Source organism: Acomys minous (genome assembly GCF_964271855.1).
Source record: "Acomys minous genome assembly, chromosome: 7".
Classification (NCBI taxonomy): domain Eukaryota; kingdom Metazoa; phylum Chordata; class Mammalia; order Rodentia; family Muridae; genus Acomys; species Acomys minous.
Window position 1 is genome coordinate 92,838,647 of NC_140488.1, and position 72,089 is coordinate 92,910,735.

General features: G+C 38.7%; 2 protein-coding genes across 8 annotated transcripts in view; both read left to right on the forward strand.

Annotated features, from left to right (window-relative positions):
- The window catches only part of PRRG1 (proline rich and Gla domain 1), a 100,392-nt gene extending 87,550 nt beyond the window's left edge, over window positions 1–12,842 (forward strand). For all 4 annotated transcript variants that reach the window (XM_084788975.1, XM_084788976.1, XM_084788974.1 and 1 more), the window contains one exon: window positions 9,293–12,842. In XM_084788975.1, the coding sequence (XP_084645101.1) occupies window positions 9,293–9,778 (486 nt within the window). In that variant the 3' untranslated portion in view covers window positions 9,779–12,842. The remainder of the gene's footprint in view (window positions 1–9,292) is intronic.
- Window positions 12,843–39,188: 26,346 nt separating this feature from the next.
- Window positions 39,189–46,572, forward strand: LOC311602532 (steryl-sulfatase-like). 4 transcript variants are annotated; one of them, XM_084790759.1, is made up of 12 exons: window positions 39,189–39,382; window positions 40,639–40,656; window positions 41,091–41,248; window positions 41,591–41,785; window positions 41,896–42,017; window positions 42,534–42,656; window positions 42,807–43,230; window positions 43,759–43,895; window positions 44,278–44,415; window positions 44,554–44,713; window positions 44,879–45,000; window positions 45,151–46,572. In XM_084790759.1, the coding sequence occupies exons 4-12, from the start codon at window positions 41,646–41,648 to the stop codon at window positions 45,459–45,461; spliced, it is 1,677 nt and encodes a 558-aa protein (XP_084646885.1). In that variant the 5' UTR covers window positions 39,189–39,382; window positions 40,639–40,656; window positions 41,091–41,248; window positions 41,591–41,645; the 3' UTR covers window positions 45,462–46,572. The 4 variants fall into 4 exon arrangements, with proteins under 4 accessions (XP_084646885.1, XP_084646883.1, XP_084646884.1 ...); XM_084790757.1 differs by having other exon boundaries at window positions 40,639–41,248; XM_084790758.1 differs by having other exon boundaries at window positions 40,644–41,248.
- The last annotated feature ends 25,517 nt before the right edge of the window (window positions 46,573–72,089 follow it).

Consider the following 72,089-nt stretch of genomic DNA (forward strand, 5'->3'; position numbering starts at 1 on the left):
TAAAAGGGGAAAGTTCATTTTGGCTTATGGTTTTATAGTCAGTCATGGCAAGAAATACTTGGTAGTAGGCATTATAGTGGAGGCTTTTTACAACACAGCACACCAGGAAGCAGAGAGTGAAGGGAGAAAAAAGTACCTGATATAAATTTCAAAGGCTCATTCTTTTTAAAATTTATTTTATTATGTTTCTTTCTTAATATATACATTTATATTATTACACATGAATAAAATGAGCTACATACAGCAGGAAGAACCATGAGACAATCATGAATTATATAAATGTTACATTCATAGTGATTTGACTATTTCCATTTGTCAAACTTGAAGAAAGCATTGTTCCTATCTTGTTGGGTCTAAATTCCTGAATGAAAAATCAATATCTATCATAGCTCATCTCTATTCATTTAAATCATCTATCTTGATCTAAAAACATCTTATCCCCTAATCAACTAAACTTGATTGTAAAATTAAACTATCTGGTCTTCAACACCATCAGAGACCTGAGAATGAATAAAACTTAAATACCTGAGTGAACCGGAAGTGCAGATTAGCAGCTTCCAAAATCAAAAAATGACTGAGACAGTTTTCTACCTGAATAGTCACCCAATACTCTCTATAACATTGGAGCATCATCTTTGGCCTTCTAACCCAACATATCTGACAGACATATTTGTGAGGCAGGAACTCTTGAGGACTTGCTTACCGTGTCTTGGCAGAGTTTGGCTGTTGATTCTGCCTGCATCCAAGCTTGCCCTTTTTTAGGCAGAATTCTATCTGTGGCAGAAATGAGGACATTTTGCCCAGTGGCTGGTTTGTCACATGTGAAGCCATCTCCATAAGGAGGTTCTTAGATACTCATCATCCTCTTTTAGGTTAGCTGGGTGTTACCAGGAGTTAGCTTGTCTGGTCAAATAATCTTTAAAATAATAAAAACATCTTTAAATGCCATATTCTGTACCTCTCTGATGCTTTTGAAGACCTTATTTAACTGTTTTACCTTATAAATCTATAGAATCATATCTGTCAGACCTAGGATATATATTCTTGTGATAAAATTGGACTAGTATTTGACATGACCATGATTTGCATCAATATACAAACTTACATTCCAATGAATTAAAAAATAACCTTCTTTGTGAGTAACAGTTAAGGCCTTGAGTTAAGGAGTAGGTTCAATCACCTATCTTTTATTCTATCCTCCCTCTATATCCCCTCTTCTTTCTTTTCAGCTTTATCTCCTTACCTATGAAAGAAAGATAAAGGAAAAGGGAGACATCCCTGAGTCAAACCTAGTTTTCTCCCAGTATGAGACCAATAATAACTTATAACCACCTCCCAATGAAAATAAGCATCTGTAGACCAAGAGAGCAAACAGAAACCTACCCAACCACCTGTAGAGGAAATGGGACATTGTTCTCTTAAGGTTTCTTCAATGACTAATGAATCCCAGTTAGACTCCACTTCCTGAAATGTTCCAGCAGATCATTGGCCAGTATATTAGTACTTTCTTATTACTGCAACCTAACAAGCTGAGCATAGTGGCACATACCTTAAATCCCAGACAGAACAGCTTAGTAGGTGGGAGTAATAAACTGATGTGAAAGCCTCCACTATAATGCTCACACTTAAGGAAGAAATAGTTTATTTTACCTTATGGTTTATTTTACCTTACGGTTTGTGTGGAGAAGGCATGGTGGCCACAGTGATTCTATCTGTGGTGGCAGGAATGTTAGGAGCTGGTTTTATTGCATGTATAGCCAGGAGATAGGGAAATATATATGATGCTGATATCCATCTGACTTCCTCTTTTTCTTTTTTCTTCAGTCTGGTACTCTAGCCAGTGAATTAGAGCTTTCAGTATTCATCATAGGCATTTCTTCCATAATTAAACGTCCCTGAAAATACCCTCAGGCACACCCAAAAGTATGTCTCCTAAGTGATTCTAAATCTAACAAGCTTGACTAATCTAAAGATCTAAACCATAACAGTTAAGCAACAAACATTCAAAGTATTAGCCATTGGGAATTAGTTCGGTTTTAAACTGTAGCATTATAAAGTAGCCATTTTATTTCTTCCATGCTAAGTCAATATTGATTTAGAGGCAGTGACAGTATGTCCAGTTCCAACCAATAAATCAAAATCAGTCTACACTGAGCGTGAGAAGCATGTCTCTTCAAGATACTTGCTTTATTTATTTGTCCTACTTCTAAGTGACCATGCATGAAGAAAATGTTCTAAAGTACTAAGCCATCTCTCAGCCCTCTTACACATGCTTCTTTTGCAAGAAAGGATTATATTAAATGCTTCAGGCTTACTATTATACACTAAACATAAAGGAAACATTTAATTTTTCAGGAGATGGCCAAATTGGTTTATAATACATTACACGTTCATTCAGATTGCTTCTTAATTTGCTCAGATTCCAGGCCTCTTGGCTGAAAATTTACAAGTTAAAAGTTTATTATTATGTATCCACTCTGGGCCTTCATTTCCTCACTTGAAATATGGGTATGAAATAGTACCTACAGTATTGGTTGTATGGAATACTTTTACTATATTTAAAATGAAAAATATGTTTAAAAAATCAACTTTTTGCCTAAAAGTTCTTTTTTCCCTCAAAATAAAAGTTTGATTGCTTTTCTGTAACTTTTCTAATTCAAACAATATTAGCCCATGGATATTTAAGCTCCCATCGTATCAAAAAAAAATCAACAAATTGAATTGTACAGGCTGCATATATTTAAATGACTCATTTTCTTTGTCTTTACTTTCTTGCTTACTTTTAAGTTTTGTGTATTTTATGTATATGGATTTTTTTCTACATGCCCTGTGTGTGTGTACCTTGCACTTATGGAAGCCAGAGGAGGAAACTGACTCTTCTGGTTGTGGTCCACTATATAGGTGCTGAGAACAGAACCCAGACCTGTTGTAAGAGTAACAAATGCTCTTTACCACTGAGCTATCTCTTCAACTCATTTTCATGCACAATGGTAATGCTTAATTATTCCAAAGTCATTTAGATCTTGATTTAAAACACATTTTATTGCTTTTTATCTTGAAATCATATTTTTTAAATATTTATTTATTATGTATACAGTGCTCTGCCTGAACATACACCTGCAGGACAGAAGAGGGCATCAGATCACATTATAGATGGTTGTGAGTCACCGTGTGGTTGCTGGGAATTGAACTCAGGACCTCAGGAGGAGCCGTCAGTGCCCTTAACCTCTGAGCCATCTCTCCAGCCCTTGAAATCATGTTTGCATATTACATTCATCGATAAGGTGAAAATGAAACAGGATGTGATAATCTAGGAAGATGGTAACATTTCACATAAAGATAAAAAACCTATTCTGAATATATTCAAAATGTTTTAAATGGTATATACCAAAATATTAATAATGCTTATGTCTCTGTCATGACATTGCAAGTGATTTGTTTCCCTTTTTAGCTGTTTCTGCAGTAGCAACACTTTATAGAATTAAAATATGTATTCTGAATGTCATTTTATGTAATGAAAAATTGCACTTATAAAACTGTACAAATAATGTACAATATTTAAAGCATAGGATGTTTGTTTTTGTTTTTAAAACTCTATGTGAGACAATAGCTTGCCTAGCATGTGTTAGGGTCCTGTGGACCAGCCCTAACACTAAACCCTAGACTTTATATCCATACGTTTTATGAGTTTTTATTTGTGATTTATAATAATATTAATACAAGTGAAGTAAGAATCATTTGATAATGTTAGAATACTTTTATCATCCTAATCCTAAAATAAATGCTATTTCTGGATATCTGGAACATATTTTTTCTTTTTTAATTTCTTTTTTGAGAGAGAGGAAGAGAGGGAGGGGAGGGAGGGAGAGAAGAGGAGAGAGAGCGGGGTTAGGGGAAAAAGAAAGAGTGTGTGTGTGTCTCAGTGTCGTCCAGGCTGGCCTGGCACTCAGGCTGGCCTTAAACTCACAAAAATCTTACTCCCTCTGTTCCTGGAGTCCTGAGATTAAAGATGTGCATCACCAGCAATCATGCCCAGATAGTTTCTCTGTATAACAGGACTCTGGCTGTCTTGGACTCCCTTTATACACCAGGCTGGCCTTGAACTCACAGAGATCTGCCTGCCTCTGCCTCCTGAATGCTATGATTAAAGGCATGTGCCATCACACTTAGCCCTGTAATCATTTTTTTAACCGTAGGGCTTCCCTCTTCATTTTCTATTATTTGTTTGTTTGTTCTGTCTTTGTTTTGTGTGTCTCAAGTGACTTGCCTACATGTCTATTTGGAAACCACTTGTGTGCAGTGCCCAAGGAGGCCAGTAGAAGGTGATGGATCTCCTGGAATTGGAGTTATGGACTATTGTGAGCTACCATGGGTTAATAGGAACTTAATTTAGGTCCTCTGAAAGAGCAGCAGGTGCTCTTAATTCCAGAGCCATGTCTTCAGCCTCCAGATTAAGAACTGTTTTGGATGCATTTATTTTGTATGTATGAATGTTTTCCCTATATGTGTATGTGTGTTTCATATGTATGCCTGGTGCTCTCCGTGTTCACAAGAAGGTATCAGACACCCTGAAACTGGAGTCAGCATTGGTTTTGAGCCACCATATGAGTACTAGGAACTAAGCCCAGGTCCCCCGTAAGAGCAACAAATGCTCTTAACCATTGAGCTGAGTTTCCAGTCTCCTTCCTGATTTCTTAAAGTGAAATTAGTATGAGTATTTACACAACATTTATCAGGAAATATAATATTCTTCATTGTGTATCCAACTTAATCTTAGAATCACAAAAGTTTGCATTAATCCTACACCTTAGAGAAGATATCATTTTAAATTGTTATGTCTACAAGTACTTTAAGCGCTGTATGGGTGTAAGATTGTAGATGCTCTAGTTTTAGAGCCCAGAATTCTACTTTGGAAGATTTGGTATTTTATGCACATGCTATAATAATATACCCAGGGTATATTTGAGTTTGAAACCCAGATAGATCTTGTATTGGGAACAGAACACATCTTCAGTTCCCTCTTCCTTCTTTTAAATTATTTTTCTTCAAATTTCTTCTCTGTGACAACTCAAAAGTCACCAGCATAAAATAGAATGAACAAAAAAATATCACTTGGATATGAAGTATCCATCAGCTTGATCCCCAGCTGGTAGAGCCAATCATAAAGACATGATTAAGGGACAGTAAGATAGCTCAGTAGAGAAAGGTATTTGCTGCCCAGCATCATGACATGAATTCCACCCCCAGGGCTCACATGATACAAGGAGAGAACTGACCTATAAAGGTTGTCCTCTGACTTCACATATGCTGTGGCATACACACACACACACACACACACACACACACACACACACACACACACACAACACAAATGATTTTTTAAAAGGAATGACTGGGGTTTTTAAAGACCTTATATTTCTATAGAGTCATATCTATCTGCTGCACCTAAGATGTATATTCTTGTGATAAAAGTAGACTAGCAATTGACATGACCATGATTTAATCTACTAACATTTAATTTTTATAACTTGTTTGTCGTAAACAGCTAGCTATATCACGTTTAAAGCATTGGAAGTAAACCTTGTATTATAATTGAGTTATATGGGTACACTAACCCATATGAGAGAGAGAAAGAGAGAGAGAGAGAGAGAGAGAGAGAGAGAGAGAGAGAGAGAGAGAGAGGAATAATCTTATATTTGGATTCTATACCACTGTATCTAGAACTTATTTTGCATCTATATATAAAATTCTATACCAGTGAATTAAAAATATCTTCTGAGTGACAAATGAGGCATTAAGTTTAGGAGTAGATTCACTAACCTACTTTTTTGTGCTATCTTCCCTATATATTTCTGTATGTTTTTATTACTTTAAAGATTCATTGACAATGTGACAGGTTAAGTCCTGGCAACAACCAGCCTACCTCAAAGAGGATGATGAGCATCAAAGAACCTCCTTATGGAGATAGCTTCAAATGTGGCAAACAAACCACTGGGCAAAAGGTCCTCATTTCTACCTCAGAATTCTGCCTTTAAAAAAGGGCAAGCTTGGATACAGGCAGAGTTGACAGCCAAACTCTGCCAAGACAGGGTAAGCAAATCTTCAATAGTTCCTGCCTCACAAACATATCTGTCAGCTATATTGGGCCAGGAGGCTGAAGAAGATGCTCCAACGTTATAGAGAGTTTTGGGTGACTATTCAGGTAGAAAACTGTCTCTGTCATCTTTTCATTTGGAAAGCGACTAACCTGCACTCCCAGCAAACTCAGATAATTAAGTTTATTCCTTCTTAAGTCTCTGAGGGAATTGAAGACCAGGTAGCTTAGTTTTACAATGAAGCTTAATTGTTTAGGGTTTAAGATGTTTTTAGGTCTAGATAGGTGTTCTAAGTTGATAATGACAAGATGTGATGGAGACTGATTTACATTCAGAATTTTAGATGCACCAAGATAGGAAAGATGTCTTCTTCAAGGCTGTCAAATACAAATAGCCAAAACACTAAGAATGTAACATTTATATAATTCCTGATTGTGTCATGGTTCTTCTTGCTATAGGCAATCTATTTTATATATGTGTAATAATATAAATGTATACGTAAAAAATTAAATTTAAAAAAAAAAGAAATGACTGGATCATCAGGCTTCTGACCTAATCAGTGCAGTGATCTGTTGGTGCATTCATATTATTGGAAGATGGTGGAACTTTTAGGAGGTAGAACTCTATAGGAGGACATAGGTCTCTCAGGCAAGCATATTCTTGGGTGCTATATTTTGTGCTGGGTATTTGCTTCTCAGTGCTATAGAGTGAGAAACTCTGTAGCACCATACCTGTCATTTTAATGTACTGCCTCACTGCAGGCCCAGAGATAATGGAACCAGTGATAATGGACTGAAGGCTAGGAAACCAAAAACCACCACCACACCCCCTCCCTGGAAAAAAAAAAAAAAACAACCAACCAAACAAGCAGCTAAAACCTCTCCCTCTTTTAAATTAGTTTTCTTTGAATTTCTTCTCTATGACAACACAAAAGTGACCAGCACAAAAAAGAAGGAAGAAGATAAGGACAAGGGAAGGAGTCAATGCTATTAAAGGTGGTCCCTGTATCAAACTATTGAGTATATTAGTCATTTTGAAGCAAAGGCTTAAATAGACATAAAGTCAATTATAACCATTAGTATTTAGAGTTTATATATAAAATCTTAACTAAGTGTACTATATGTGCTATTTCATTTAATGTTTAGATACTTTTTATTACCCCCACTTTACAGGTAAAGAAATTAAGGCTCAAGAAGAAATATGATCATTTATAATTACATCAAGTTTCATTTGTATCTTAGAAATATTTCCCAACAAACATTAAAGTTTAAATACTAGATACTCTTTTCACTTGAAATTTACAGTCTAAAGGGGAGTGCTCCTCCCCCACCTTCTGGCCACTGCCTATCAGGTCTTATCAGGATAGCCTGCTTTCCCCCCCCACCCCCCCACCCCCGCTCTGTGTGCCCATAGGGCCACTCCACCAAGGGAAAGTGATCAAATAGGGGGCACCAGAGTTCATATCAGTGGCAGTCCCTGGTCCCTCCCCATACCCTACACACGTGGAGAATTTGCTACATCTGAACAGGGGTCTAGGGTTTCTGTATACATTATCCTTGGTGCATCAGTTTGTACAGGCTCCCCTGCATCCAGATCCACTGAGGGGAGGGAAATAGGGCAGAAGAGGGAGGGAGGGCGGGAATGGGAAGATATGATTGAGGAGATAACAATTGGGTTGTAATGTGAATAAATTATAATAATAAATAAAAAAGGAAAAATAAGAAAATCAAAACAAACAAAAAAGAAACTTACAGTCTAGGTTCCTGAGTACAGTGACATGCTTTCTTTACCACCCGGATGCCTCTTGTGGGAATAATATGTATTTTTTTCACAGTTAACATCTGGATATAAAGCATTATAAGTTGGTAAGAGGGTTTAGGAGGGGTGTTTGTTGGATGTTTGGTATCAAAGGCCTGCAGCAGCTTTAACCAGCACCTATTATTAATCATTATGGGACTATATAATGAGAATCTCAGATTTGGATATACAGAGTGACCATTCATAATCATATGTATGTATGTGCTTACATTTATATGCATGTCTGAATGGCAAGTACTATAACACATGTCCAACCCTTTGGCTTATAATTGTAAAGGCAAATAATTTGATATTATCTTTAAAAGATAAAAACTCAGTTCTTTTGTTAGTTTCATTGATTATTTTTGTTTTTAGGAGACAGGGTTTCCCTGTGTAACAGCCCTGGCTGTTCTGGAGCTCTGTAGACCAGGCTGATCTTGAACACACAGAGATCCACCTGCCTGAAAACTCAGTTTTTGTCTTTTATTTTGTACGTGTGTGTGTGTGTGTGTGTGTGTGTGTGTGTGTGTGTGTGTGTGTGTGTGTACAAATTCTTTGTGTAGAGGTGTGCTAGGGATTGAACCCAGGTCCTCATGCTTGCATGACAAGCACTTTATCTACTGAAACATCTTCTTTCTCCTCTAATTTTCCCTCTAAAACCCCATAGCTATACTTTGATTCTCTTCTGAGTGTATAAATCATACTTTTAAAATGTCATAGCTAAAATTATAAATAACTAAGTTTTTGTTTGTTTCAGACAGGGTTTCTCTGTGTAGCCTGGCTGTCTTTGAACTCACTCTGTAGACTATGGTAGCCTCAAACTCAGAGATTACCTGCCTCTGTCTCCCTGAGTGCTGTGATTAAAGGTGTGTGCCACCATGCCCAGCCTAGCTCTAAGTCTTAAAGAGCTTTGAATTATGACTTTTGTAGGCAGCACTCAATGAATGAATGTGATGATCTATCCATAATTTCTGACTAACGATGGTTTCACTTAGAATTTTCCAACTTTACAGTGATGTATTTTAGTTTTTGAATTTTAGCTTTTCCTTGTCTAACACTGCATAGTAAATCACTTTTTATGGAGGGTGGTGAGCACCAAAGAACGGCAGCTGTGAAACCACAAGAGACCTGAAACTGCAGTGTACTGAGACATAGGCTATGATACTTGATACTTAGGTTTATTAAATGTAGCAAATTAATGGTGTTTTCACTTGACAATCAGTTTCTTTGAGATTACCTCCATTGTAATGAGGAGCTTCAATATTTGTTATTTACTGTATCAAAAATAAGGTTATGTCACTTGAACTAACACATCTGATTCTGATTTTTGTTAATATCTTAACACAAGTATTTGATCATACTTACCATGTTTTGACCATTATGATTTTTTTTATTTATAGAGAGAGTTTTGGAGCACCTACACAAAAGCACAACAAGGAGAGACCAACAGAGGAAGTGACTGGTTCCAGTTTTATCTTACTTTTCCATTAATCTTTGGCCTCTTCATTATTCTCCTTATCATCTTCTTAATCTGGAGATGCTTTCTAAGAAACAAAACCCGGAGACAGAGAGTGACTGAAAGCCACCTTCCCTTCCCTCCACATCTTAACATTATTACTCCACCTCCTCCATCAGATGAAGTCTTTGATAGCAGTGGATTGTCTCCAGGCTTTTTGGAATACGTTGTTGGGCGCTCCGATTCAGTCTCCACTCGTCTTTCCAACTGTGATCCCCCACCAACCTATGAGGAAGCCACTGGCCAGGTGACCCTGAGAAGGAGTGAAACAGAACCTCATCTAGACCCACCACCAGAATATGAGGACATAGTCAACTCCAGTTCAGCTAGTGCCATTGCTATGAGGCCTGTGGTCACCACCATCAAATGAAGCTGCAAACTTGATTTTACTCTAATCATTTCTAAAATACTAATGGAAGAACTTTCTGGCGCACTTTACCACTACATAAATGTGCATTGACTTATTAGACTCTAACAGCATACCGCTTCACATTTACTGGTTTGCTTTACCTTTACTTTTGTTTCTTATTATAAAAATCATTATCTCTGTTCATTTGTACAAGAGGAAACATGAAGGAAAGACATACCAGTGATAGTCTTTATGAGCTGTGATGACATATACATGTGTGTACAAATATGTATGTGTGTATATACACACATACATATGTGCACCATCCAGTTTTTGTATAACTAACTTCTACCACACTACCCATAAAAGACAGCATTACTTACCAAAATTGAAAAGTAGGGGGCACAAACAGTTTATGTGATAGTCAGCAACATGCATGTTTTCTAATTATAGATGTTGGTTAATATCCTGTTTCTTCTTTCATGAAAGAAAGAATATGCATGGATCCATCTTCAGTTTTTAGAGATATCTCACAGGGAGACAGAGAGAGCAAATAGTGTTCACAAGATGCACTTGATCGTAGTATGTAACAAGGAAACCACTTATCATTAAGGCATTCAGCCTTTTTTTGTGCTAGGGTTTTTCTTCCTGGCTGATTACCACATAGTGTCCCTTTAAAATTTGCCTAGCATCTTTGAATGTTTCATGCCACTCATATTAATATTTTCTTTGCAAGTATTTCTAGGTAGTGGAATAATGTTTGTGTTGATGACAGGGAGTAGGTACTCACTACTCCATTGCTCATTGTGTGGTGGGCAATATTTTTATACTAATTGTTATTTTCTCGTTGCTACTATAAACTCTTCATATACTCAAGAATTTAAAACCAATTTTTTAATTGTTTAATGTTTTGTACAGGCAGAAATCTAATTGCTAAAATTATTAATACACAATTTTCCATTCAGTTATAAGCTGTGACTTTTGTGTTGCTGTTGAGTAGATTCAGACAAAATCGAGTTTAGTCCCAGATAGATCTCATTATTTTTGCTGTTTTATAGTCTATTCATTTTTATCTGCAGTTTTACTTCTTTCCCTTGGAGTAGAGGGAACAGGTTGTGAATGAACTTCCAAAATAAACTACTTCAGAAAAATTTACAGGACAAATGAGATGGCATGTGCACACATAATTTTTATGGTATGAAGAACTATTCAAATGTAAGATCCTAATGTTATTATTGGGCTCTAGGGGGACATTTCTCCCTGTTTCCCTAGCTTTGATCAGAGCTTTTACATAACAAGAAATAGAGCAGGCTACTTCACAAAGAGCTAATATTGTCCTACTCTCAGTGTATGGACTGTAACTTACCTTCACACATATTCTGGACTGTAATAAAGCTGTGCCAATTTAAGTATATTTGCCAGTGCTGCATAGAATGAAGGAAGGAATGCTGGAAATTACACTAATATACCTGAATTAGTTAATAGGTCTGATAGATTTTTTTAAAGTATTGTGTCTTGATAACAGTCTCAGTTTGATATTATTGATTTGATTTTTTTCTCAACTGTATGATGATTTTACTTTGTAATTAAATCTGAAGTTGGAGATGTTTGATACAATGTACAAGAGGAGCTATAGGTTGTTTGTAACTGAAAATTCAATATTATTTTGTGGGGAATTTTTTGTGTGTCTGTGTGTATGTAATATTAGGCTTTCGGTGACACCAACAATTTTCAAATTGTGGCCCATAGACCCCAGGAGTTCTCTGACAGCCCTGGAATCTGTAAAATCAAAATATTTTCATCCTATCTGAAGACATTATTTGTCCCATTATTCTAATTCTTTCAAAATAGAATTGAATGGTGAAAATTAATACAGTCATCCCATACATCTTTTATAAATGAAAATGTAGCTATTTTTCATAAAGTCATTTGTATTTGCATATATTTTTAATTTTTAGATGACTTAGTACTTTAATTTTTTTCAGTTCACTTCTAACATGTTAAATATTGATAGATGTAAATCTCAAAGACGAAAGTTCTTTGGAATCTATATTCCCCCAACAGTGTGAATGGGGATCCAGAAACCAAAATTTTAAGAACTACAGAATTAGACAAAAAAAAAAAAATCATGTCACTAAGTTAGGTTTTTGTTCTTGTAACATTATTTTACATTTTGAAGTCTGAATATTGAGTTTAACACTTCCTGAACTGAAATAAAAGAATGAATGATGTTTCTTGAAATAAGCTAAATGTTTAAATTGATCAGTAACGACAGCGGTTTAGATTATTGGTCAGAGAAAATTACTTCATAGTAATAGCTGCAGTAACCATAAATTTCATGGCAGCTTTTCTATGATAACAAAATACTATTTTCTTCATGAAATTTTATTTTATAGTTTTTTGTTGTTGTTGTTGTACTTGAGTGCGGTTTAGGTTTCATACTTCACAAAGCCCCTTTGCTAGCCCTTCTGGTTTTATAAACTTAGTTTCTTAACATTTATTATAATTAAGGGCCTTATCTGAAATAAAAGATATTTTTATGCTTTGCCTTTCCTACCTGATTGATACTGCCTTTGATCGTTTTTAATAAAGATTTATTTTTGAAGAATATACTTAATACCTTTCTAAGCGGTAAGTAAATAGAATTAAACAGTTTATATTTAAATAAAAGAAACTGCTCAAGGTTCCTCCCGTAGAATGATTTTTCAAACCTCCACCTACAATGCTTATGTCTGGAATCCTTGAAATGGCACTTTTTACTTTTCCTACTCTAAATGTCACAATAAATTATATATGTTTTAAATAAATAAGATGATTGCTTCTTTTCCTGTTGACCAATTAACAAGGAGATGTTCTGTTTGTTGATTGCTAGGTAACTTTTCCAGATCAATGATCTCATCCAGTAACTACCAAGGTGGCTTTTACTTAGTTCTGTGTAAATAGCATGTGTTCTCTTACAGTACTTCACATTTTCAAAAGCTGGGTTTACATTAAATTATGGTATTTAACTTTTTATGTTTATACTAGATACAATCTTATGTTTCTGTTTTTGGTATGCTAAATAAAGGTATTTTTAAACCCAAGAGATTATTTTTCTGTCATATATTAATCATTTGATTAAGTGGTAAAAATACTACATAAACTCTTATTAGTTACTTACTTTTAAGTAGGTAAAATTGTTGCATTATTTCTTATTAATTTGTAGAATATCACTGTATAGAAATCAGAAATAATCTAGTGAAATCTTCAGTTTCCTCAGCATTAAAAAATTTCTATACTACTTTTTCACATGCAAATCCTGACATGGCAATGGATGGTTTACTACATGACTCAAATGCTTACTTTTAAAACTCAAGGTCAAACAGTATCTAATTAATGCCATGAATCTTTTATTTGTGTGTACAGTGATTTCTACCTTGTAAGGTTTATTAATTCAAGGACAGCTACATCTTCTGTCTTTTAGATAAATTATTCTGAGACAACCTATGTTGACTCAGGTAACCTTGAGCCCAGTCTGCTGCTCTCCAGGGAAATGACCTTGCTTTCCATTTTTACAAAGTCAGTATACTTATCCACTTTTTCAGATATATTTATCTTTTTAAAATGTTAATTGTTGGTATTTCTACTTAAATTGCAGTTTCTTTATGTATCACTGCTCTAATCTCTTATTTGTTTCTGTTCATCAATGTTTCCAAGTTATTAACAATTTCCTTGACAAAAAAACTTTCTATACTACTTTTTAATGACCAAAAGAAATGTAAACACCTGCTTCCTGTGACTGTAATGAGATCCTTGCTATTATGTAGTTTTTTTAACTTATGAGAAGAGTGGTTGATGTCTACAGATGTTGAAAAAAAGCTGGCATTTTTGCTTAAGATAACTTGCTTTTGCCATTAAAGATAACATGATTAAAACACTGTGACCACATCACATTCCCCCATGTGTAGCTAACTGTCAGTAGCAAAAGCTAATGCCAATAGTATTGAGGAAGCGATTTGGTCCTTCTGCTATAAAATGTTAAATCATTTATATTTTGGAAAATGTTTGAAGTATAAATTCTAAGTATATATTTAAATTTTAGAAAAAAATCTTTTACCTTGGTTACAGCAAACCTGAATCTCATAGTATCAAAATATGTGCAGCACCCCAGAAGACTTCCTCATATCCATACACTGGTATCTCCCTATGTGAACACAATTACTGGTCACTAGAACACATCTATGATGCCCTCTTGGACTTTCATCTGAGACTTGTATTTTAACTTTGGGAGTCATGTCTTGTGGATTTGGTTTCTTTTCTTTTCTTTTCTTTTCTTTTTTTTTTTTTTTTTTTTTTTTGTTGTTGTTGTTATATGTAGCTTTGGCTATCTTGGACTTGCTTTATAGATAAGGCTGGCCTTGAACTCACAGAGATCAGCCTGCTTCTGCCTCCCAAGTGCTGCATGACCACACCCATCCAGTTATCTTTTTGTAGTGCCTATAAAACTGTCTTTTGCCTGCTTCACTAGTCTGTCCTGATACCATCCACCAGCTTTACTCTGACACACACATACACACACACACACACACACACACACACACACACACACACACACACACACAATTTTTAACTTGGTATTTCTGTTTTGTAAATGATAAACACACTGTCTACTTTGTATTTGAAAATGTGCTTTGATGTGCCAGCATAACTGCTTTAGATTTTTGTGTACCATAGTACTACATAGCTTCATTTAATACCTATGAACAGATATGCAAGATATTTATTACACATTTTACCAAGGAGATACTGTTGTACTACTTTTGTGTAACCCAACTTTTTGTAAATGGTTCCTTTTCCCCCCTGGAGCTGAGCACCAAACCCAGGGTGTTGATCTTGCTAGTCAAGCAGTCTCCTACTGAGTTAAACCCCCAACCCCTAAAGGTTGGTTCTTTTATTTTTCCCTGAACTTTAATCTTTATTTTTTAATATTTTTAAAAAATTCACTTTACATCCATATTGCAGCCACCTCCCTGGTCCCCTCCTGGTCCTACCCTCCCTCCTTTATCCCCCTTCCCCCTTACCTAGTTCTCTGAAAGGGGGAGCTCTACTTCCTTAACATCTGACCTCAGCCTAACAAGTCTTGTCTGGGCTGCCTGTATTCTCTTCCTCTGTGGCCTGGCAAGGCCACCCCATCAGGGGGAAGGGATAAACAAGTGGGCACCAGAGTCCATGTCTGAGGTAGCCCCTACTTCCCATATTATGGACTGACAAGGAGACTGTGCTGCCTGTCGACCACATCTGAGCAGGGTGTTTAGGTCCTCACATGCATGGTGCTTGCTTGGTGCATCAGTCTCTAAAGTACTGCCCACCCCCAAGCCACCCAGATTTGTTGGCTCCATTGGTATCTTTGTGGAGCTCCTGTCCCTTCCAGGTCATTCTATCCCCTAACTCTTCCATAAGACTCCCTGTGCTCCACCCCAAAGTTTGGCTGTGATTCTCAGCATTTGCTTCAATTCCCTGCTGGGTGAAGACTTTCAGAGGACCTCTGATAGGCTCCAGTCCTGTTCCTTCTTGTCAAATGCTTCCAGTGTCTATTTGTCCTTCTGAATGAGAATTAAGCATCCTCCCTAGTGTCTTCCTTGTTATTTGGCTTCTTTAGGTCTGTGCATTGTAGTATGGTTACCCTGTGTTATGTGGCTAATATCTGCTTGTAAGTGAGAATATACCATGCATGTCTTTCTGGGTCTAGGTTAACTCACTCAGGATGATTGTTTCTAGTTCCATCCATTTGCCTGCAAATTTCAAGATTTTCTTGTTTTTAATACCTGAGTATGTTCCATTGTGTAAATGTACCACAGATTCTTTATCTATTCCTCAGTTGAGGGACATCTAGGTTGTTTCCAGAGTCTGGCTATTATGAATAAAGATGTAAAGCTTGGTTCTTAAGGGGGAGTTATAAAAACAGTAACACTACTTTTAGTCTATTATAAAGTTATGTTTTCTCTTAGCCTTTTTTATCTCTCAGTTCTAGTCTTCTTGAATAGTGCAAAATGACATCAAGGGTCCAGGGATGGAAGTGGCACAGTCTCAGCATTTCCTCTGAGTGACTGACGATATAAAGAGTTAGAGTAAATGATGCTTTGTAACATATCACTCCACCCAGTATTGTTGGGTTTTAAGACTTTCTTCTTAGCCAGTGTGATGGCTAATCTTGGCTATCAACTTGAATACATCTGGAAACAACTAAAACTCAAGTAGTGGGCACACCTGTGAAGAATTTGTTTTGGTAGATTATTTTCAGTCAGAAGGCCAAGCTGAATTTTGGACCACACTTTGTGGCAGCCTACATAATAGGACATACAAGAAGGAAGCATTATCTTTTGGACTGCTTATCCTCTCTCTCTCTGACAAGTTCATCTTTCCTGTTGCAGAGGCATTACTTCATTGGTATTTAAGCCTATTTCTTCAGGATTCCAATGCAGACTGAAGACTAGCATTAACATCAAGCCTTATGGACTGAAAGATTACCAGATTCTCGGCCTTTCTGTTAGTACACAGCCATTGTTGGACTAGCCAGACCAAGGTGTAAGCCACTCTAGTAAAGCTCCTTAATATATATTCATTCTATCAACACAGCTCCTCTAAAGAACACTAACCTAAGACAGACTGGTTGGCATGGAACTTATTTGTAGTTGAACATGACCTTGAATTCCTGCTACTACTTCTCACATCTTGGGACTTACAGGCATGTACAACTATGACCGGTTTTTTTTTTTCAACACTGTTGTACTGACCAAATAACTGAAACCAATAATGGGATATGTCTGTTGCATGAGTACTTGCTTGGAACCGAGAATTGGTGTTCAGAAATCATGATAACTCTGTAAAAAGTGTTGGTTACATAATACTAACTTGAGTGTATTACAAAATTAAATAGCATCTGAAAAAATCTGCAGACCTGACAGAGTGACACTGTAAGAGTCAGGTACAGCAGTTAAACTTTGGAACTTCCACAGTTGGGTAAGGGATAGGTAATACTACACAAGTTGATTGAAAAAAGAAAACCCTATAACAGCTTATACCAGAAAATGTAACTAGAGAAGTTAAGACATTTAAATACAGAAGGCACAGTATTTGTGTGATAAACATGCAAACCCAGTAGAAAGTCATTGAGGGAAAATCCCAGTGATAAGAGTGTATATTTTTCTCACAATTTTGAATATTTAGAATGTTCTGATGAACAAGGAAAATTGAATGCTATATCGACTTGTATTTTAGCATAAAATAAGTAATAATAATGGCAAAAGCAGTTTTTTAAAAAAAGATTTATTTATTATATATACAATGCTCTGCCTGCATGTTATGACCACATATCAGAAATCAGTTCTCATTATAGATGGTTGTGAGCCACAATGTCGTTGTTGGGAATTGAAGTGGACCTCTGGAAGAGCAGACAGTGCTGTCAAACTCTGAGCCATCCCTCCAGCCCTGGCAAAAGCAATCTAAATGGGCTTTTTTCCACCACTTCCTCAGCAAAAGGCTGAATGGATAGTCTAGAGAGAAGATTCTGATCCTAGTTTCAGTGGCCTATGGATAGTCTTCATCAATTGTTAATATGGTTGGAATATTCATGTCTTCTCAAAGTATATATGTTGGATCTATAAATGATCTTAGGTAGGGTCTTTGGGATATGATTAGACCACAAGCCCTGATCCCATATCCATGTGATCAGTGTCCTTAAAAGAAGATACCTGAGAGAGAGCCTTTAACCACTCTCCCACATAAGGGTAAAATGTAAATGCACTGCCTTTGAGGAAGCAAGCCAGGCCTTATAGCCTTGAGAGTGATAGTGGTGGTTTGAAAGATAATGGCCCCCATAGGCTAATAGAGTGCCACTATTAGGAGGTAAGTCCTGTCCCTGTAGAAGTAGGTTTGGCCTTGCTGGAGGAAGTTTCACTGGGGGTGTGCTTTGTGGTTAGAAGCTTTATCCAGGTCCAGTGACTCTCTTGTCTCTTTCTGCTGTATACAGATCCAGGTGTAGAACTCTCAGCTCCTTCTCCAGCACCATGTTGGCCTGCATGCCACCATGCTCCCTGCCACGATGACCTTGGAGTAAACCTCTGCTTAAATGTTTTCCTCTATAAGAGTCATCGTGGTCATGGTATCTCTTCACAGCAGTAGAACAAGGACTAAAAGACACTGTCCCTGTGTGTGTGACTGATTTGTGTGTCTCTGGGTGTAAGTGTATACTGGTCTGCTGTGGGACTATGTGGGCCTATCCCTTAAAATGGGATTTGCTCTACATTTATTGAATACTATCGAAAGCATCACAATGGGAAGGAATTGGATACTTTAGAGAAACTTTTATCAGCTTTACAATGGATTAAGTCAGTAACTCCAACTGACCCAGAAAACAAACAACACTACAAACATCACTGTTTACTAACCAATATTTTTGGTTGTATCCAATATTTATAGTAAATATTCACTTTAGAAAATTGCTTTCAGCCACTGTATTTGCTGCCCTCAGCATCTGATGTGCATGCATTATTCTGAGTGAGAAGCATGGAAGAGTGTATAACTTAAGACTACAAAAATCTTAGGCAAGTAAGGTTGGCCATTACAGTGTTCTCTTACAGGGCTAAACAGGCTGAGTCCATAGTAGGATGTCATTCTTAAGTCTTAAGGGACCCTAAATAAGGTGTATTATAAGCTCTGGATGTGAGGCCAGCAAAATTTCAAATATCTTAGAATGTGTAAATAATTTTTATGACATTGCATAGCCACAAAATTTTCTTCAAGTTGGGAACATTCTGTTTTCTTGGCTCTATATTCAATTGAGTTCATTCATTTTCTACATCAGTGTAAATACATGTAAAGAGAAAAACAATTCAGATAGATATTAAAGGTCCACAGAATGGTCTACAATGAATAGCTAAGAGTGGAAGAAAGGTAATTTATTATTTTAAAATGTTGTGTATTTAACATTTTGATCCTGGGACTGGAGGGCTGACTTTCTTCTAGCAGAGAACTTCAGTTCATTGCATCGTCATCAGGCAGCTCAACTGCCTGGAGCTCCAGCTCCAGGACATCTAACACCTCTTCTGGCTCCCATGGGCACCTAAATTCATGTGCACTTACTCACTGCTCACATACGCATAAATAATAAAATAAAATAAAACAAATTACAGTATAATTTTTATCCTGATAAATTTTCTCAGCCAAAATGCCTTTAAGTGCTACTGGTAAAGTAATTAACATACAATGAAGTAACATAAAATATTTTAATATGTAACATATGAAGAACATATTTACAAGAAACTCACTATGTGGTAGAAATAAAGTGTTGAGAACTCCAAGAAGACTAAAGAAATGTTGTTCCCTCCCTTTGTGAGATTTCTCTCTTCTGGGCAGAGTATACAAGTTACACTTAAGGTGATAAGAGCAGTAAAATGGTAAAGAGCGAGACTCTGTATGGACTGCCAGATGTGGATTCTGATTCTACTACTTAAAAGCAGAACAATAGAATGTAAATTTTTAACTATTTTTCTCAGTTTCTTCACCAATAAATGGGGACAGTAACAGAACAAATTTCAGAGAAGTTCTATAACAATTACTAACAAGAATTAGCAATGAAAACATTCATGCCATCTGATGTTCTTGGCACAATCAACCTGTAAGAAAGTGCAAGATTAGAGAAGTTAGAAGAGAGCAACAGAGCTAGGAGTACATTTGAAGGTCAGAGTCAAGTAGACTTAAGTTAAGAGAGGAAACATTTCCCTTGAATAAGTAAATGTGTTGCTGATCTGAGTGAAGGAACAGAATTCTACATGTTTTCTTATGTAAAAAAAAAAATTATCTTCTACTCTAAGAGCATATATGGGGGGAGGCCCCCCTCAGTCACAGACATAGGGGAGGGGAGTAGGGGGGAAGCAGGAGGGAGGGAGGAATGGGAGGATACAAGGGATGGGCTAACAATTGAGATGTAATGTGAATAAATTAATAAAAAATAACTAAAAAAAAGAAAGGGGTGGGCATAATATGATGAGAAACTGGAAATTAATAAAGAAAAAATAAAACCAAAAAATTATCTTCAATCTTAGCGGCTCAAGACAATAATATATTTTAGTCCTTCACTGTGTTTTTGTCACCTTGGCTAGTTACGTCCCACTAGGAAACACATGTGGTCAGTGTCAGAGGTATCTAGTGGTATTTGAGAGACTTGTATTAGGAGGAATGTGTACCAGGTTGCACTCAGAAAATCAACAAGTGTGTTGGGTGACTAACAGGGAATGTAAATGGATCTGTTACAAGATCACCTTTATGAAATCCATGTGGACTGAACTCACAACTTGCCAATTGGATCTTGATGGAAGGTTTCTCAAACTGAGAGTTCCAAGGGTATCAAATAAAATCCAAGGCTTATTAAGACATAGTCTGAGATGTTGAGTTCTAAAGTGTCACCTCCACCACATCCTACTGTGACAGGACAAGACAATGCAGAGGTATTTCTCCATCTTGTATTTTTGTTGAGGCTATTTCAAGTCTAACTAGAATCTGATCTCCTTGATAGAGAATCCCATGGGAGAAAAACCCAACTCTATTCTAGGAACTCAAGGCCAGTATGCCCTAGCTGATTTACCTTAGCTTCTGTTAAACTGCCTGTATGTGTGTGGAGCCCTTCACAGCTAACTGCTTATCTTAGCTTCTGTTAAACTTTTTGCTTCTATGAAGACTCCCTGCAACTGACCAAAGAGATGCCAGGACATGGTTGTTTGTTTGACTTCAGAAACACCGTGCTCTCCACACTGGGGACTTCAAGGGTCCTGGACTACCTCTGAGCATAGTCCCAGCTGCCTAAAATAAAGACTTTCAATTGGCTATACACTGTGCCTAAGGGGTCATCCCTGGTGGGCTCCCCTTAACACTATTGGCTTCATGGTGTCAACTCCTTATTCAATGTGAGATGAAACTTCAGAAGGATAGGGACACCAGGAGGTGAGGATCACCAGGAGATGGCTTGCCAATCAACTGCTAAATTTAATCCATGTTCTGTCTAGGACTTCACTGCTTCAATTTTAATTTGAGGATTCTGGATTTCATGTCTCTTCAGACTCTGTTCCAGTGCCAAGAAGCCTCCTTTATAGCTTCGTGCCCTGTTGATTTCTGTCCATTTAACATTTACCACTGCACTAAAATACCATTTATAATTATTAGATGCTGTTGGTAAAATTATGCTACATTTTGTAGAAAAATTAAACAATGAAACTCATATTCATTACAGAACACTTCATATCATACATCTTACTAAAAGAAAATGTATAGTAGATAATTAAAAAGAATACTGTTATATGCGTATTACCAGAACCTATTTAAAATTCAGTAGTATGTAACTACATTTTTTCAGAATTTTAAATGAGCTTAAAAGTTAACTTTATCATCATAAAATTCAGTCTCATAAAGTAAACTTATCAACAAAATAAGCAGGAAATTATGCACTTCAAAGTATCTTACACAACTTAGAACATATTCATATACCACATTCAGACAGAGAAATATTTACTGAATTTAAAAATGAATTTATTATGTGGAAGTTGGAGGATCCTTTAACTTTCATATACTGGTCCTTATTGTGCCAGGTCAGATTTCTACCTTTTCACACTGAGGTTTGACTACATCTTTTTTTTTTTTCAAATCATGAGATACCCAAGAATCTTCTGTAACCAAGGCAACCATATCATTCTGTGATTTCTGTAGTTTTTATAGGCAGAGAACCACAAGCATTCCTACTGGAGCTGGCTGTAATCATAGAAATATTTTCCTCTTTATTGGGACTACTATCTTTAAACTGCAACAATGAACAGTGGAATCATTTTCCAACCTCTCTTATTACATACCTATTCTATTATTTCCACCTTCTTGATTTCTACTGGCCACCTGGGCACACAGCAGCTCTCACCTAGGATTCTCAGTGGTTGTCACTGTGTACACATTGGTGATGCATCTATAAAAGGTAAAATGTTAGAAAAGGTTGTCTGTTTAGAACTCTACTTTATTAGGACTCCTTTGTATTTTTTCTGGAAAGCTTGTAAAGTAACCTTACGTTAGAGTTGCTTTATAACTCACAAATTTATTGACTATTAATGGGATGTGCTAGTTCTCTGGCTTTTTAATTTAAATGAAGTGAACTTTAGTCTGATTTAGAAAATGAGTGAGAGTTTTGAAGGCCTAGACAGAGTAAATTGATATTTCTAATATACTCCAACTGAGGATGCTTGAATCTAACTATTTCTAAATTGGTGTATAAAGCAAAATTTAAACCTGCTAAGGTTGTAGACAGAGTATTACAAAATATATTGGGTTCCTTTGGCTTTTGAACCATTTGTATAAAGTACTTTTTTTTTAAAATAAGGAACACATGATATAGCTTTCATGTGAATACACACAAACACAAACATACACGCATGCACACCCACCAACAAACACATGCACACGCATGTAGGAGAAAGTGAGAGAGATAAAGAGATAGAGACAGAGTCAGAGAGAAAATACAAATTATTTCAAGTCCCTGCCCTGATGTTAAATTCATTTAAAGTAGAATCTATTTCAAATGGTCTTTAATGATGATTGAGTAGTTTGCATGATACACAATCCTCACAAATTTCCTGAGACACTACAGCAATGGCCTTGTAAGAGATTAACTTGTTAACATCTTGTGGATTACTCTGTAAGAAAGCATTAACACCTCAGATCAGGTAGGTTCTCCAGGCCACTTTAACTAAAAGAGAGTATAGACAGAGTCCTCCAGTGCTGTGGCTGGCATGGTTTTGGGCATGACTTGATTGGAGCTGTTAGGGAATGAAGAAAGGACAGAAACACAGACATTCATAGAGAAAGCCTGGGATCTGGTCAGCCATGGACTCTGAAGGATATGTACAAGCAGCAGCAAAACTCAGCACATTTATTTTATACTGCTGAACTAGGCAGGCTATTATACACAGCTGAACTATGACTCTGGTTAACGAATAGTCATAAGATGGGTCTTTATAGGGAGCAGTCTGTGGTGTAGTCACCCAGGAGGAGCTAGTTGTTGTTGATTTTTTTTTCTGCATACACCATCAACATCCATATTCCCTCTAGGGGAAGGCCTTGTCGTTCCCCTGGTCCTGATCCAGGGAAGGCCTTGCTATTCCGTGGGTCTGAGGCACTGGGGTCCCTGACATGGCCGTGCTCATGTCAAGAATTCTCACTCATAAAAGAGTGCACTCACACAACACACCCTTCAGGCCCTCTTATCTCACCCAGAATTGCTAGAGCTTTTGCTGCCTATTTCTTCGATGACCATCACCAATAAGAATGGAAAAAGACAAGTGATATGTGGAATGTGCCAACAGGCATCAACCTGAATGAAGTTAGCTAACAATGGAAACTCACTAAGACAAATATAAATTTATTTCTATGATATAAAAAGGTCTAGGCTTATGTATTTATGAATGATAGGCAATCATGAGGCTTTGTAAAGAGGAAAAATAGGGTAATTTTTATTTGTTTAATGTTACTCTTTGCTTTTTGAGACAAGGTCTCATTATATAGCCCAGGCTATTCGATGCTTTATATATCTTAGACTAGCCTGAACTGGAAATCCTCCTGCTTTAGCCTCCTAATTACAATTAGTATAAGCCTTGATCACCATGCCCAAATTAGAGTTATTTTATTTTAAAGCATTAATTTTTCATCTAGTATCATGCACACCTTTTATATACTTACAATTTAGGACTGTGTAATGCTTGTGAGAAATTATATGCTTTCAGAACAAAACAGCCAGACACTGACACTGGATCAGACCTGACAGGATGCATTCCTTGTAGCATACTGGACATTGACATCCTGTTTGGAGAAAGTGGTTGAAAAGAAAGGGGAATATAGCAATGTACAGGAAAGACAGAACAAAAAGTAGATTAGTAAATTCCTCAACTTAATGCTTCAATTGTCACTCACAAGATATTTTAATCCACTGATATAGAATTTTGTATATAAATGCAAAATAAGTTCTAGATACAGTGGTATAGAATTCAAATGTAAGATTATTCTTCACATAGAATATATATATATGTATATATATACTCTAATAGGAGTAATTATACCCTTATAACTCAATTACAATACAAGATTTACTTTCAATGCTTTGAAAGTGCTATCAAGCTTTTTGGGAGAAATAAGTTATACAAATTAAATGTTAGTACATTAAATCATGGTCATGCCAATTGCTAGTCTACTGTTATCACAAGAATATACATCTTAGGTACAGCAGATAGATATGACTCTATAGAAAGACAAGATCTTCAAAAACCCCAGAAACGTGCAGAATATGGCATTTTTAAATGTTTTTTATTACTTTAAAGATTCATTGACAATGAGACAGGTTAACTCCGAACAACACCCAGCCTACCTCAAAGAGGATGATGAGCATCAAAGAACCTCCTTATGGAGATGGCTTTAAATGTGGCAAACCAGCCACTGGGCAAGAGGTCCTCATTTCTACCACAGACAGAATTCTGCTGGAAAAGAAGGGGCAAGCTTGAATGCAGGCAGAGTCGACGTCCAAATTCTGCCAAGACAGGGTAAGCAAGTCCTCAATAGTTCCTGCTTCACAAATATATCTGTCAGATATATCAGGCCAGAAGGCTGAGGAAGATGCTCCAACGTTATAGAGAGTTTTGGGTGACTATTCAGGTAAAATTTCTACGTGTATGGCAATGATTCTTTAGTTTGCTATTAAATTAGAAAAGTAAGATGTGAAGACTTCCTTGAGGGCTTGCAGCCTGGAAAAGATAGGATGCTAGAGAGTGCTGTTACATCCTGTCTCCTAAAGGCTCACGATGAAACAGGAGAGGTTGGAATGACACTACAGTTGGGATTTAAAGTGAATAAATCAGTAAATTAATGAGGAAAAAGAGAAAACTACAGATACAAGTAGAAAAGAAGTAAATTTGGAGAGGTACATTGAATGAAATATGGAAAAGTAGAATCCTAACAGAAAACATTAAAAAAAAAGACAGTAGTTTTGCTTTTCCCTTGGAAGGTGTTACCAAAATATTAATCTATCTGAGCTTTTGTCTAAGGTCAGCAAACAGCATGAAAAGAGGTTCTGTGGATACAATATATCCTTAGATAAAAATCTTCAGTGTCAATAGTCTGGGATTATTTTACTCACTGAACTTGGAATTCATAGTTACTTTTTAGTTGAATGCTGCAAACAAGATCAAGATATTCCCTTAATATTCCCTGCTGTTGAGAATACTATTAAATGACCATGCATAGAGAGAACCTAGGCATCTCAGTCTCCTTAAGGGTCCCCTAGAAAGAGGAGCAGGGGCTGTCTCTGCTATGGAGTCTATGGCCTGTTCCTTGATGACCTCCCTCCAGTGAGGGGCCTTATCAAGCCACAGAAGATGATGAGACTTGAATGGTTGGCTTCAGTTGGTAGAAGTAGAAGTCTCCCCTCTCTGAGAACCAGGGGCCTGTCATAGAGAGGAAAGAGAGAGGTAGAATGTAGGGACTGGGAGGAGATAAGGGAGGGGCTACAACCAGGATATAAAGTTAAAAAAATTTAAAAATATGAATTTAAATAAAAAGAACCAGACATTCACATTGGATCAGACCTGACAGGATTCATTCTTCTCAGCATGCTGGACACTGACATCCCATATCCTTCATGTTCCAGCACCAAGTGCTTCAATTGCTGTTCCTCATCAGAATAAGACAGCTCCCAGGACACTATCAAAGAAATCTTCCAATCTCTATTGATTCGGCATTTCAGACTGTCCCACACAGAACTCCAATTAAGCCTGGAATTTCTCAACATTTAGAAACTGGACCAAAAATGGTATTCTTAGCTTGTTTAACCATTTCCCCAATTTTATTTGGGTCCCTACAAAGGTATTATTTGTCCCAAATCAGCTCGAAGAAACCTTAAGAGAACGATACCCCATTTCCTTTAAGGGGGGTCAGGTAGGTTTTTGGTTGCTTCGTGGGCTATATAGGGTTATTATTATCAATGGAAGTTGGTTACAAGTTATTAATGGTCTTATTTAGAGACAAAACAAGGTTATACTCAGCTATGTCTCTCTTTTCCTTTATCTTACATTCTTAGGATTGGAGATAGGGGTTGAAAAGAAAGAAGGGGAGAATATAGAAATATATATCAAAGATAGAACAAAGGAAGATTAGTGAATCTACTCCTCAATGTAATGCCTCAATTGTTACTCACAAGGTTATTTTCAATTCACTGGTATAAAAATTTGTATATAGATGCAAAAGAAGCTTAATTCTAGATACAGTAGTATAGAATCCAAATGTAAGATTGTTCTTCACACACATTATATATAATTCTGCTCTAATATGAGTTATTATACCCAAAAAACTCAATATAATACAAGTTTTACTCCCAATACTTTGAAAGTGGTATTGCAGGCTGTTTAGGATAAATAAGTTATACAAGTTAATTGTTACTTGATCAAATCATAGTCATGTCAATTACTAGCCTACTTTTATCACAAGAATATACATCTTAGGTGCAGCAGATAGATATGATTCTATAGAAAGATAAGGTAGGATAGTTAGATAATGTCTTCAAAAACCTCAGAGTTAAAAATGTCACACACAAGCTGTGGATTAATGAGCTGGAGAGTTATCACACAAAAAAACTGGGAAGAAAAATGGACCTAATAAAGTAGAGAAGAAAATGAAATTTGTTGTACTCAAAATCATTTCTTTCTTTAATGATTTTTAAACCCTGTCCTATCGCATACTGGGAGAGATATGCTTACATTTTCCTCTGGTGGTGTTTTAATTTTTGGCATCTTATAATGATGAAGCTCTGCTATTTGGGGAATTAAAATTCAGATTTATAAAATCCTTTGATAAAGATAACTCATTACAAGTAAAAAAAAACCTTAGAGGCATGCGGAATATGGTGTTTAAAATGTTTTGTCATTTTAAAGATTCACTCACAATGAAACAGGTTAACTCCTGGCAATACCGAGCCTCCCTCAAAGAGGATGATGAGTATCAAAGAACCTCCTTATGGAGATGGCTTCAAGTGTGGCAAACAAGCCACTGGGAAAAATGTCCTCATTTCTACCACAGACAGAATTCTGCCTTTAAAAAAGGGCAAACTTGGATGCAGCCAGAGTCACTGGCCAAACTCTGCCAAGACAGGGTAAGCAAGTCCTCAATAGCTCCTGCCTCACAAATATATCTGTCAGATATATTAGGAATGAAAGTTGAATAAGATGCTACAACATTATGGAGAGTTTTGGGTGACTACTCAGGTAGAAAACTGTCTCTGTCATCTTCTCTTTTGGAAAGCTACTAACCTGCACTCCTGGCACACTCAAGTAATCAATTTTTATCCCTTCTCAAATCTCTGATGGGGTTGAAGACCAGATAGTTTAGTCTTTCAATAAACTTAATAGGTTAGGGGTTAAGATGCTTTTAGATCAAGATAGATGCTTTAAGTTAATAGAGATGAATGAAATATGATAGATATTGAAGTTCATTTAGAAATTTAGACCCAACAAGTTAGGAAAAATGTTTACTACAAGTTAGCCAAATACAAATAGACAAATCACTATGAGTGTAACATTTATATACTTCCTGATTGTCTCATGATTCTTCCTGTTGTATGTAGTTTACTTTATTCATGTGTAATAATCTAAATATATGTTAAAAAATAAACATAATAAAAATACAATTTAAATTTTAAAATAAATAAATAAATGTTTAATTAATAAAAAAGAATTGTATAAAATAAAATAAAAATTGGAGGAAATTTGAAAACTTTAAGTAAATTAGATTTCTATTTTTTAAATAACAGATTCAGAATTTGGGAATCTCTAGAGAATTGCTATCATTGTTTTGTGAAACATAGACACAAAAGAATTAATGAATGAAGGACTTAGTTCAGTTTGGTAGGAATGACCTAATCTCTTTTTTTGTTTTGTTTTGTTTTGTTTTTTATTATTTGTCTCTTTTACATATACATTTATATTATATATACAATAAAATACCTACAGCAAGAAATATCAGGAGAAATTCGGGACTTATACAAATGTTGCATTCCAAGTGTTTTGGCTATTTGTATTTGGAAACCTTGAAGAAAACAACTTTCTTATCGTGGTGTGTCTAAAATTCTGAATGTAAATCAATATCTATCAGACCTTATATTTATGAACTAAAAACTTCTATCTACACTGAAAAATATCAACCCCCAAACAACTAAGCTTAATTGTGAAACTGAACTATCTGGTCTTTAACCCCATCAGAGACTTGAGAAAGAATAAAATTGATTTCCTTGCATAAACAGGGAGTACAGGTTAGCAGCTTCCCAAATGAGAAGATAACAGGAACAGTTTGCTGCCTGAACAGTCATCTGAGATTCTATGATTTTGGAGCAACATCTTTAACCTTCTGTCCCAAAATATTTAACAGATATATTTGTGAGGCAGGAACTATTGAGGACTAGCTTTCCCTGTCTTGGCAGAGTTTGGCCTTTGACTCTGCCTGCATTGGATCTCTCTCTGCCCACCAGCTGCTTATTGGCCTAGCCTGCTGACCTATGTTGGGGACAGTAGGCCATATGGCCATTGTTCAGCCATCTTGTCAGAGCCTATACCTTTAGGCTCCTATTTCTCCAGCAGTCTGCCATTTACCAGAAACCAGCTGACTCTGTCATGGTTCGGCAGTTAGACACCTATTGTGGTTTATTGTGGGGGACGGTCATTCTAAGACCCCTGAGCTCATAATAAGAGCTACTCCTTTCTGGCTATAAACTAGCTTTCCAGTAAGACTACTGGTAAAATCAGATTAAAGGCCAGCTGCCCACGAGCAGCAGTTCCTAGAACTTTTTCCTGACTAACCAGATCTTTTACAACTTTCCTTTCTCTCTGGAATTTCTCCCTCTTCTGTGATTATAGCAGCTGTAAAGATAGACACCTGCTGGAGTATTCCAGAGTTAGGTATCCATAGCAACCCTCGCTTATGCAAATACCCATGCCCCCGTGCCTATAAAAACTCTGTGAAATTTTTCAATAAAGGGGGTTTAATCAGAATCCAGACTTGTCCCCATTTCTTGGTGTCTTGTGTTCTCTTTTTTATACAGGTTGATTCTCCTCCCGAGCTTTTGTTGAACCCCAGCAGGCCGGGCCACACCTAATCTCTTGAACACAAATCATAAATATTTCTTCAAATTTTTCCTTGTGAACAGTAATAAATAAATTTTGTTTAATGTAGTAAAGTTTATATTTTTATAGTGAACTATATGTTTTATTTTTACTATTATCTATACTATCTTAAAGTACTGAGAATTTAAACATTATAGAAAGTGAAATTACATACAACATATTGTATTATAGTTTAGTACTTTTAAATATGTTATTTGTATTAAGCATGAAAAAATTTCTATGGGTGCTTAACTTGTCTAATCCTAGAATGTGGGAATTGGCAGTTGGGGGTTTATGACTTTAAGGTCACACAGTGTAAGCAAAACTGAAGTCTTTGTGTTCAAAGGTAAATACTAGTGAACCTGGATTGTTAATCACACTGGATTTTTGCTTTAAAAGAAGGAAGGCATAACCTGATATCTGCCTAGAAATTTTGTAGCTGCCTGACCTTTTCTGTGTCTCTATGGCAGAGACCACAATAAAGCCTTCACAGACCTTTATTGTGAGCTTGTTTTCCTCATTCAATGCACGAAATCTATCTTTATGGAAGGTGTCACATGTAATCAATCTAGTGAACCCATCTTTGTGAAAGGTGTCACATGTACCAGAGTTTTGTGTATTCACATCTGATCTTCTAATTAGATGACCTTTTGGTTTATTGTGTTCATTGGATTGAGTTAACAAAAGGAAGGCTTTAACTAAATTGTGTGATGCTGAAATATGCTTTCAATAAATTACTGGGAGCCAGACTCCTAAAGTTTGAAATAAAACTATTTAGTCAAATTGAAACCAACTACCTTCTAACCTCTGATGGGTTTTATTACTTTGCTGGCTGTGGTGATTACAGAGACCCCCACAAATCTGTCTAGTATGTACTGATCCTGTTTCAATATTTATATAATTTTAGGTTCATGAGAGATATCTAATTCAATAATGTGCTTTCAGGGCAAGTATGTAAACCTGATTTCTCCTATATAATATGATGGATGTAGGCTATATACTTGTCAGTTCTTTGGTACAGAATCAAAATAGAAGGATGCTTGGGCCCAGATAACATACTAAACAAAAATCATTCAGAAGCCTCAGTATAAAACAAGAATATGTGTGAAGAAACAGCTGGTTGACGCCTGAGAAGGAACACTGAAGGATAAACAATGCCCTCGACATGCCTTCCACTTAAGCGCAACGCTGAAGATAATTTTAAAAATATGTGTAGGTCTTAGCAATAGAACAGATAATATATTCAGTTGTCCTTGTATACAATTCAATGTCATTGATAAATCAAAATTTCACATGATTTATCTTCCTTCGCTAAGATAATTAGATTCAAGATTTTTTTTATTGAAACACTTTAGCAATGCAGGACAGTCTGTGAATACTGCCAAATTACCATGCTATTTCAGCCTCTCCTGCAAGTGTTGATTAAGAAATTACCATTCAGAATACAGTGAAATTTTTACCAATGTAGGAAAAGTAGAATAGTAGGTTCTTCAACATTGTCTATGAAAAACACCCTTCAAGCCAGGAGTTGCTGTCTGGCTGGCTATGTTTAAACCAACAGGGATGATTTCCTATCTACAATCAGGATGTATAAATTGAATATAGAGTTTGGGTATCACCTATTACAAGTAACACTATTGCAGTCCTTGTCTAGCAATAATGGTGGCAACTACATCACAGTGCCTGCACCATTGGCTCAGTGGTGGAAAGACCTTGCTCTTTGAGGTGGCTGTCCTCCTTGTCCATATAGCATTCTGAGCTCAGCAGCATTAGGTACAGGACTCCCTCTCCTAGGCAGGGCCTCTGGCTCTCTGCCTGACTCCATCTAGAGAGTGTCTTTAGGCATAAATGTCCCTAGGCACATTTGATCAATGGCCCTTGACACAGCTCCCTGCTAGCTCTCCCCTCACTGCACCTATAGGATGATTAGGTGCTGTGTTCCAGTCCATAGGATAGGTTTGTCCTGCCAAAGGTAAAATAAGCATCCTTAATGTTCCTGGTTTCCACCAATCATGAACCCATATCCTGGAAGGCCACAACCAATGCCTCAAGGGCTACATAGTCTTTGTTCTCCTTGAGAACATTTGAACTAGCTCCTGAAGTGGTTCCCAGCATGTTTGATCTCCATTGTGCTTCTTGCCTTCCAGGCCCTGTGTCTCCTCTTCTGTTCCTCGTGCCTTGGTGGGCTGGTGGCCATCAGCTCTCGAGGGAAGAGGAGAACCACAGCTCAGGAACCATAACAGAAGAGCTGAGCAGAAAAATTATAAGAGCCAGAAAATAAGGACATCTGCTGTGAAACAGTGTTTCCAAGGAATAGCTGTGTACTAAAGAGTGGAGCCATGGCGATATAAATGGAAATGTTTAAATGGGCAATGGAAAAATTTGCAGTTTCTCACTTCCATTTATAAACTATGGCTAGAAGATGAATCACCCTTTCCCAAGGACAAGCCAACTATTTGTTGTTCAACACAGAAATATCAACCTTTAAATCATGTATACAACAACCAAAATTTACTTGAATTCTATGTATGAATTCTTACAGACACTTATACAAACACACACACACATAGATGTGTTATGCATGTGATGAAAAATAACCTAAGAAATAGAGGTTATAATCTTGAGAGTGAGTGGGTCTATTAGAAGAGTTGGAAGGAATGTAGCTTGCATGATCTGGGAGAAGGAAGTGATACATTTCCACATCAATTAAAAACATAAAATGTGCATTAAAGTATACCTGATATGGAAAGGACATAATTTAGTATAAACACTTGAGTTGAAGTTCTCTTTCAAATGTAACAGAGAACTACAGTCATATCATTTTACTTTCAAGAACATATATTATTTTCTGATGATTCAGTTTTTATTATTATCTTCATTCATTACATTATTTTTATCCTCTTTGAGTCAGTCAAAAGATAAAATGTTTTAAGGGAAGATACCTATGAAGGTTGGAGAGTAATAGAGATGGAGAAATAAACTTTACAAAAAATGTATTTATTTTGGATGTTGAGAGATATAGTAACAAGGAAATTCATGCAGTTTGATCATATATCTGGAAACTTTGTATATAACAGAAGACATATTCATAATGCATGAGAGAATCTCAAATTTTAATTAAAATTGAAATATCTAGTATTAATGTTTAAATGATTTTTACAAATGCACATGAAAAAATAAAATGAAACACTCATTTATAAAGGAACTTTTTCATGATAAAATTGTAAAACAATATTCAAATCAGAAATCACATAGTCATTATAATGATCTGTACAGAGTGGCTAGTATTTAGTAAAGTGGTGAAGGGAATTTTATTATCACACAATGTGAAATCTTAAAGTTGCCCTCTTATGATTGTACTAAGCCTGAGTGTCATGCCAAGAAATACATCAGCCTAGTCCTTGAGAACAAGTAGTGAGTCTTCCCTTACTTTCAAAATGTCAAAAACCATAAACATACATCCACTAATTTTTTAAAATATATTTTCTTAATTTATCCATATTACATCTCAATTGTTATCCCATCCCTTGTATCCTCCCATTCCTCCCTCCTTCCCATTTTCCCCCTACTCCCCTCCCCTATGACTGTGACTGAGGGGGACTTCCTCCACCTGTATATGCTCATAGAGTATCAAGTCTCTTCTTGGTAGCCTGCTGTCCTTCTTCTGAGTGCCAGCATGCCTCCCCATCCAGGGGATGTGGTCAAATACGGGGCACCAGAGTTCGTCCACTAATTTTTAATCCCATTATAAGACAGCATTTGAGTCTCTCATTATTACTCACTGGTAGATGGAAGTCAGCCTTGCAAAGACTATCAGAGACAAAATGCGAAGAGTATGCTACAGAACAAAATACTGAAATTAATCAAACTTCTACTAAGAATTTTATAATTTAGAGAGCACAGAAATATCAAAATTGTCAGCACCCTTAGCATATGTTTTTTTGGGTGTGGTAAGAGTAATTACTTGGACTCTATGTGAATCATGTCCATTTCCTTAAAGGTAATAGCACAGAATGTCTCAATATTGTATACTTTATTCAGGATTATATGATTATTTTCTTATTTGCTAATATAGAATATTCATGATATATATTCCAGTAAGGTCCACTGAGCAAATGAAATTGTTCTTTTGCAATCTCCCTTATATATAAGGCATTTTGTTTAGTCTTTTTTCATACTTCTAACAAGTTAATGACAAGCTCATCAAAGATGGGTTGTTTTGTTTTTAATTTTCTCATGTGACTCTAACCTTTTAAGCTATCAGGAATATAGATAGTTTGGGAAATAACTTTGGGGCTTTACAGATCTTATCAATGAATACAAGAGAGAAGGCAGTGTCTCGGCATACTGAAAAAAAAACTTATTCAAAAGCTATACCTCAGAATAGAAGGGTAAAATCAAATAAGAAATCTCCTCGTGCATAACTCCCAACATCTGGGCAAAATCTTTTAAAGGCTCAGTGCAGAATAACATATAAGATCTGTATTAAGGCCAAAAGTTTACAGGTAGGACTTCCCGTTAGTAAAATTTGGTATATCTAAATACACAATAAATAGTGTGAAGAGGAAGTATACAGAATAGGAGAGAATCTTTGCCACCTGTACATCTGACATAGGATTAATATCCAGAATACACAAAGAACCACAACAGTACAGTTAGAAAAATAAATTATTTATTTAAAATGGGCCTTGGAGTGGACATTTTGAGAGAGAGAGAGAGAGAGAGAGAGAGAGAGAGAGAGAGAGAGAGAGAGAATATAAAGGTCCCAGGAAAATCTCAAAAAAAATACTCCTCTGCACTTTTGAAATGCAAATCAAACCAGTTGAGGTTTATTCTTATTTTTTCTCATTATTACTTTATTTTTTATTCTCCTGGCTTCCTGATTGTATCCCCTTTTCTCATGCCCTGCCTGTCCCAACTTCCATTCCTCATCACCACTCCCCTCTCTCCTAGTCCTCAGAAAGGGGGAGCCCTCCTCCTCTATCATCTAACCCCAGCCTATCAAGTCTCATCTGAACTGCCAGTATCCTCTTTCTCTCTTCCAATGAGACTAGCCCACCAAAGGAAAGTGAATAAAGAGTAGGCACCAATGTCATATTCAGAGGTAGTCCCTACTCCCAATATAATGGGACCCACAAGGGGCTAGTGCTGCCTATAAACTCCATCTGAGTAGGGCATCTAGTTCATGACCATGCATGGTCCTTGGTTGGTTCATTTCACTGTTTTCTGCAATTGCCCTGAGCCCAGATTTCTTGGCTCCATTGGTCTCCTTGTGGAGTTCCTTTCACCTCCAGGTCCTTCTATCCCACAACTGCTCCATAAGACTGCCTGTACTCCACCCCCAAAGTTTCGCTATGAGTCTCAGCATCTTCTTTGATCCCCTGCTGGGTGGAGTCTAACAGAGGACCTCTATGGTAGGCTCTGGTCCTGTTCCTTCTCTTCAACTTCTTCTGGTGTCTATTCTATTTGCCATTCTGAATGAGAATCAAGCATCCTCCGTAGGATCTGACAAAATCTGACGCTACATCTGACAAAATCTACTATCCAATATATATCAAGAAATTAAGCTGTAGCGTGGATATCTAAATTACATTATACAAACTTTTAGAAGCTAAGTAACAAGAAGGACCTAGGGAGGATTGCTGTTTTTGTGGTCCATCTTATGTTCAGGTACATTTTATAGTCTGAAAAATATAGTACTATGTATTATGTATATAATACATGATAATTATATAATAGCACAATAAAAACAGCAGAATTACATGTAATATATAATATAATAAATATATGATCATATATAATATGTGTTATGTATTTTATACATTATATATTTAATAATTAATAATACCACAATAAAAACAGTAGTATTATATATAATATATATCATATGATATACAATGTTAATATATTAATATAATATCATATATTAATAATAACGATATGCATAATAACAGAATTATAACAGAGAATGATAATAAAATAATAACAGAGAATAATAGTTATAATATCATAATCACAATCATCTTAATAATAACAACAGGGAGCATAATGACAGATAAGCACTGGAAAGAGTTCAGGAGGTGGGCGCACAGAACACACAGTGGAGAAAGAGCACATGATGGGCTGACCAATAAGCACAATGGCTGTTTTTCTCTCAAAAATATTTTTAACTCACAATTTTTCCTCTTTAACGTATATATTGACATGCTTATCCATATATATGAGTGCATACAGCAACAATTAATGAGGAAAGAAATCGGATGGAAGTTTGAGGGGAAGGCATGTGATATGCAAACACAATGGCTACTGTCATCCCAAAGTACAGAGTGGATAAACAAGACATGGTGTGTGGGTGGATGCAGAGAGCAGAGAATGCAGTGAACAAAACAAAAAACAAAAAATTGGGATTTTTGAATGTTGTATATTTTTTCAGTTAAAATAAAAATCTAATGTAAAATAAAAATTGAAATAAAATAAAAGTTGGACTAAATAAAATAATGGTTAATATAAAATAAAATTTACAATGTGATCTAAAATGAAATCTAACATAAAATAAAATTTAAAGTAAAATAAAATTTACAATAAAATGAAATTTAAAATATAACAAAATTTTAAAATCACAAAATCAAAGCCAGGTATGGTGGCACATGCCTGTAACCCCAGCACTTTGTGAGGCAGAGGCAGGAGCATCTCTGTGAGTTCAAGGCCAGCCTGGTCGGTCGACAAAGTGAGTCCAGAACAGCCAAGGACACACAGAAACACCCTGTCTCGAAAAACTAAAAAAGAAAAAAAAATCACAAAATCAAATTCTAAATGGATCCGGGAACAACACCATGAAATAATCATCCCATGACAAGCTTGGGAGAGGTGAGACCCTCAGCAGTAATATCCACACATGTCACACACATCACACATGCACATCATATACATATGGCACACGTCACTCATGCACACCACACATACACATATGTTGCTCAACCACATCACACACATCACATACACACATCATACATACCATACATACTTTGCACATTCATTCTGTAGCCACGTCACTCAAGCATGTCACACAAACAAGTCATTCCCTATGCTGCTGCACACATACATGTTCATGCTGTATTTTAAACCAGATAAACAAAAAAGAGGCTGTGTGTGGAATGGTTTGTAGTCATGAAAGAAAAGGGATTTACTGTCATAATTATAATATTATTGTATGGTAATACATATTATTATAGAATTATAATATAATCTTAATAATAAGTAATATATTTTCATACAATAATAACATAAAAATAACAATGTTACATAATATATAATAATTATAATATAATAACAATTAATATTATTAGATAACATATATAACATATACTATATACTTATGCAATAATGTGATCATATTTTAAAACAATATATATTTTATATAATTATAACAGTGATACATTATAAAATATAATATACATGTCATTCAATATGCAATATATAACAGTATAATCCTATTCTACAAAAACCTGCGCTATTCTACAGAAACGCTCTGTGCTCCACTCCTGAGTTTATTCTAAATCTATGTGTATGTGTGAGACCATGTGTGATAGATTAAAAGACCTAGTGGCCAATTGTTAAATATGTAAATACATGCAGTTGGTACCATACATATTTATGAGGTGGATGTGGAGAGAACTTTTGTAGATGTATGCAAGTGAGTCCATGAATACATCCAGATAGACATGCACAGGATGGAGGAGAGGGCATATGCAAATGTACGCAAATATATTCCAATCTGCCCTTTAGGTCTTTCTGATCAAACTGGGCACCTACTGGTAACCTCCTGAGAGTGGTTTCCTGAGAGTCATTTCTGGGCAGCAGTGTGCTGACAGAGATGGTTCTCCCAGGCTGAGGTCCTGGGGTAGACATGGGAGCTTTGTTCAAAATAAAATAAAATAAAATTTAAATAAAGTAAAATTTAAAATAAGATAAATTTTAAAATAAAATAAAGTTTAGAATAAGATAAAGCTTAGAAGAAAAATTAAAATAATATTAAAATAAAAATAAAATAAATTTCAAAGTAGTAATAATAATACAACTTAAAGTAAAGTGAAATTTTTAAAAGTTTAAAATAGAATAAAATTTAAATAAAATAAACTCTAAAATAAATAAAAATTGAAATAAAATAAAATTTTAAATAATAAAACTTAAATTTAATCCAAAATGGATCTCGGAACACCTCTGTGAAATAAACACTGTACTCCCTGCTAAAACCTCACCCACCTTTTTCTTTCCTCACATGCTTTTTCCACACGCTGTTTCCCGTAACTTTTATTTCTACTTTAAATTTTTTCTTTTCTTCTGTCGCATTTGCAGTAGGAGGCATTGGGCACACAGGCCCTGCCCCTTTGTAAAATAAAAAGAATCCAAATTAAAATTTTTTAAATATAAAAATTAATACTCAGAACTCCAAAGAAGAGAAAAATAGAATTTAGTTTTAAATTTTAAATTTTCCTTTTCTTTTCTTTTCTTTTCTTCCCAGGATGGGGCAGGGGGTTTGGGTTGAACTGGAGGTTAGAGATCAGGGGTTACTTGTGTTTGTGTGTGTGTGTGTGTGTGTGTGTGTGTGTGTGTGTGTGTGTGTGTGTGTACACATCCGCATCTACATCTATGTATGTGTTCCTCCCCCTTTTTTTAAACTCCAGTGCGTCATATTGTTATTTTATTTATATTTTTCATTTCTTAATTAATTAAAATTAGTTTTATTTTTACAAATTTTTTCTTAAAGACACAAAAGACCCGGAAATACTTCTCTCTCTCTCTCTCTCTCTCTCTCTCTCTCTCTCTCTCTCTCTCTCTCTCTCCTTCTCTGTCTTTCTCTGTCTCTCTGTCTCTGTCTGTCTCTCTGTCTCTCTGTCTCTCTCTGTCTCTGTCTCTCTGTCTCTGTCTCTCTCTCTGTATCTCTCTCGTTAAATTTTTCTTTCTTGGCTTCCTTGTTCTGTTCGTGGTAAGAGGGAGAAAAGTACCAGCCCCTGATTCACTTCCGGATCGGGCGAATCAGCCCCTTTCTAGGATGAGGGGGTCCCTTCTAGGTCTGGTAGGTCCGCCCCTTCCACGTAAATTTAAATTCTTGTTTACGTTTTTTAAAATTACAGTGAAAATGAAAATTCAATGTTTTCTGGAATTTCCTGCCCAGTCCTTGGGGTCCCGCGGCATCATGGGAGGTGGTAATGTATCCTGAGGGGTCCATGAGCATCATGAGATATCCTTGGGGATCTGAGGTATTTCCTGTTCTCTTTGGTTCTTCAGCTATTCCTGCCCACTCTACATGCCCATCAACCATCCTTCAGCTCAGAAGTCCCGTCCACCTGACCTGTCAATCACACATGCATTTCCATTGTCCATGTCTAGTCCCTATACCCACGTCAATCAATCAGGCCCTGCCCCCTTGTCAATAATGGTTATTATGGGATGTGTATGATTACAGGATGTGCAGGGTTATTATGGGATGTGTATGGTTATTACAGTATATGTACGGTTATTATGGGGATGTGCAGGGTTATTATGGAATGTGTATGGTTACTGTGGGATGTGCATGGTTATTACGGTATGTGTACGGTTATTATGGGGATGTGCATAGTTATTGTGGGGTGTGCAGGGTTATTATAGGATGTGCATGGTTATTGTGGGATGCGCATGGTTATTATGGGATAGGTAGGGTTACTGTGGGATGTGCATGGTTATTATGGGATATGTAGGGTTACTGTGGGATGTGTAGGCTTATTATAGGACACAGGACACGCGTGTGCAGTATATGTGCTACATATGCAATGTGTCCTGTGTATTATAGCGACACACATGTGCACACACACAGACACATACATACATAGGACCCACGTACACACACATTTACACACAAACACATCAAACCTACATACACAGATAAACACACACAGCTGCGAACATACAATACACGTCATATACGTCACATCTGCAGATGCTCAAGCGGAAGCATGGACATGCACATATGTACATATATACATGCATGCACTTACATCCATGTAGGATTTATGCACACACACTCACAGACACAGAGAAGACATACATGTTACACACGAATACATACACAGGAACTGCCCACATATGCACACACAAATGGTCCCTAAAGATCTATTCTCCATGCATCCGATGACCCCATGAGGGTCACTTCCTCCCACAGAGCACACAGTGAGGGTTGGGTATGGAAGGAGGAGGTCGGGGGACAGCATCGCCGCCGCCTGCCTGCCCATCTGCGTCATATGACAGCAGCAGTTCCCTCTTGGGTCAACCTTGCGCAACCCTGGACTCCGTTCCTGGTCAGATCCCCCCTCCTCCATTCCGCCGGAAGGACCATACAGACTGATGCGAGCAGCAGCGGAGAGGCCCCCTCCCCAAGGACCCAGAGGTACGATGTAGGGGTGAAAGTGTGGCGGGTAAACTGAGGCTAGGCAAGCATGAGAGCGCGGGCGGAAGCAGGCAGAGGGGAACTCCGCATGATGTAGCACCGAGGTGGGTAGGGGCCAGGAGCCCACTGGCCCTGCTGTCTCCCTGCCACATCCAGTTTCCCCGCCCTCCACACACAGCAGCAGCCGGTCCATAGCGCCAAGGCCTCCTGCCTGTCAATAAATCAGGGGAGATTTCCAGGGGGTAAAAGTCCCGCCCCCTCTCCCTGCCGCTCCACCTTTTCCGCGGAAACTGTCACTTCCGGTGTGGGAGCAGCGGGACAGACCCCTTCCTGTCACTCAGGGTGCTGCTGGCCCTGGAGGCAGGCCCCGCCCTTCCCATTCTTCTCTGTCAATCACAGTCCCTTCACCTCAGGGGACCCACAGTCCCCTTCAGTCCTTCCCTGTGGTTCATGGCACAGCCCGCCTGATCTGGCCCCGCCCCTTGGCTACATTACCTGTCAGTCACAGCTCCGCAGCCTGGTACACTAGGCGCCAGTGGCCCAAGGGACAAGCGCCTCCCCTTTCTGTCTTTCCTCAGCAGTCACCCGCAGCGGGGACAATCCTCTCCCCTTCCAGTCCTTCCCTGTCAATCACAGCGCTAGAGACCTGGGGTTCAAGTCCCGACCTCCGGGATTCCGTTAGTCTTTCCCATTTGTGTTTTTCTGACTGACAGGGAGGAGGGGGCCAGGCGGAGGCGGGAGGGGACCGCGATGACATCACCGCGCTTGTTTTTATTTGACCGACAGACCGCGCAGGGCCTCGGGACTGAGGGGAGGGAAGCGACCGCGATGACAACATCAGCGCTTTCTGATAGGGTGGGAGTTGGGGTGGGCGTCACACAACCCTGGCAGCAAGGCTTCGATGACGTCACTCACTGGGTGTGCCAACCTCACAAGCCACCTGCAGTACTGCCCAGGGCCTGAGGCATGACCCCGCCCATCCCCGCAGGATATCACTTCCACCCCTCCCCTGCCTGCCATGTAAACAAAGCTCACCTTAGTCTATGGATTCACCTTTGACCCACTTTGTCTTCCCCATCCTATATGAACCCAGAGGGAGGTCAGGTTAAGTCATGGGTTAAACTACACTTTAATCTTTGATTTGTACCAGGAGGGAGTAGGGGGAATGTTTAGCCTTGCAGTCTGCCTCGGTTTCTCCTCTATGTGTCTCCGCATGACTTCACGGACCCCTCCATCCACCCACTGCAACATAAAAGAACAGCTCATTGGACAAGGTTAGACCTCTGTGACCCATGACCCGCGTGATGTCACTTCCGACCTCTACATGAATAAGCCAAAAGGCAGTGTATACATATAGCAGCAGCCCACCCTTTCCTCAGCACCACCTGGAGAAAGACATCTGGCCACACCTGTGCCTCAGTTTCCCCTACATGACCCACCCCCTCAACCAATACACTGAGGACTCTTCACCACTGCCTGCCTCAGTTTTCCCTCCTTGACTCCCAGTGTTGAGTGTCACCCCAGTGATGTAGCACCACCCCAGGATGTAAACAAGCTGCGCATACCCTGACACATCAGCCTATACATTGAGACCGGGCTTCCCCACTGAGTCACTGGAACCACACAGAACCAGTCCGGACTGTTCGGTCTCCTGTTGGTGCTGCTACTGACCCCGTGACCCAACTGTGACCCCGCCCTCCCGCCTCAGGGATAAAAACACCCTGAGCCCTGCGGAGCTGGAACTTCTCTGAGCCTGCTGCCACCACTGCCACCACTGCCACCACCAGGGCCTGGATCATCACTTCTGGGGTCACACAGGGGTCACGCCTACGTCACAGGGTCACGTGAAGCTGCACAGACAGAAGGGTGAGTCCCTTCGGGTCACACAGGGCCTGTTGGAGGTGGGGGTCAGGATTACCACAGAGGGGTCACCCAGGTGTCTGGGAGGTTGGAGCTAGGGCACTTCCAGGTTCTGTACAGGACATTGCCAGTCTCTTCTGTGTGCCCTGGGCACTTCCGTGATTCTACACCTGAGTAACAATCACTTCCAGTCTCTGTACATAGAGCAGGGGTGCTTCCTGTCTTGTCCTTGCACTGACTGTGGGCACTTCCGGGTTCTGTACATTAAGATCTAGGATTTCCACTTTCTGTACATTAACCCCAGACACTGCTTGTGCATGCACTTACACACATGTATGTACCTTGCAGGCACTCACCACCCACTTTACCCAACCCCCACCCACGTGACCCTGCCCAGAAGACAATGATGTCACCCCTTCCCTTCCACATCCTCTTCCTCCTGATGGTCGGGGCCTCTGCAGGCGGTGGCCCCAACTTCCTGCTCATCATGGCTGACGACTTAGGCATTGGGGACCCTGGATGCTACGGCAACACCACGCTCAGGTGGGTGAAATTGGCGCTCGTGGGCCACGCCCACCCCGACCCTGGGGTTGTCCCCTCACCAAGGTCACAGGATGTCACATGCACCCTGTCTCCCCCTACCATCCCCGCAGGACGCCCAACATTGACCGCCTGGCCCGCGAGGGCGTGAAACTGACACAGCACCTAGCAGCCTCTCCCCTGTGCACACCGAGCCGAGCAGCCTTCCTGACAGGGCGGTACCCAGTGCGGTCTGGTGCGTGCGTGTGAGGTGGTGCTCTGGGGCGGGCTGGGTGGGTGAAGTCACTCCAGTTAGTTTCGGGTAAGGGGTGTGTGTTGGGGGGGAGGAGTCTGTCAGCTCTGTGCTTCCCATGATGCATGATGTCATCCCAGCTGGCAACCAGGGCAGGTGTCGTGGGGGTTTTCCCATGACGCTCTGGGGCCCAGGGTGACATTACTCCTGTCAGGCGCCTGGGGGTGGGGTTAGGTCCAGAGCTTCTTGGACTCCCATGACTCCTGGAGCTCAGTGGGCATATTCCCCATGATGCTATGGGGCCTAGGTGCAGGTGGGCGTGTGAGACCATTCCCATCATGAACTTGTGCTCAGGTTTGCAGGTGATGTCACTCCCGTGATGCCCCATGGCCTATGACTCCCCTGACATCTCCACTCCTCTTGCTTACTTATGTGATGTCACTCCCATGATACCCTGGGGTATGTCACAGGTTTCCCATGATGCTCTGGTGTGCTCATGTATGATATCACCCCCTGCAGGCATGGCATCCTGGAACACTGTGGGTGTCTTCCTATTCACTGCGTCCTCGGGAGGTCTCCCCTCTAGTGAGGTCACGTTTGCGCAGCTGCTGAGGGAGCAGGGGTACAGCACTGGGCTCGTGGGTGAGTGACATGGTCCTGTGGGGTCAGCAGAGGTAACAGGAGGGCAGGGTCATCATCACCAAGAGGTCAAAGGTCAGAAGAGGGGGCGTTGCCTAGTGTAACTTCCGGCCCAGTCCCCGTGACGGTTCTTCTGTTCTCGTCCCTATACAGGGAAGTGGCACCTGGGCCTGAGCTGCCAAGCAGCCCACGACTTCTGCCACCACCCGATGCGCCATGGGTTCGAGTTCTTCCACGGGGCCCCAACCACGAACTTGCGAGATTGCCGAGTGGGGGCTGGGTCGGTGTTTGGCCCCGCCTACCACATGCTGCTGTGGGTGCCCCTGCAGGTGCTGTGCACGACAGCACTGGGACTGGCAGCGCTGCGTGCTCTGGGGATCCTGGCGGTGCCGTTCTCTGCCTTCCTCGTGCTCGCCCTTGCAGTGGGCACCCTAGCTGCAGCCTACCTTGCCTTCCAGCACTATTTCCGCCCAACCAACTGCTTCCTCATGCGCGGCTTCGAGGTCATGCAGAGGCCCATGGACTATGCGGGACTGGCAGGGAGGCTCACGGAGGAGGCAGTGGGGTTCCTGCGCAGGTGGGTTCTGGTGTATGGGGTGAGGTCACTTCTGGTCCTTGGGAGGGCGCTTCCTGTGTTGGAGATAACCACTTCCTCTCTCTGATGTGCTTACTTCCTGTCTGTGACAAGAAGACCACTTCCTGTCTGAGACACAACTGATTCCTGTCTCTGACATAGCTACTTCTTGTCTCTAACATAAACATTTCCTATACGTTACATCATCACTATTTCTGGTATTTTGATATGGCTCCTTTCTATCTGAGACCTGAAACATGACTATTTCCTTTGTCTGACATCTTTACTTCCTGTATGTTACATCACCACTTCCTGTCTGTGAAACAGGCACTTTCTATTGGTGACATCAGGACTTCCTGTCTGTGAAATGGCTGTTTGTGTGACATGACCACTTCCTGTGTGTGATATGATGAGTATTTCCTTCTCTGACAAAGCTGAATCCTGTATGTTACAAAACTACTTCCTGTCCCTGACTCCACTGTTTCCTGTCTGTGATGCCACTTCTTGCCTTCCCCTCCTCCCCCGCCCCAGGCACTCCCATGGCCCCTTCCTGCTCTTCCTGTCCTTCCTGCATGTGCACACAGCCCACTTCGCCGGTCCCAGTTTCGTGGGGCGGAGCCGACACGGGGTCTATGGGGATGCAGTTGAGGAGATGGACTGGAGCGTTGGTGAGTGGTGCTGGTGTGAAGTCATCAGTGTGACCTCACAGCATTGAGGTGATTAACATGTTGCTGTCAGCATGATAGGGGAGAGATGAGTGGGGAGTGGGTGTTTTGCATCTCATTAACATATTGTTAGCATTTCATCATGCTGGGAGTCTTAAGGAGATGGATGGGCGATCACTGAGTCATTAACATAGGGGGCCTGGGCGATTACCATCTCATTAGCATACTGTCCTAGGGATGAAGGGCAGAGAACAGGTGAGGCTGGGTCCTTTACCATCTCATTAGCATGTCATTAGCATGTCATTACCACAGTGGGGCCCCTGCCAGGACACCTGGCAGGCTGGAGCATGTGTGATTAGCACGTCATGATCCTCCTGACATACAGGGCGCGTGCTGGATACCCTGGACGAACTGGGGCTGACGAACAACACGCTCGTGTACTTCTCGTCAGACCATGGTGCACACGTGGAGGAGGTCGGGGCCCGGGGCGAGGCCCACGGTGGAAGCAATGGTGCCTACAGAGGTAAGGACTGGGGGGGGGGGGGGATTGTACATGTGACATGTGTGCCCCATGGAGGCTATATCCATCCTTGCATGTTTTCTTCTCCTCCCGGTGACATGTCCCCATGATGTATACCATCTCCTCCACGCCCATGCGTAGGCGGCAAGGGCAACAACTGGGAGGGCGGCATCCGTGTGCCAGGCCTGGTGCGCTGGCCAGGCGTGCTCCCAGCTGGCGTGGAGATCGATGAGCCCACAAGCAACATGGACGTGTTCCCCACGGTGGTCAGGCTGGCGGGTGCGGAGCTGCCAAGGGACAGGTGTGTGATGTGGGCGTGATATGTGTTCATGCGTGTGACATGCATTTGCGTGATATGTTTACGTGTGGGTTATTATGGCATTGTGTACAGGGGTTATTAGTAGATGTAGGTGGTTTGTTATAGGAGTGTGTGAATGACACGTGACATGCATGAACGACCCCACAGAGTCATCGATGGCCGAGACCTGATGCCTTTGCTGCGAGGTCAGAGGATGCACTCGGAACATGATTTCTTGTTCCACTACTGCAATGCATACATGAACGCGGTTCGCTGGCGGCCGCCCAATGGTGAGTGGCGGGTGCATGGCGTGTATACACAGGGCACATGTTGCACGTTACACAGTTATACGTGTGCCGCATGTCATGCACTCCTCATGTACACCCTTTACCCATATGTCATATGTTACATGTATTGTCCCACTCCCCCTTCTCCCACAGGCACATCGGTGTGGAAGGCCTTCTTCTTCACGCCCGACTTCAGCCCTGCTGACGCCAACGGCTGCCCCAGTGAACATGTGTGCCCCTGCTACGGTACTGGTATCACACACCATGACCCACCACTGCTGTTCGATGTCACACGTGACCCAGGCGAGCGCCACCCTGTGACCCTGAGGGAGGAGCCGCGCTTCCATGCCATCCTGGCCACCATGCAGGACGCCACCACCCATCATCTACACTCTGTGTCCCCAGAGGTGCCCAACCAGCTCTCCTTGGCTAACCTCATATGGAAGCCATGGCTGCAGCTCTGATGACTGCATGCAGGCTGCTCCCGCCCAAGGAACCCGCCAAGGTCATACAGGGTCAAACACGTGGGGTCACACACCCGCAGGGTCCCGCCACATCACTGGGTCGCCCTGGGACACATGTGTTCCTTGCTCTGACTTCCCAAACTCCGAGGTTTCCCATGTCCACTCCTATATCCACAGGGCATGAAGGAAGGTTGCCAGGTTCTGCCAATATCAGTATTACTTATATGTGGGCCCATTCCGGCTTCTATGTAAATAAAATGGAAACTGAGACACACACATCATTATGCTTCCATCATGTGCCTCACCACCCGTGGTAGCTCTGTGTGTCACATGTGACCTGATGGTGCTGATACCGAGACCCCCTCCCCCTCAGGTCACATGTGGATTTACACATGTCAGTTCACATGAGGGGGGGGAGGGGAAGAGAGAAGGATCTGATGGAAATTTACTAAAATTTCCTGGTACTGAGAGTGCCTCTTTGAACCTACTTTTTGTACAGGGGGCATAGGACCATGTCAGAGGACCCTAATTCTGCCCAAGAAGGAGCCTCAGGCATTTAGGTGCATATGGGAATGCCTTGGGCCATTAGGCGGGACCTGGGGATGCTTGGACAGACTTTTGGATTAGATGTCTTTTCACACATCTAATGTAGGCTTGTTTGAACATATTGGTTATATAGGGAGTATAAAAGATTACATAAATTAATTTATCTGACAGCATATGACTGAAACCAGGAGGCATAATTATGTACAGAATATAAGATTAGGGTTTAGGTAGCATCTGGCACAGCACTTTCAGTATCCTCGTTTACTGCTCTAGGGTTACAATGAAGCATTTCTTTATTAAAAGTACTATTTTAGGTTAGAGCATTTTGGGAGTTTACTCAGGAAAGAAAGCCTGCAACAGTATTACCAGTTTGATACCACCAGGGGATGTTTCTGGTGAAAAATGCTGTAAGGAGAAAATTTTGGAAGGAAATGTCTTTTCAGGGGTGGGAGACAGTTGGAAAGACACTGTCAATTGAATCTACCATTTCAATACTGTACATTAAAACAAACTACAGGACTGTTGGCTCTGTTTCTCAACAATTAAACTTTATTATACAACCCAAGCATGAGAGCAATGTTTTTTAAGATTTACTGTTACTAGTTATTATGCATATACGCAGATAGAGGTTAATATATGTATGTTACACATGTGTAGTGCCCTCAGAAGCTGACAGAATGTCAGATGTCCTAGAGCAAGAGTTTTAGGTGGTTGTGAGCCTCCTGATATGGATTCTGGAAACAAAACTCAGAAACTTTAAAAAGGAGTAAGTGTTTTAAGATCTATCTATCTATCTATCTATCATCTGTCACCTATTTACTTATTTGCATGAGTGTTTTGCCTGAATATATGTATCTATGCTAACCATATTCCTTGTGTCCTTCAAGGTCAGAAGAGGGCATTAGATCCCCTGAAACTGTCGCTAGTCATGACGGAAAATTACCAAGTGTGTCTTGGGAAGTGAACTCAGGTCTTCTGCAAGAGCAATAAGTGCTTCCCTGCACTGAACCATCTCTCCAGGATCTGAATATATTTATTTGCCTGGTTTCTGTAGATGCTGAGGATTGAACACATGGTCTTCAATATTTTAAGAACAGGCTTTATGACTGATTTCTTCTTTTAGCCCTGGAAAACAGTGTTTAATCTAAACCAGAAAATATAAGCATTTTTTTCTGAGAGTGATTATAAAATTATTTTATTTATTTATTTATTTTTAGTTTTTTGAGAAAAGCTTTCCTGTGTAACCCTGACTATCCTGGAATTTACTCTGTCGACCAGGCCTGCTTTTACTAGCCCCCCACCCCAAGTGCTGGAATTAAGAGAATGTGATCCTATCTCCCCACAGAAGAAAAAATAACCCCCAAATTATAAATATTTGATACAGCTGATTTAGGTGTTATTTTCCAATCTGTTGAAGAAAATGGCACCCCAAATGGGGTTGGAGAGATGGCTCAGAGGTTAAGAGCACTGACTGCTCTTCCAGAGGTCCTGAGTTCAATTCCCAGCAACCACATGGTGGCTCACAACCTTCTATAATGAAATCAGGTGACCTCTGCTAGTGGGTAGTCAAAGATGCAGGCAGAAGATTATATGTATAATAAATAATAAATCTTCTAAAAATACCACAAATGAAGTACTAAAGTCTGAGAAAGTGTTATATTATCCATAACTAACAGAAGCATATCTTATTTAACAATGGCTTCCATGCTGGTTAGTTTTATGTCACCAAGACACAAGCTAACATCATTTTTGCAAGAAAAAATGCCCCCATCAGATTGGCCTGTGAGCAAGCCTGTGGTGCATTTTGTTGACTGATGACAGATGCTGTTGGTCTCTTCCTATAGGGAGTAATGCCACCATTGGGCTTATGCTCCTGGGTGCTATAAAGAAAAGTAGGCTGATATCCTGATGAGACTTGATAGGCTGAGATCAGATGGTAGGGGAGGAGCCCCCTGTCAGAGCTCTAGGGGAGGGGAATAGGGCAGAATCTGGACACAGGGTGGGAACAGGAAGAGAGGAGCAAGGGGATGACAATCGGGATGTAATGTGAATAAATTATAATAAATAAAAACTGTTTTAAAAATAAGAAAGAAAACGAAAGTAGGCCTAGCAGGCTATGGGCAGCAAGTCAGCAAGTGGAACACCTCCACAGCCTTTGCTTCGGCTCCTTTCTCCTTCCTCTATGGAGCCAAGGCCACCTGTCCTTGAACACAGCTTTTGCAGTACTGTAATCATAGGTATACACCACTATTCATGACTTGCAAGAAACATAAGTAGAGTGAGTTAATATATTGACACTTTATATGCATTATAATATGATCATATTAATTTTAAAATTATGAAAACTTACATGTTTGTTTGTTCTATCAATTTATTCATTTTTGTAAGCACTTGGGACTGAACCATATTACACTGAGCCATTTAAAAATCGGTTTGATGCTGGGTGGTGGTGGTGCTCACCTTTAATCCCAGCACTCAGGAGGCAGAATCGGGTGGGTTTTTGTGAGGTCAAGGCCAACCTGGTCTACAGAGTGAGTTCTAGGGCAGTCAGGGCTCTGCTACACAAAGAAAACCTGTCTTGAGAAACAACAACAACAACAGAAATGGTTTAAAGAGGTACTGGAGAGATATCTGGGTGTGGTACATTCCCAGCACTAGGGAGACAGAGACAGGCAGATCGCTGAGGCTTAGTGGCCAGCCAACCTAGCATATTCACTGAATACCAACCCAGTCCAAACCCTGTCTTAAAAAGGAAGGTTGGGCTCTGGAAATGACTTAGTGGTTAAGAGCACTCGCTGTGCTTGCAGAAAAGTCTTGCGTTTGATTCCTAGCACCCACATCTAGTAGCTTACAACCCTGTAACTCCAGCCTCAGAATTTTTGACACTCTCTTCTGTCCCTCATGAATATCTGCATGCATGTGCACAGAACTATGCACAGACAGGCACACACATGCACACACTCAAACATGCACACAATTTAAAACAATAAAAATATTAAAAATTTCTAAAACTGACACTGTGATACATACCTGTAATCCCAGCTCTTGGGGCATAGAAGTAAAAGGACCAGGTGTTCAAAACCAGCCTCAGCTATAAAGAGAGTTTAAGGCCAACCTGGGCTACATGAGATCTAGTGTTGGTGGTTGAAGATAATGATTTGAAGATTAGAATGTGTGGTTTGTATGTGAGAAGCTCTGAATTCAATCCCTGGTGTTGATCAAATGTACAAATCTGAGGGTTACTTCTTACAAATTTAATTTAGTTCCCTTTCCGAGTATATCATATTGTCTTCTCATGAATGCCTTCTCTCTGTCATGAGTTGAGGAAAGAACCTTCTGGAATGTTCCACTGAAAGATGAGCAAGTGGAGAACTGATTTCTTTCTCATAGATGTGAAAATGGAAAGAGAAGATAGAGAAAACAAACAATTCTAGGAAGGAAATGAATGATCAAGCCAGACTTGGCAGCTCACACATAAAATCCCAGCACTATAAATGACAAAACATTGTAGACAGAGAAATAACACAGGCTCATATGGTATTCATTGCAGACTTTTACTACTCTTCAGTTGAATGGGGTAACTGACCAATTTAAACAATAAATGGCTAGTGGCTATCCATTATGTCAAGATACATCATTTACATTTCACACATTTCCTCCAAATGTAAGCTGTCTTGAGGAGAGAATTGATTGGTTCTAAGGTGTAGCCTGCCTAATGGAAAGTGTAAGCATGCATGAAATGCTTCTTCAAGTGCATGTAGGAAGATTGTAGGCTACAGGTTTAGAACAAATGTTAGTTGAGATTTACACAAATATGCAGATCATTAAAAGTCATAATAATAATTTCCTTGTGATGTTGGGAGCCAAACACAAGGGCTCACAACATACTGAGATTTCTGCTTGGAAAGAAATGTGATGAATTTAATTATTATCACAATCATAAAAATTATCCCAGACTCTTTTGCTTGTGTGTACAAAACACATACTTTGAGAAACTAATATCTAGCTCATTTCCACATATGAAAATAATTTATTGCCCTGGAAGATGAAACACATGGAGCTATTTAAGCTAATGCATGAATTTGCCAAAAAGTATGTCTGAGGGTCCGTTTTTACCCTCTACTGATTGAAAAGGAAATTTTTATCCTGCAGCCCTCTGCTCGACATGATACAAAGTATGTCTTGCAGTATTATCCGAGTTTTGCTCCAAGTTCTGTGCACTTTTGTTTCCTTTAATTTTCTACATCTCCACTTGGGCTTAGGTGTGTCAAAAAGACTATTTCATTTACCTGCATCGAATGCCATGGTATTTTTTTTTAAAGTGTCCATTTATTTATACACTTCCTGTAATCTGCTAAATAATACTATACATGAAACAAATAGATCATTCTTTCCTTCTTGAACTACCAGTCATTACCATTTTTGTAGCAATAAAGCATCTTTTGTGGATGTGGGCCTAAGGGCTAGTGATGAATGTGGTAATGGTATTGAAAAATGCTTTCAATGAAATACAAGCAATCCCAGTTGTCACACCTGAAAAAAAAAAAAAAGAAAAAAAGGACTGAAAGTTTTGGCATGGTGGCATATGCCTTTAATCCCAGCACTTGGGAAGCAGAGGCACTTGTGAGTTTCAGGTTACTCTGAGTGAGTACAATGAGACTCTGATGCCTTAAAAGAACATTTGAAACACCAGGCTTTATTGTTTCCATTAGAACAGGTAGCTTAGTTTTACAATGAAGCTTAATTGTTTAGGGGTTAAGATATTTTTTGGTCTAGATAGGTGTTCTAAGTTGATAATGACAAGATGTGATGGAGATTGATTTACATTGAGAATTTTAGACTCACCAAGATAGGAAAGATGTCTTTTTCAAGGCTGTCAAATACAAATAACCAAAACACTAAGAATGTAACATTTATATAATTCCTGATTGTGTCATTGCTCTTCTTGACACAGGTAGTCTATTGTGTATATATGTAATAATATAAAAGTATATGTACAAAAATAAAATAATTAAAAAATAAATTTATTCCCCTCCCGAATAACGTGAAAGTGAGAGGGAGGGAGGATACAAAGGATGGGATAACAATCGAGATGTAATATGAATAAACAAATTAAAATACATTAAAAGGATATTAACTAATGTTGAGTAAACTAGCACTTCCAAAAGAGAAGAATGGAAATAGTTATTGAATCATAGATGAAGTTGAAAAAACCAAAAATGGGAAAATACTTAAATTTTTATTTATTTTATCAGTGCATATTAAATAAATACTAATTAAACATTTTGGAAAAAAGGAAATTTAAAAAACTGCCCAAAATGAAATAACATGGATTTAAGGTTTTATTGGTATTGTTGTCATATATAATGACTGATCTTGGTTGATAACTGGACTATATCTGGAATCAACTAAAACATAAACTTCTGGGTACTCCTATAAGGGGTTTGCTTAATCAGATTATTTGAAGCAAGATCCATCCTAAATATAGATGACACCTAAATAAACATATATGAAATAATAAACTTTAATTTTTGCCTGTGTGATCCCACTCACACTGACAAGTTCATCCATCTTTCTGTTGAAGCATTTATTAAAGATTATTACAAACATCTTTGTCAGAATGTCAATGTTGACTGAAGCTATCCTCCAAGGTTTCAATGCCAGATTAGGGTTTTGGAGACATTCAAACCTGTAGTGTGAAAAACTACTTAATTTCTTGCCCCTCTGGTGTAAGAAAAACATTTAAAACTACAAGGAACACAATCTTTAACACAATCTAGTGAATCTCATATCCCTAGGTATGTCATACTTGGATTTGAATGAATGAACATTTGAGAAATAAGATAGAAATGACAAAATTACTAAATATGTAAAGAATAATATATATTATTTGTTTACATATAAGCATATTACAATTATTTTCACCTGAATATATTCATTCCATTAATTCTGTTCCTTTAGAGAACTCTGAATAAAACAGCATTACTTTTTCAATTTGCAGGATATAAGAAAGTGCATATAGCTAATTTTTTTCTTTGATAAAGAAGAATCTGAGGTTTAAGTAGTTATCTAGCATGGGAGAATTCATACAGTTAGGCACTGGGGTTTGGATAGATTTATCTTTTTATGGAAATAATCTTATTTTACTTTTCCTTTTTCTCTCAGAGGCCTTACTATTATTGAGGCAAGTAGTGCTAGCATAGCCAGTATTGTTTAGAAAAGCTTATGATTGATCCAATAGTGGACAGTGATAGAGAGCTACATTGATTTCATGCTATGATTTAAGAGCCATTGAGCAGTGTAGTGATTTTTTTTTTATAATTAATCAATGTTCACTGTTGAAATGGCTATTAGAAAGGTGGTAGAAAGGGGATGGTGAGAATGCATGATTTAGCCCTCCTGGCAAATGAGGGGTGAGCAGAAGCGCAGGGAGGTTCCAAAAAGACAAGGAGCAAGATGGGATGTCTGAATTGAATGTGTTCATTTTAACTTAAAAAGCAAGGAGTTTGATCAGAGATGTAATTCTAGGAATAGAAAATAATGAATACTTGAGAAATAAGATACAAAGTACCAAATGATCAAATATTGAAAGAATAACTGACTCAAAAGCAGGAAACAGAGATAATACTCATCCTGGACACTGGGTGACTAAGAAAATACACAATTTACACAAATGAACATGCAAATCAATAGCATCTAGTTAGAGGTAATGTAATGATATCTAAATGAGCACACAATCAATCATTGGTAGAAATCTTACTTCACAGTACTTTGGCCCTCAAATCGATCTCAAGTACCCTCTCCGAAAAGAAAACAGAAAATACAGAAAATATGATGTATTGAATCTCCAGAAATTATATTTATTTTTAGTTTTCCATAAGGATGAACCATCATGCATACAAAAATATGTCTTCATTTGCTATATGTCAAAAATCATGGATGATATTCTTATGTCAATAAAGAAATTGTCAGTGGCTAAAAGACTGAGGCAAAATGTGCAGGACATTCCAACATGGCTCACCCTGGGACAGACTAAAGCGTTGTTAGAAGCACTAAGAGAGAAACAAAATGTCAACATGTCTGGGTTTAGAAGATGAGGAATGAGAAGAGAGGATTTGTTTAATTCTGAGAGCGCATGGTGTTTGCACACTGACAATCTCTTACAAACTAGACATATTCAGAAATTATCAATATTTGAAGAGAGTTCTAGAAACTGGGAAAGTTAGAAACACAGAAGCACTTCAAGCTGTCAGTGCTCAGCACTGTTATCTCACTTGTGAATACTACTTAGGAAACATAATGTGTATCTAAATCAAGCTGTCAGTACTGCTTAAAAGCACTGAAAGTATTTTATTTATTATTTCAATCAGCTAACATTTGAGAGACTTTATTGCTCTCCTCCTACTGAGCGTTGTCACTACTGTGCCTTACTTGACTTATTATATAGGACAAGTCTTGTTTTAGGATCTATCAATGACTCGGTGAAGATGCCAAGCAGTGTCTCTGCTCTCATGAACTCTACTTGCAATGAAAGTTGGTAAACATTTTATTTTTTTTAATTTTTTATTATTAATTTATTCTTGTTACATCTCAATGTTTATCCCATCCCTTGTATCCTCCCATTCTTCCCTCCCTCCCATTTTCCCCTTATTCCCCTCCCCTATGACTGTTCCTGAGGGGGATTACCTCCACCTGTATATGCTCATAGGGTATCCAGTTTCTTCTTGGTAACCTGCTGTCCTTCCTCTGAGTGCCACCAGGTCTCCCCCTCCAGGGGACATGGTCAAATATGAGGCACCAGAGTATGTGAGAAAGTCAAACCCCACTCTCCACTCAACTGTGGAGAATGTTCTGTCCATTGGGTAGATCTGGGTAGGGGTTTAAAGTTTACGGCCTGTATTGTCCTTGGCTGGTGCCTTAGTTTGAGGGGGACCCCTGGGCCCAAATCTGCCTATCATAATGTTCTACTTGTCGGTTTCTAGGACCCTCTGGATCCTTCTACTTTACTATTCTCCCATGCTTCCCTCATGAGGACATCCTATTAGTAAACATTTTAAAGTAGAATACATACTGTACACAAAATTACAGAACTAGAGAATTGCTATTTTATAGGTCATGAAAAAGAAAACTTTACCAATATTCTACATTTAAAAACCAGAGTAACACTAGGAAGGAAACTAAAGTGAGCCTTATAAAAGATCATTCTAGATACAGGCAATTGGAGGAGACAAAACTGAGACAAAACTTGAAGAAAATAGTTTAATGCCTTGACTAATGAAGGTAAATAACTGAAGAATTGGAGAATCATTTCACAAAGCAGATGAATTTAACTAAACACTGAGTTAAGCTAAATTCATAGAAATAAGTAGAAACATCTTCATGAATAGGGTTATAGGAATGGGCATGGTAGTGCATGTCTGTATTTCCACACTGGCAGGAAATTACAAGTTTAAGGTCATCTTCATCCACATGAGTTTTAAGGCCAGCCTGTTCTATATGACATTCTATATCAACTAAATGAGAATAGATAAAGAAGTAAATAAGGAAATTTAATGTAGGTTTATAAATTTTATATTTAAATATATTAAAAATCTATATTTTTCTTTTTCCCCTTTAAAATGTATTATTATTATAATTTTGTCACATTTCACCCTGACTGCTGTCCCCTCATATCTTCCTATTCATACCCTCACTTCCTCTTCTGCCCTATTACCCTCCCAAGACCTCTGGCATGGGGCAGAGGAGGTGCCTCCCCTACTATCTGACCACAGCCTGTCAGTTCTCATCAGAATATCCTGCATTCCCTTCCTCTGTGTGCCCACAGGCCATCCCACCAAGGAAAAGTGGATCAAATCTGGGGCACCAGAGTTCATGTCAGAGGCAATCCCTGCCCTCTCTCCCAACATGGAGAATGAGTTGTCCATCAGCTACATCTGACCAGGGGGTCTAGGTACTCTGCATGCATTGTCTTTTGTTGGTGCATCAGTTTGTGCAAGACCCCTTGGGTCCAGATATACCAGACCTAATGGTCTCCCTTTGGAATTCTAGGCCCCTCCAGATCCTTCCATCCCCCGACTCTTCCATACAATTCTCAGTGCACCACCCAGAGTCCACCCGCTACTCCCAGCATCAGTCCCAATTCCCTACTGGCTAGAGTCTCTCAGAGGACATCTATGTTGGGCTAATATCCACTTAGAAGAGAAGACATACCATGCATGCATTTCTGGGTCTGGGTTACCTCACTCAGGAAGATTTTTTTCTATTTCCATCCATTTGCCTTCAAATTTCTTTACCCATTTTTTTGGTTGAAGGACATCTAGCTTGTTTTCAGATTCTGGCTATTACAAAAAAAGCTGCTTTGAACATAGATGAGCAAGTGTCCTTGTTGTGTGGAGGGGTATCTTTCGGGTATATGCCTAGGAGTGCTATAGCTGGGTCTAGAGGTAGAACTATTCCCAATTTTCTGAGAAAGTCCAAGATTTATTTCCAAAGTGGTTTGCGCTCCCACCATCCTTTCTCCACATCCTTCCCAGCATGTGCTGTCACTTGAGATTTTTCATTTTAGCTATTCTCACAGGTGTAAAATGGAATCTCAGAGTCATTTTGATTTGCATTTCTCTAATGACTAAGGACATTGACCATTTCTTTAACTGTTTCTTGGACATTTGATACTCCTCTGTTGAGAACTGTCTGTTTGACTCTGTACCCTATTTTTTTAATTGGATTATTTGGTTTGGTGGTGTTTAATTTCTTGAGTTCTATGTATACTTTGGATATTAGCCCTTTGTCAAATGTAGGGTTGAAGAAGATCTTTTCCCAGTCTGAACTCAAGCAAAAGGATTGCCATTGGGCAAACAAAAACATAATTCAGCATTCCTCAGAAATCTTGCGAAATAAGTTTCTGTTTGTCAGGAAATGCCATAAATTTCCTTATCCACCCCCAATGGTCAATTACCTCTGGCAAAATGGCATCTAATTTCTGACTAACCCAGCAACCTGCAGTAACTCTCAATCTTGCTGTTCTGTCCTACAGCCCTCTTCCTGCCTCTTACTGGCCCCATAAAACTAACAAGTATTTTCCTTCCAGACTCTGTTTGCTATCGCCCAAATTCCTGCCAAGGGAGAGCACAGCAGTTTTATTCCCCCAAATAACTTTTCTTTCAACCCAAGGTGTGATGTAGTTTTGTGGTTTTACTGCACCTTCACTTACAGACATGAAGTTAGAGAATTTGGTGGTGATCTGGTAGTAGTTGAAGTTGGCAATGAAGGTTGGGTAAGACGACATATATGTATGAATGCACAAAATTCTCAAAAAATGAATTTAAGTATTATATTTAAAATCAAGTATTTGTTTTTATTTATTCAGTGTATTCTTGTGTTTCTTTGAGAATGTTATACATGCATATTATTTGAATTTATACTATATAAAATTATAGGTAGGTGATCTAGCTTTATTTGGGTAATCATTTCACAGTGCTTTTCAATCAACTCATATAATATACTCTAGTCAATAAAATTTTGGACACTTATACCAAAATAAATCTAGGAAAAAGTCTGAATGGGAATAAAAACAAAACACAATGCAAAACATTTTATAAGATTGGGAGGAGCTATGAAGATGCTCAGTAGTTAATGCATTTTCCTTCTAAGCAGCAAGCTTGAGGATCAGAATCAAATTCCCAGAATCCAAGTAAATGCCAATTTAGCACTCAGACGGCATAGGTGGGAAGATATTGAGAGAAAGCAGGCTAACTAGACTACCAGTATTAGAAAGCTGAGAGTACAATGGAGAATAAGGAGGGAGAAATTGAAAAAAATCTTCTGAAGTTAATCAACCTCAGGTCACAACATGCACACAAACAAACATGCACAGGCACTAGCATACATGTGTTCCTACACATGTGTAAGCATAATTTTCTTAACAATTATATTTTATTATGAACTTATTAGCTGAGAGTACCTCACTTATAACCCAACAAAGCTAAACAATAGGAAAAGGAGATTAAAGAATACAATAACAAAACCATAAGGATATCAGTTCTGAGGAACGATTCTCCAGGCATAATCAGCAGGATTTCTTTTGCTGGAACCTGGAGTAACCAGAACCTGGAACCTCAGCTAGAGCCCAGAGCCCCGAAGCCTTCCCTTGAGCCATTCTCTCTAGGAGCATCTCAAAGTGACATGATGACATCCAAAACTATCCCAAGTCTTCAAAGACCCCGCCTCTTGTTTTTGGCTCACATTTATATTTCCTCTCAGAATTTGTTCAAGGATGTTTTTCATCTGGTTAACAACCAATCTCCTCCACATGATGGTTCAACTTCTAAGGGGATAAACATCACCTGCTCTCTCACAACTCTTTTTCTCATCCTACACTTGTGATCTAAACAAAAAAGCATGTTTATCTCTCCTTTACATATGTCCACATATAAGAACATTTGTATGCAAAGAAATGGGTATTTTTAATTATTATTTTGTAGACTAAGAGTGGTAAATTTAATTTTACAAATTATTAATATTAAAAATCAATTGATAGTTTTTCTGTAATACTTAGGGAAAGAAATTTGTCAAAGTTACTAAATTTAGCATAATCTTTAATAAGTGAAAGACATTAGTAATTCTATATTACTCCATTTGTTTACCTTCTAGGATGGTGAAAAATAATTCTGGTACCTACATATTGTTTGAGTACTGTGAAGTGTCTACCACTAAATCTCTCAAAAGCAGACTTTCATTGTGAGACATATGATGTGATTGCAGCAAAGCACTATTGAAAACAATAGTCAAAGTTTAACAACCGTAACAAGTGCAAAATGAAAAGCGACTGGGTAATATTAGAAATCAATATTTTTAATATTTTAAATTAATTATTTTTACATATAAATTTATATTATTACACACACACATATAATAAACTATATACAGCAAGAAGAACTGTGGAACAATTCGGAATTATATAAATGTTACATTCATAGTGTTCTGGCTATTTGTATTTGGCAACCTTAAAGTAAGCATCTTTCCTATCTTGGTGAGTCTAAATTTCTTAATGTAAGTCACTATCTATCATATTTCATCTTTATCAACCTAAAACATCCATCTAGACCTAAGAAGTCTTAACGCCTAAAGAACTAACCTTAATTGTTAAAACTAAACTATCTGGTCTTCAACCCCATCACAGACTTGAGAATGAATAAAATTAATTACCTGAGTAAACAGAAAGTACAGATTAGTAGCTTCTAATTTGAAAAAAAAAATGACAGAGACAGTTTGCTGCTTGAACAGTCACTTAAAACTCTCTAGAACATTGGAGCATCATCTTCAGCCTTCTGGCCCAATATATCTGACAGCTGTTTTTGCGAGGCAAGAACCACTTAGGACTTGCTTACCCTGTCTTGGCAGAGTTTGGCCATCAACTCTGCCTGCATCCAAATTTGCCCATTTTTAGGCAGAATTCTGTTTGTGGCAAAAATGAGGACACTTTGCCCAGTGGCTTGTTTGCCACATTTGAAGCCATCTCCATAAGGAGGTTCTCTGATGCTCATCATCCTCTTTGAGGTAGGCTGGGTATTGCCAGGAGTTAACTTGTCTTATTGTCAATTTTTAAAGTAATAAAAACATTTTAAAATGCCATATTCTGTAGGTCTCTGAGAGTTTTGAAAACCTTATCCAACTATTTTACCTTATCTATCTATAGAATCATGTCTATCTATTAAACCTTAGGATGCATATTCTTAAAACATAGACTAGTAATCAACATGACCATGATTTGATCAACTGACAATTAACTTGTGTAACTTACTTATCCTAACCAGCTTACAATGACACTTTCAAAGTATTGGAAGTAAACCTTGTATTCTACTTGCATTGTATGGGTATAATACCTCATATAAGAGTAGAAATACATATAACATGTGTCCAAATAATCTTAAATTTGAATTCTATACCAATGTATCAACATTAAAGTCATTTTGCATCAATATACAAAATTCTATACCAATGAATTAAAAATAACCTTGTGAGTAACAATTAAGGCCTTAAGTTGAGGTTTAAGATTTTAATAATGCTTGTGAGAAATTATGTATTCCGAACAAAAGAACTGGACACTGACATTGGATCAGACCTGACAGGATTCATTCCTCTCAACATGCTGGACAGTGACATCCTGTTTCCTTCATGTTCTAGCACCAAGTGCTTCAGTTGCTGTTCCTCATTAGGACAGCTTCAAAGAAAGCTTCCAATCCCAATTAATCTAGTATTTCAGATTGTCCCACACAGGACTCTTATTAAGCCAGGAATTTCTCAACATTTAGAAACAGGACCACAAACACTATTCCTAGCTTGTTTAACCATTTTTCCCAATTTTACTTGGGCCCTCACAAAAGTATTACTCATCCTAAATCAGGCAGAAGAAAGATTAAGAGAATGACGTCCCATTTCCTTTAAGGGGTGATGGGTAGGCTTTTGGTTGTTTTTTTTGGGGCTATAGGAGTTAGTTATAAATTGTTATTGGTCTTATTCAGAGAGAAAACAAGGTTAGACTCAAGGAAGTCTCTCTTTTCCTTTATCTTTTTTTCTTAGGTTTGGAGATAGGGCTTGAAAAGAAAGACATGGGAATATAGAAATACATAGGGATGATAGAAATCAATATTTAAACAGTAATAATAACTTCCTATTAATATATAACATGAAACCAAATCACAGGCATTACTTCTTTAAGATTAAATGTCCTTTTTATCTTGAATTGCAGGGTTGGTTAAGAAATCTGATTTTGTATATGGATTGAAAACCCTGGTCACATTCATGAGGAAGTTACTTTATTTTCTACAACATCATTTCCTCTTTCCTTCTAGCTTCCTTTCCCTCTCTTGATAATGATAAATGAAATAAGCTTACCATTTTTCAGCAGAAAAAACATTAATTTATTCATTTACATCCTGATTGTAGGCCCCTCCCTTGTCTCTTCCTACTCCCACCCTTCCTCCTTCGTTTTCCCTACCCACTCCTTAGTTCTCAGAACGGAGGATTCCCTCCTCCCCTAACATCTGACCTCAGCCTATCAAGTCTCATCTGTACTCCTTGTATCCTCTTCCTCTTCTTCTATGGCCTAGCAAGGCCACCCCACCAAGAGGAAGTAATCAACCAGTGAGTACCAGAGTATATGTCAGAGGTAGCCTATATTTACAATCACAATAATACTTATAATAAAACATTACTAATGTTAGTCCCTAAACAAAGCATCTTCAACAAATGGTGCTGATCCAACTGGATGTCTACATGTAAAAAAATGCAAATAGATCCATATTTGTCACCTTGCACAAAACTAAAGTCCAAGTGGATTAAAAACCTCAACATAAAACCAGACACACTAAATCTGTTAGAAGAAAAAGTGGGTAAGACCCTAGAACTCATTGGCACAGGAGACAAATTTCTAAACAGAACACCAACAACTCAGGCTCTAAGATAAACAATTAAAAAATGAGACCTTATGAGGCTGGGAAGCTTCTGCAAGGCAGAAGACACTGTCAGCAGAACAAAGCGACAGCCCACAGATTGGGAAAAAATCTTTGCCAACCCCACATCTGACAAAGGGCTGATATCTAAAGTATATAAAGAACTCAAGAAATTAAACACTACCAAACCAAACCAAACAACCCAATTAAAAAATAGGGTACAGAACTAAACAGAGAATTCTCAAAAGAGGAATATCAAATGGCTGAGAAACACTTAAAGAAATGCTCAACATCCCTACTCATCAGGGAAATGCAAATCAAAACGACCCTGAGATTCCATCTTACACCTATCTGATTAGCAAAGATAAATAACTCAAATGGCAACACATGCTGGAGAGGATGTGGCAAAAGGGGAACACTTCTCCGCTGCTGGTGGGAGTGAAAACTTGTTCAACCACTCTGGAAAGAAATATGGCGCTTTCTCAGAAATTGAGAATAGCTCTAGCCCAAAACCCAGCTATACCATTCCTGGGCATATAACTGAAAGATGCCCCACCATGCAACTATGTTCATAGCAGCCTTATTTGTAATAGCCAGGACCTGGAAACAACTCAGATGTTCCTCAATTGAAGAACGGATTAAAAAACTGTGGTACATCTACACAATGAAGTACTATTCAGCTATTAAGAACAAGGAAATCTTGAGTTTTGCTGGCAAGTGGATGGAATTAGAAAGGATCATACTAAGGGAGATAACCCAGACCCAAAAAGACACGCATGTATATACTCACTCATATGTGGATTTTAAACCAACATAGACATCCTAGGAGAGACTTCACCCAGCAGGACATAGGGACATTTACAGAGACTTAACACTGGACACTGGACAGAGTCTCGAGTGTGTAGAGTGGCCCAGTCAGGCCACACAGGAAGAGGTCATATATAGTACAGGGGATATTAGATAAACTAAGGTCAGATGGTAGGGGAGGAGAGCTCCCCTATCTAAGGACTAGGGGAGGGAGAGAAAGGGGATGAGAGAAGGGATGGGATGGAGGTAGATGAGGGAGGGGGTGGGATCGGGAGGGGATGACAGATGGGGCTACAATTGAGATGTAAAGAACTCAAATTACAGAACAAGCAGATAATTTATATTCCTAATCTCACTATATGGGAATAGTTCTGAGACTGGCAGAGATATAAATGTAAAGGCTTAGAGAGGCCTCATGTGGACCACAGATTCTCTGTGACTTACTATTAGAGGCCTCTACCAGTAAGGCAAGAAGGAAAGTTTGCAAAAGCCTTATGTCGACCCATACAATGACCAGAAAACTAGTTTTAATGGTTCTGTGCATCCCGTATACCTCATACAATTATAATGTTACAACTGAATAATACTACTGAGAAATTATGTTTTCAGAACAAATTAACCAGCTGGATGAGAACTGACAGGAATCATTCTTCCCAGAATGATGGACACTGACATCCTGCATCCTCCTAGTTCCAGCCCCGGATGATTCTGTTGCTTTTACTCATCAGAGTTGGATAGCTTCCTGGAAAACATTGTAGAAAATTTCTGATCCAATTTGGACCACCATTTCAATCTCCTACTAAGCCTGGAATCTCTCAACATTTAGAAACAGAACCACGAATGCAATCACTAGATGGCTTAACCATTCCCTCCAACTTTGGGGGGCCCATTCTAAGGTATTATGTACTCCAATTGAACCTGAAGAAACCTTAAGAGAATGATGCCCCATTCCCTCAAAGAGGGGGTTGTGTATAGGTTGCTGTTTGCTCACTTGATCTACAAATGCTTATTTCATCGAGAGGTGTTCATAAGTCATTATTGGTCTTATACAGAGAAAAAATTAGGGGAAAGGCAGGAACATTTCTCTCTGCCTTTATCTTATATATGTAGGCAAGGAGAGGGGAGCTAAAAAGAAAGAAAGGGAAATTTAGGAACATAGAGGAAGGACAGAACAAAAAGATTGAACCTACTCCTTAACTCAAGGCTTTAATTGTTACTTACAATGGAGGTTATATCTAAATCATGGCTATAGAATTTAGTATATTGGTACAAAACATAGGCATGTAAAATACTTGGCAGATTTTAACACAAGGATATATAGCATAAGTCTAACAGATAGATATGACTCTATCAATATATGAGGTAAAATAGTTGAATAAGGTCTTCAAAAGCCTCAGAGACACACAGAATATGACATTTAAAGTTGTTCTTACAATCCTAGATTTCTTCTACAGCAAGACAAGTTATCTCCTGACAACACCCAGCCGACCTCAAAGAAGATGATGAGCATCAAAGAGCCTCCTTAGGGACATGGCTTCAAAGGTGGCAAAATAACCACTGGGCAAAATGTCCTCATTCCTGCCACAAACATAATCTGCCTAAAAATGGGCTACTTAGATGCAGGCAGAGTCGACGGCCACACTCTGCCAAGTCAGGGTAAGCAAGTCCTCAATAGTTCCTGCCATGTGAACAAGTCTGGCAGAGATATTGGGCCAGAAAGCTGAAGATGAGGCTCCAATGCTATAAAGTGTATTGGGTGACTGGTCAGGCAGTAAACTGTCTTAAGTCAATTTGTACATTTTGGAAGCTGCTAACCCACACTGCTGGTTCACTCAGGAATTTAAGTTTTATTGCTTCTCAAGTTTCTGAGGGGTATTGAAGACAAGATAGTATAGTTTTACAACCAAGCTTAGTTGGTTAGGGGACAAGATTGTTTTAGATCAAGATAAAGAAGTTAAGCTATTAGAGTTGAGATAGGATAAATATTGAATCTCATTGGAAATTTCCTGAAGCAAGACAGGAAAAACACTTGCTTCAAACAAGATGAATGCAGATGGCCAAGTCACTATGAATGTAAGATGTATAGAACTCATTATTTTCATGATTGTCACATGGTTCTCCCTGCTGTATGTGGTTTGTCTCATACATGTGTAATAAAATAAAATTTTTTAAAAGAAAAACCAATAAATAAAAATAAACAAACAACAAAAAGGAAAGTAACTAAAAGGCAGAGAGACAATACCCAAATTATGAAAATCTGAAATGAAAAGGGGGGCATATCATGAGTCATGGAGGAAATCCAAAGAGTCATTTGATCTTACTTCAAAAGTCTGTACTCCTCAATATTGGGAAATCTAACTAAGTGACTCATCTTTGTCATTTTCCTTTTTATTTTTCATTATTTATTTATTTCAGTTTACATCACTTAGACTCCTCCTTCCTGTCCTCTGGCACCACCATCCTTCCTTCTCCCTTGTATCTCCCTCCACATGTCTTTCAGAAAAGGAGATCCTCTCCAAATCTACCCTTCCTTGTACATCAAGTACTAGCAGGACTGAGTGCATCATCTACCATGGAGGCCTGGAAAGGCATCCCTGCCATTGGCATTGGTAGAAAAGCATGCAAAACAGTCCTTGTAAGAGACAACCCCAGCTTTCCTTACTGGGAGACCATCATGAACACAAAGCAGTCCATGGGGTATTCATGAGTAGGAGTCCCATTTTCTTTTTTGATTTTTCAGTCTCCACAATCACCCCGGGCCTGAGGTTAGTTAGATCTCTTGGTCTTCTTGTAGAACTTTTGTTCCTTCCAGGTCCTCTGCCCTTCCTGTCACTTTTCCACAAGGCTCCCTATGCTCCACTTAATTTTTGTTGGAGAGTGTCAGCATCTGTTTTGATCCATTGCATGGTGGGCACTCTCAGAAGCCATCTATGTGAGTCTTCCATCTGCACACATAACAGAATGTCATTAATAGTGTCAGGGGTTGACCCTTTCCTATGGTGTGGCCACACATTCAAGTTGGAAGTTGTTTTAAATAAAAATTGACAACATTCAATTTAACCAATAAAAGCTCAGGAGCCAGATGCTTGGGTGAAACCTGCTATCACAGAGAGGCAAAGAAATCACCCAGCTGACAATCCTGCTCAGATCACATCCATAGAAAAATGGTCCAAAAGTCTTACTAGGTCAGTTGTCAGTCCAGGAGGAAAAGGCCAAAAAACCCAAGGCCAAACAAAGGCTCAAAAAGCCCAAAAAGTCAAAAAAAGCCCAAAAAAAAGTCAAATGCCAAAAAGCTGAAGAGCTAAAGTGCTAAAATCTAAAGAGCTACAGAGCTAAAAAGCCAGAGTTCCTTCTATTTATAAACACTCTCTTAAATACCCCTCAACTAAAAACCCCCTCCTACACTTTAATCCCAGTCAGCTGGTTTCTTGCTCCATCTCTTGACCTATGGTTACCTTTATTAAATCCCTGTACAGAAAGCTCTTGGATTAAAGGTGTGTGCTATGGCTGACTGCACCAAACCTTGATCACCACTTTACCACAAACAGAAAGTTCTTGGATTAAAGATCTATGTTATTGTTCAAGCATGATTTAAAAAAATACAGGTGTTTGCAGTTCACAATCTCAGGAATCACAATGGGATCAAATATCCTGCAACATTCCCCCCTCTTGGTCTAAATAAAAGAAGCTTTCTCTAATATCAATAAATTATGTATTATTTGGTAAAATGCATTGATAATTTCTAGTTCATTAGTGATTAAAAACCTTGCAGAAAGTGTTCTACAATCTTTCCTATCTTGTTGAGTCCAAAGTTCTATACCTAAATCATTTTGCATCAAAACTTGCATTAACAATCAAAAAAATCTTTAGACATAAAATATCTTGTTAAATGATAAACATCTAAGTTTAATTGTAAGATTATAACTATGTAGACTTCCACCCTATAAGTGACCTAAGAAGGCTAAATATTATCGGAATAATCAGGAAGTACAGAGCAAGCATTTTCCAAAATTATAGAAATAATAGATAGTGCTGGCCACCTGGAGAGTTGCCAAAGATATCTCCATAAAATAGGAGCCTCATCTTTAGCCTTCTGGCTAAAAATATCTGACAGACTTTACTGTGATGTAGGTGATATGAAGGATGTGACTACCTCATCATTGCAAAGCTTGGCAGTTGATATTCCTGCATAGCGCTATCATAGTATTGAAATAAACCATGTATTTAATTGAGGTGTATATCTACAATACCTCATATTAGAGTAGAAATATAATGTGTGTAGAATATCAAATTTGAATTATATTTTAATGTATCAAAATTAAACTTATTTTGTTTATCTTATTTTATTTTGTTAATTTATCATTATATAAAATTTTTATATCAATGAATCAAATTAACTTTATTTGTGAGTAAATATTAAGGCCTTAAGTTAAGGAGTAGATTTAATAATCTACTTTTTGTCCCATGATCTCTACATATCTCTATATTCCCCTTTCTTTCTTTACAACACGTATCTCCATAGCATTTAATGACAATATATATATATAGCCCAAGAAAGCAACCAAAATCCTACCCAACGGCCCTTAAGGGAAACGGGGTGTTTTTCTCTTAAAGTTTCTTCAAGCTGATTTGAGGCAGAGAATACCTATGTAGAGCCCCAAATACAAATGAGAAAAAATGGTTAAACAAGCTAGGAATAGTATTTGTGGTCCAGTCTCTAAATGTTGAGACATTCCAGGCTTAATATTAGTCCTTTGTGGGACAGTCTGAAATGCTGGACCAATTTGGATCAGGAGCCTTCTTTGAAGCTGTCTTTTTCTGATGAGGAACAGCAACCAAAGCACTTGGAGCTGGAACAAGAAAGATACAGGATGTCAGCATCTCAGCATGCATTTTTCTGCAAAGATCACAATGTCACTTTTCCTTATGGTTGAAAAACTACCATTGTTTTTATGGACCAAATTTTAAAAATGCATTCATTTGTTGATGCTGTCTTCTCTTGTTCTATTTCTCAGCTGTAGACAATTGTGCAGCAATAACCATTGCCTATATACCTAGGAGTGGTATAGCTGGGTCATATGGTAGTTCTTTTTCCACTTTTTGAGAGATTTATACTGATTCCATAGTGACTATAGCAGTTTACATTCCTACCAGCAGTATATGAGGCGGTGGTTCTCAACCTTCTTAGTGCTTCAGCCCTTTAACACAGGTCTTATGGTGACCCTCAACCACAAAATTATTTCATTGCTACTTAATAACTTTAATTTTGCTCCTGTTATGAATTGCAATGTAAATATCTGATAGGCATGATTTTTGATAAGCAAACCCCAATGGGCTTGTGACCCCCACGTTGAGAATTGTTGATGAAGGTTCTTTTTCCCCTACATCCTTGCCGGCATTTATTATTTGTGCTTTTGATGGTAGCCATCCTGACAAAAATAAGATGAGATCTTAAAGAAGATTTAACTTGTTTTTCCTTGACAGCTAATGATGTTGACCCTTTTCTTTGAGAACCACCTGGTTTTGGCCCATTTATTGGTTGGATCATTTATTTCTTTGATGTTTAACTTTTGCAGTTATATATATTTTATATAGTAGTGCCTGGTCTGATGATTTTATATAATAGTCCCTTGTCTGATGTGTAGTTGAAAAAATTTTAATGTTCTGTATATTGACTATTTGCTTCCTGGTTATTGTTTCCTTTATTGTAACTTTAATTTCTCAAAATCCCATTTGTCAGTTCTTGGCCAATTTCTTGTGCTATTAGAATTGTTTCTAAGTGGAGGTTAGGGATGTTGCAAGCAGGTGAATTACCAGGTAGCTCAAGTGCACAGTATGTGTGTCTGAGCTTAGGCCTGGGGATTAAGGGTTGAGTAAGCATTTGAGTGTCCTGGGGACTCAGCATGCTAAGCCAGTGAAAAAAGATGCATGAACAGAAGTTGGGGATGTTAAGGATGCATATGATGTACAACCTGGACACGGCCTAGGCACTGGGGATAGAACAACTGGAGATTGTACATAGGGAGACTTACCAGGTGTTTGGGGCTAACTAAGGCTGTAGAAGACATAGGTAGGTGAGGATGTCTGAAAGGCACTAAGAAGTTTTAGTACAAATATTGAGCTGATAGGGCTTGGCCCAGTGATTGGAAATAGGTATCTGTCCAGACCCGCCGGACAATCAACTGGGACCCTCGGACCCCTAGGGAGAGAATAGGGGACAGGAGACGCGAAGAACGGACAGCAAGTCAAGGAGTCTGATCAAGCTGACCAAATTTTTTTTTCCACAGGCAACTATATACCATTGAAGCAGGAGGCTGAGTGGGGTGATCCGGGTGGGTGGTTTTCGCAAGATATCAGGAGGTCAGGAAGTTTGGCAGGGCGAGGGCCCCTCCCCCGTGGTTCTGGGGCTGGGTGGAATTGTTAGGCATCTGGAACCACAAGATATTATCTATAAACTTTGTTTTGCTCGTCACTTGTCCTCTGAAGGCCTCTGTAATTCCGGGAATACTGAGAACAGCTGGAGAGTACCTTAAGGGAGGGGAAGAGGTAGCAAGGCAGCCTTCTGGAATGTACCCTGAGGCAAAGAGGGAAAGAGGTCACAAGGCAGCCTGCCCCAGGTCCACTCGATGTATTATGTCAAAGTCCGAGATGCTTGCCGGCTATGGTCTTGGCTCCCCACAGGTATCTATCTATCTATCATTTATCAATTTATATAATTAGGTTTTTTTGAGACAAGATTTCACTGTGCTATGTAGACTAGGCTGGACTTTGCTTTTGTATGTGCACATCTAGGTTTCCAAGTTACTGAACTGATCTTTTCTGCAAAGTCGTGTTTGTTTGTTTCTTTGTTTGCCTTGCTACCTTAAAAGTAAGCAATGGCTGTCAATGGGTTGGTTTAATTCTGAGAACTCTGGGTTACTAACCTGTATGTATGTTTCTACAGTGTTAGGTTACTGTGTTTCTGTAGTGTATCTTGAGATCATGTAGCTTCCTGCTTCTGGCTTTGATTGTTTGTCTCAAGACAGCTTGAGCTATTCAGTGTCCTTTGATATTAACTTTCTATTCCTCTGAAGAACGTTATTGATATTCTGATGGGAACTGTCCTCATTTTTATATCCGTGTCATTTCTTTTTCTTACCTAAATCCTCTAGATAAAACTTCTGGCAATATATTGAATAATAGTAATGGAATTTGAGTGGAGATACCTGCCTTTTAGATCTAATCTGCTCAGAGCTTTATCATGAAGGGATATTAAATTTTATTGCATTATTTTTCATCATATACTGAAATGACCAGACAGCTTCGATTGTGTTCATAGTGTGCTCTATTAATTGATTTTACATAGGTTGAACTATTCTGGGTATAACTTGTATCCCTGGAATAAAGTCAATTGTATCATCATGAATGATCTGTTTGATGTACTTTATTTTGCTATGCACTTTTGTATTGATGTTCATTAAGAGTTACTGTTTTCATTTTCATTGTTGCTTTAATTTTCTTATCTGGTTTGGGTAATAGGGGTAACCTATTCTGATATTCTAGAATGAATTTTGAGAGGCTAACTCCTGTTAAACTTTAGAATAATTTAAGTAGCATTACCACCAGTTCTTTAAAGATTTGGTGAAATTCAGCAGCAAGTTTACTTGGTCCTGGCCTTTTCTTTGCTGGTAGACTTGTGGATTCTTGCTCTTTCCTTAATCAGGAGAAAATCCATATAACTTCAATTTCACCTAATCTGTAACCCAGTAGAGTACACAACATGCTCTCCTCTAAAGGATTATTTTTGTTTTATATGTATGAGTGTTTATCTGCAAATATATGTGTATCCTAAATGTATAAGATGTGTCTTCAGAGGCCAGAAAAGGATACTGTAACTAGAGTTACAGATGTTTGTGGACCACTGTAAGGATCATGGAAACCAAATCCAGCAGCAAGTGCCATCTCTCCAGCCTCGATAGTCATGGTTCTAACAAACAAATGTCTCCTAAGGGAGCATCAACTGAATGTAGCTAAGCAAACTGACAAATCAATACATTTGGATCAGAAAGACAAAAGTAGATACAAAGCCTTCAAGGTTCCTGACATAGGGCTTTGGAAAACAGGTCCAGAGACTCAATTGGCAGGAAGGTAAAGGGACATGGTAGACAAGGAAAGTTAAGGCTGGCTCTCTATGATTTTGGCATCTTACTCCCAGAAGACACTGTGAAGAGAAAGAAGAGTTGGGGAAAGATATCAAAGCAGGACCAATGGGAGAAAGGGGGAGCTAAGAAATTTGCTCTGTTGCCACTCCTATCCAGATGGAGGCTGTTGACAATAAATCTGTTACATTTTCTTTTTCTGTGTCTGTGTATTCTGTCCTTCCCAGGCTTTCAGTTCTATGTCTGTATCATGGAATGAGCTGAGTAATCACCTAGACTACTACCTGCATACATGTGACAAATGATGAATATGATTCTAGTCAAGTCAGTGAAACAAATAAGGCACTAAGGTATAGTCACATAAAACATCCATCCTAATTATGTATTTTGTTCCAAAACTTGCTATGGGAACCGCCAAGAGTACAGTTATAATTGAAAATCTGGGAAACTTTATCACTTTATTTAGTCATGGAAACAGCACACTAGTAAAATTTTCAGGGAATGGAAGCTGCCTTTGAGAAAATGTTAACAAAGCATTTGTTCTTGAGTCAGGAAAAGGGAAATTATCATGGAAACAGGACGTTTCTGTGGATTTGATGCCTTGGGAGAGAATAAAATGCTAATATCTGGAATTTTAATGAATCTTTTCTAAAAACAGAAACAAAGCCTGTAATTGGTGATGTAAAAGTGTTCACTCATTAGCTGAGGTGGCGGGGGGCGGGGGTGAAGAGGGAGGGAGATGCTAATTGTCATGCATTAAACTTGTTAGGTGTTCGAAACAAAACTGTAAAGGATCTTGTCATTTTGTCTCATTTACTCACTGTCTGTAAGTGATCCCATCTGATACTAGTGTTTTATGAGTTTGTTCAAGCCCCAGAATTCATTCACTACCTTGATAATAAGTTCAGACCTAAGAACTTCAAAGCACCATTGCCTGTGTCAGGTAAGTAGCAGATTCAGGAGTTTATTTCATCTCTGTCACCTCTAAATCACTGCAGGTAAAGAATAATAATCCAGAAGAATTTGATGGAAAGATACTGAACACTTAAACCAAGGAAGTGTCTGGTCAGTATATTAATATAGAAAAGCTCAGGCCTCTAGTAATATGCCTAATATTTATGTCTTATTTAAATAACATAAAAGAATCTTTCAGATAAAACTGTAGACAGTCCAATTATGAGAAAGAGCTCAAGGAAGCATCAGAGAGTAGTTTGCATCTCCAGTGAATTGCCTAAACAATAGAAAATCATCATCAGTTCATACATAAAAAACAAGAGCTTTTTGATGCTGGTCATGACTACCATTTGTTTGCTAAAAGATAAAAGTTAGAGATGAGGGAGAGAGAGTTGTCAGGGTAAATAGTTGGAGGAAATCAAATCGAGGATGTTTTTAGCCTGGCCCAGAGATATCAATAGTGGAAGATACAAACACATGTGACACCAACAATACCCTTGTATGTGATGTTTAGAATAGAAGAAAAACTGCACTGAATTAGGAATCCTGGTGGAGTCAACTTACCTATAATGATGCTTCAAAATGGAGATTAGCATCAGCAAGATGGCTCTGTGTGTAAAAGCCCTTCTCTTACCAGCTGGGTGACATGAACTGAAGTCCATAGTTGAAGGAGAGAACTGATTCCTGTCTCTAATCTCCTCGCCTGCACCACAATATGTTTGAGGCCCTGACACCATATGGAACACACACACACACACACACACACACACACACACACACACATGCTGTCTCACATACACACACACACATACTTTTTTAATAATAATAATAATAATAATAATGATGATGATGATGATAAAAATAAAAAGTGTTTAAGTTTAAAAATTAAAAACAGAACCACATAGTAGACAGGAGGACAAGAAATAGCCACATGCAGGCATCCATAAAATCATGTCTCACAGAGTAAGTATCCTTATATATTGTGATTCCTATTTTAAGTTAAAGTACAAGTTTGACTTACGGCAAGATACCAGGATAGTGGAGACACCAAGCAACACAAGGAATGCCAGGAGCTTCATGGTGACAAATGGAAGAGCAAGAAACACACAAGATCAAGCTCCAATACTAGGAGACAACGAAGACTATTGATACCAGGGTTCCACATCATGTGACTATATGTGTGGAGCACACCAATCAGAAGCTGCCACAACCTGGTAAGTGAGTAACAGGAAAGGTTGGGGAGCAGAACAAATGGGAATGAGCTACACAGCCAGAGGCTGCTTAGCAAAGTCAGAATTATGCATTTGACACTAAAGGAAGGAGGGGACTACATGAGAGGAAGAAACAGTCTAGAAGCAGGGAAGGAGGAAAAGAGAAGCCATGAAATCTGTGTTTTATGAAAGCATATGTAGGGACTGTGTGGGAGAAGGGACGGCATCACTGGGGGGGGGGGGAGCAGTGAATGTGGGGGAATGTGAAAACAAACAAAACAAAGTGCAAGACATCTGGGTACGATGGCAGATTAGAAAGCCCAAATTGTGATCCATAAAATAAGATAGGGTTATGAACAATAGTTTTTAATCCCTACAGGATATAATCACTGAGATGAGGGAATAAGAATCTTTGCAAAGAATGTGTCGGGAATGTTAATGAACCGTGGCCAGCTGCACCATGCATCTTGGGTTAATATCTATGAAAACGATCAAGAGGTGCTTCAGCTTCTCTCTCTCTCT

Excerpts from the sequence above, each read along its gene's own strand:
- LOC311602532 (XM_084790757.1), top strand. The coding sequence starts at position 41,646 with ATGATGTCACCCCTTCCCTTCCACATCCTCTTCCTCCTGATGGTCGGG. Across the intron at positions 42,018-42,533 it reads GCGGTACCCAGTGCGGTCTG|GCATGGCATCCTGGAACACT; the intron begins GTGCGTGCGTGT and ends CACCCCCTGCAG. Across the intron at positions 44,416-44,553 it reads AAGCAATGGTGCCTACAGAG|GCGGCAAGGGCAACAACTGG; the intron begins GTAAGGACTGGG and ends GCCCATGCGTAG.